The sequence below is a fragment of the Euphorbia lathyris genome, chromosome 6 (genome assembly GCF_963576675.1).
Source record: "Euphorbia lathyris chromosome 6, ddEupLath1.1, whole genome shotgun sequence".
In the NCBI taxonomy this organism is placed as follows: domain Eukaryota; kingdom Viridiplantae; phylum Streptophyta; class Magnoliopsida; order Malpighiales; family Euphorbiaceae; genus Euphorbia; species Euphorbia lathyris.
Window position 1 is genome coordinate 81,961,239 of NC_088915.1, and position 66,672 is coordinate 82,027,910.

At 36.9% G+C, this 66,672-nt stretch overlaps 1 protein-coding gene across 1 annotated transcript; it reads left to right on the forward strand.

The window, feature by feature from the left end:
* Positions 1-38,459: 38,459 nt before the first annotated feature.
* On the forward strand, positions 38,460-39,895 carry LOC136233784 (uncharacterized). The gene is made up of 3 exons (XM_066023473.1): positions 38,460-38,511; positions 39,419-39,622; positions 39,755-39,895. The coding sequence occupies exons 1-3, from the start codon at positions 38,491-38,493 to the stop codon at positions 39,893-39,895; spliced, it is 366 nt and encodes a 121-aa protein (XP_065879545.1). The 5' UTR covers positions 38,460-38,490.
* The last annotated feature ends 26,777 nt before the right edge of the window (positions 39,896-66,672 follow it).

The window sequence follows — 66,672 nt, forward strand, 5'->3', positions numbered from 1 at the left end:
CCCCGCGTGTCATAAATTTTTTTGGATTTATATGGGATTTGTTTTTCTTTTGATTTTATGAAAATAAAAGAAAATAGGATAAAATAAAATAAAATAAAAATGAAGAGCAGGAAAGATGAGAAGTAGAGCAAAAGATGGAAATGAAAATAAAATAACAACAATTCAAGGAAAAAATAAATAAAACAGAAAAGAAATAAAAATAAGTTTATAATACATATAAACAAAGGGTTTGAGAAATTCAAACCGATGCTATGTTTAGAGTCGAAGTAGCTCGACTTTCTCGTGCGGCGGCTCAATGTAAGTTGCCCGAGTTGGAACTTGACGAGTCCGAACCTCCATTATTCATGAGCATTATCGCCTGTCCGGATTCTCGATTTTTGCCCCGCGGATTTTGTTCGGTGTTCGCCGGTAGGGTTCCTAGTGGCCTTTCTTGTTGTTGACGGTTCATATGGGCTACTTGGCGGCTAAGATCCCTGCAAAACACCTCGCTATCGAAAAGACGGGTTAATATATCCTTCAACAAAGACGTGACCGATTGGTCGTGTACATTGTTGGGAGGTGGAGCGTTCCGATTACCGGGCGCGGCTTGTGATTGCCCGAGCCCGTTTTTCCGATATTCTTGCTCAAAGTCGGATGGGGGCCTCAACACGTTATTATTATTGCCATATGACAAGTTCGGGTGTTGGTACCGAGGCTGCCAACCATTGTTATTATTACTGTGGTGGTGATAGGAGTTCGGATTAGGATTATACCTTGGATTTCCTCCTACGTAACTTACACTCTCGTTGTCGGCGGCGAAAGGGCTACCGGCTTGGCAGTTGAGTCCGTCGTGGTCTCCACCACAGTGATTGCACATCAGGACCTGTGCACTTTTGTTGAGGCTTAGCTGGGCAATTAATGAGTCAAGTTTCTTATGCATTTCTACTATGGAGCTTTTCGGAGCCTCTTTCTCCACAGCAAACATTTGGTGTCGCGACGGGCCGGTAAGCCGATCCTCTTGCCATTGCACGCTTTTCCTCGCGAGCTCATGAATGAGCTTGTAGGCCTCACTAGCTGACTTCCGAAATAGATCCCCACCTGCAGTGGAATCAACAGTCGCACGGTTAGTAGGGGTTAACCCGTGGTAAAAAGTGCTTACCAAGTCGTGCTTCGGGATGTCATGGTGGGGGCAGTTTCGGAGCAACTTCCGGAACGTAGCCCAAGCTGCATGAAGGGCCTCGCATTCCAACTGCCTAAAGGACGTGATATCGGTCCGTAACTTGACTGTTTTGGACGGCGGAAAATAGTAGGAAAGGAACTCCTTCTCAAGCTCCTCCCATGACGTGATGGATCCTGCCTCCAAAGAGTGTAGCCATTCCAACGCTTGCCCTGTCAAAGAAAAAGGAAACAGCTTTAGTCTAACAACCTCAACGGGAACACCATTTTGCCGAGAGGTGTCAGCACACATAAGGAATTTATCGAGATGTTCGTTAGGGTTCTCGTGGAGTTCCCCTCCGAATTGACCGCATTGTTGGATCACCTGGATCATGCCGATCTTTATCTTGTACGTGTTGGCCGGTATTGTGGGGGCGACAATTCCGTTACGGTTTTGGGGACGGTGCGGAGCAAGGATCTCCATCATCGAACGTGTGTCGTTGCCCCAACGAATGTTGTTCACGTGTGGCCTTTGGTTTCCTTCGGGTTGGTTGACCTCAGCGTTGGGGTTTGCCATCTTTTCTTTTCGAATCCTACAAAGAGTACGTTCAATTTCGAGATCAATAGGAATAAGAGAATCACTCCGAGATCGGGTATGCATAAAATAAGTGAAATAAAATATAATATCAACAAGAAAGAATGATGTTAGTAAAAGTATATATAAACAATTTATACAAAAAGAATGCTTAAACTAACAATAAAACGTTTTTGTCTAATATTGCAAGATGTTATAAATCCCCGGCAACGGCGCCAAAAACTTGATGCGTGTCACCTAGTAGTGTTCTTTTTAACGACGAAATGTATATCACGATGATTGCGCTATGACTATGGATGTGATCTTTCTAAGTGCTTTATATCTACTAGATGTCACTACTTAGGGGCAAGTGTACCCCGTCGTATCAAGTAATAATCCGGTTAAGACCGGGTATCGAATCCACGGGATTTATAACTGCAAGTATTAAACGACTCGGTTTTATACGTTATTTAAGCGGTGAATACTTTGAGGTTGGTGTGAGACACAACTACAAACTACTCCTAACTACGTGTGAGGCAAATTTATATAACGAAACTCTATAGAGTGATGTGAATGCGATAAGTTATAACTATGACAAATAATGACTTCTAATGTTTATACGGTTGATGGTTTGCTCGTGCAAAGACGACTACGTGTAGAGAAACCGACCCGTGAAGTACTTAGACTACGTGGTTCCTAGTCAATGCGTGTCTAATGCTTGGGACCAGAAATTAGGGCCCGTAAGTTCCGTGGTTTGTCAATTCCTACGGTTTCCGGTTTGTCACTTCCGGTAAGGCAACACCTATATGAATCCCTAAAAATAGCCCGAATGGCGTCGGTAGTCGCGTTCTCCTACACAACAATCAATTATAAATATCAAAACAAGTAACAAACATCAACACATATATAGAAAAGAAGATTATGAATCATAAATTATAAATATGGAAAGTGTAAACATGGATTACAAACAAGCCTAGTACATAGGATGAGATCAAGCTAATTAGCAAGTGTAAATGGAAGAATCCACCCTTGGAACTAGCTAATCGTACTCAAAAGCCGTTTCTAAGGACTTGAATGGTGGAGCTCTCGAGCTTGGTGTGCGGAGATGGAGCGGGACTTTGATGAAATATCGGGAGCAACGGACAAGCTCTCGAGATGGAAGAGTTTAGTTACACAAAGCCTAAAAACAAATCTATACTACAACAATCAAAACAAGTATAGTTTTTGCTCTCTCTAATATATGGTATGTCAAATGAGTGCTAGACACTCTTATTTATAGATCAAGCTAGGGGCAAGATTGTAATTCCACAAGGTGCAAGCATGGAGGAACATTATTTTGTGCAGAAATCCCATGATACGCCACGCGTATGGTAATGTACGCCCTGCGTGTATGCCCATTCCGTCAGAAATCTCCTGCATGTGGACCAATTCGGATCTTGTTGTCTCAAACACGCCCCGCGTTTATTGGGATACGCCTCGCGTGTTTGAGTCTCTGAGATTTTATTGCTTGAATTGAGACTTTTACGCCGCGCGTAGCTTGAGGCACGCCCTGTGTAAATGAGTCTCTGAACTTTTTATATTGACGAACTCCCTTACACGCCCCGCATGCAAGGTGGTACGCCTCGCGTATGGATCGTTGACTCAGGAGACAATGCAGTCTGACTTTCAGGATTAGGCAATCATTTCTGACATATGTTTATACGCCTCGCGTAAGTTGGCGTATGCCTCGCGTATGCTGACTCGATACCACGTGGCATTTGTGGATAGGGCAATCATTTCTGACTTTATGTTTCACGCCCCGCGTATGGGATGATGCGCTGTTAGCGCGACGCCTAGTGGTAGAGTTTCGACGATGAAATATATATTATGAGTGCGGACTCTATATCTATGCATGTGATCTTTTAAATGTTCTTAACTCTACTAGACGCTACGACTACTTAGGGGCAAGTGTACCCCGTCGTATCAAGTAATAATCCGGTTAAGACCGGGTATCGAATCCACGGGATTTATAACTGCAAGTATTAGACGACTCGGTTTTATACGTTATTTAAGCGGCGAATACTTTGGGGTTGATGTGGGAACCAACTACAAACTACTCCTAAACTATTAGTGAGACAAATTTATGTAGCAAATACTCTGCGAGGTGCAATGGCGACGATAAGTTATAAATATGACAAACAAAGACTCCGAATATATACGATTAATGGTCTACTCTTGCAAAGACGACTACGTGTAGTTCGACCGATCTATGAGGTACTTAGACTACGTGGTTCCTAGTCAAGGCGTGTCTAATGCTGGGGATCAGAAACTAGGGCCCGTAAGTTCCGTGGTGTGTCAATTCCTATGGTTTCCTGAGCGTCACTTCCGGTAGGGCAACACCTATATGAATCCCTAAAGATGGCCCGAATGGCGTCGGAAATCGCGTTCCCCTACACAATAGTCAATTACGAGTATCAAAACAAGTAATAAACATCAACACGTATATAGAAACGGAAATTGCAGATCATATATTATAAATGTGGAAAGCATAAATGAGGAATACAACCAAGCCTAGTACATAGGAAGAGTCCAAGCTAATTAGCAAGCGAAGAGGGAAGAATCGGCCCTCGGAACTAGCCAACCGGACTCAAGGCCGTCTCTTAGGACTTGGAAGTGGAACTCTCGAGCTTGGTGACGAACGATGGAGCGGAACGTTGATGGAACGCCGGAATAACCGAACAAGCTCTCGAGGTGGGAGAGTTTTATTACATAAACTGAATCTATACTACAAAACTACACAACAACTATCTAAAAGAAGCAAAATGTAGCTATGTACAAGGTGTATATGGTAGATGGTAGAAGGTGATGTAGAAGCTATCTAAATGAGTGCTAGTCACTCTTATTTATACATCAAGCTAGGGACACAAATGTAACTTCACAAGGTGCAAGTATGGAGCAACATCATTGAGTGCAGAAATCCCATAATACGCCCCGCGTATGGTGATACACGCCCCGCGTATATACCCATTCCGTCTGAAATCTCCTGCATGTGGACCAATTCCGTGTCTAATTGTCTCAAACACGCCCTGCGTAAAGGATTGTACGCCCCGCGTGTTTGAGTCTCTGAAGTTTTATTGCTTGAATTGGAGCTTTTACGCCGTGCGTAGCTGAAGTACGCCCCGCGTAAAGGATGATACGCCCCGCGTATGGAGAGTTGACTCCGGGAGACAATGCAGTCTGACTTTCAGGATTAGGCCAATCATTTCCGACATATGTCATACGCCTCGCGTAAGGTGTCATATGCCTCGCGTATACTGAGTCAGTTCTACGTGGTGTCTGTGGATAAGGCAATTATTCCTGACACCATGTTTTACGCCCTGCGTAAGGGATGATACGCCCCGTGTATGGAGTGGATTTTTGCTCCTTTCTCGCACATGAAATACAAATCTTGCGAGCCGAGTTAGCTTGACGTTTTTATTTCCTAAACTAATCAAAAATACGGAAAATTAACTGAAAGTTCAAAATCTATTTTTATTTCTTTATTTTATCAAAACGCTTTATTTTTGTAATTAAACTTATTTATTTTACCCGAAATCAACCCGTAAATCACGCTAAAAGATAGGGGTAAAATACCCCTATCAAACCTCCTCGGACTTTAAAGTTTTACTTGTCCTCAAGTAAAAGAAATCGAAAGACAAGGGATTGAGAAAATTAAGAAAATTAAGAAACAAACTGAAGGTTGGTTTTACCAAGTGCGTGATTTCAAAGTTATGGTTTTGTGCAAAGGTTTCGGTAAGTACCTACGCAAACAATTGAGTACGGAACCTGTTTGAAACCTCGATGATCAAGATTTAATAGGCAATATTAACGGGGGCTGATTATCTTTTGAGAACCCGATAGTACCTCACCAAGGGATTTCGCTCTTACGCTCAATTTTAGGTGGGTCGGTGTTTTAGCACTCTTCTTTGCACTTACTCGAGATCATGTCGAATTTGCATTTTCATCCGGGTTTTTCCTCCTAAAATATGGTTAGGCAATATTAAAAATGAACCCGGAGGGGGGTTGTAATGTGGGTGGCTTCTTTAGTGGTTAGTTTAAAGGAACTCGAGTTCAAAAATACCGTTTTGTGATTGCACCGTATCATTATTTATTTTGGCCTTGGCGAATTTTACAAAATATACTTCAAAATTGCTCGGGTGGAGCTTGAGAATGCCTTTTTTTTGTTGTATCCTTTGTTTTGATAGAAGCACAAAAACAATATTTTGAGAGCTTACGGTGCTCATTTGCTAAGGCCGTGACTTATTTCGGGTAATTCGGGTGCACTTTGATTATGTCGGTAATTGAACAAGAGGAAAAAGGATTAAATGTTAAGAGGGTATTAACAAAAAAGTTGGTTAATAGGCTCGAGGGGGTTTCCTAATGTTCAATGAAAACGAGAAAAATAAATTAAGAAAAATTAGCCTAAGTGGGTTCGGTTTATCATCTATTGCCTTTTTACCACAAATAAGTGTACTTAACCTGGTATTGGATGCAAATTCTATGAGTCGAGTGAAGTCAAAGCTCTCGAAAAATTGTGAAAGAATTAGAGTTCTCGTACGAACTCTTTTAGACTCAACAATACCTCACAAAGATTCGGGTTTAAATTGTGTACTATCAAGTTTTCGCTAAATTCTCAACTATCCCGTTTTTATTGCCTTTTTAAAGTTTATTATGGAGATAACATTTGGGTTAAGACTCAATGTCTTAGTTTAGTACTAATCCTAAGTTTTGCACAAATTCCCTAGCTTTAAGATCAAGACTAAAATCTCTTAATTGAATCATTCCTTTATGTTCCGACGCTTTTATTTTTGATGACAAATAACGGAACTTTAATTAATTTCCGAAGGAGGGATAACGTGTCGGGAAAATTTAAAAGAGTCAATAAATTAGTTTAATTATTTTGTTGTTATTGAATTTTTATTTTATTTTTGGTGGTGCAAAACAAACGTTAAGTGCGGGGTTGCACGTCCCTCCGCGTTATTCAAAATGACGCCTATTCCAAGGGCGTCGCAAAAAGAAACTAAAACAAAAACAAAAATAAAGCTAAGGAAAGGAAAGAAGACCCTTAGTGGTCAGGGGCCCTACGCGAGGCGTGCCCAGGGGGGCGCCCCACGTAGGGTAGCATTTTTAATGCGTTTTGAGTCAGAGACTTAAATACGCGGGGCGTAATAGGGAGGGCGCCCCGCGTAAGGCGGTGTTTTTATTGTTTTTGGAGTCAGAGACTCAAATACGCGGGGTGCAGGAACAGGGCGCAGGAACAGGGCGCCCCGTGTGTTTGAGTTTCTGAACTTTTTTTACGCATGAAAATGAGGGGTACGCGGGGCGTTCCATGGGGTACGCCCTGCGTGGATTTATTATAAACAGCAAAAATAGTACGAAACATAAATGGAAATTACTAATATAATAAAATAAAAAGATAGTACATCAAAGCATCAAAACATCAAAACATCAAAAGAAAATGGAAAATACAAAGAAATGGAACTATGGTTGAGGTGGAGGTGGATTGCCATGGAGGTTGAAGTAGGAGGCGAAGGAAGCGGTGAGAGCATCGAACCGAGTGTCGATATGGGCCCGATCCTCCCATTGTTGTGCTTCGATGGAGTGGAAGCGGGTGTTGAGGGTGGCGAATTGGGAGTCATAATGAACTCGGTCCCGGCATTGGTTATCCTCCAAGATATCCAACCAAGCATAGATGGCATTGAAGTCATGGTTAGGTGGAGGGCTAAAGTTGAGACCCAAATTTGAATCCGAATCCGAACCCCCTTCCTCGTTGGCATGAGCCGCCCCCGAAGTCTCTCCCGCGCCCGAAGTGGAACGGTTAAGGGACTTAAAAGCATTTTTCTCCACGGGCCGAGGCAAAAGGCTTGGGAGGCGAGCAAGGGTAGCCTCGCCAAGAGCGGAAGTGGCGAAAAGAGTGACTAGATGGCCCAACCCGATCTTGCCCCGCTTTCGGGTGGAAATGTGGTGGAGTTGAACGGCCACAAGATAGGAGAGGTCATAGGCACGGTTGTTGACACAACAATAGAGTGCCAAAAGTTCGTCCTTGTTGACCTTGGTGGATTCCGACTTCCCCGAAAAGTAGACGGAGATGAAGCGGTGGAGAAGTTGGAGGATTGGATCACGAATGAGAGAGGGGCGGAGGTTGGAGACATCATAATCCTCGGACCCGGTGATGGAGGTCCAAAAATCACGAGTAGAAACATCATCGGGCCAATGGGAGATACCATTTTTCGCTTGTTTGGTGAAGTGATTGCGGAGCCATTGGGTATCAATGGTGAAGGGGTGGTTGTGAAGACGGAAATTGAAGAGGGCGGCACCGGGGACGTTGTTAGAGGTGAGGGTGGTGTAGAACTCCAAAACTAAGGAGGGGTAAACGTGGTGTCGTGCAAGAAAGTGATCGTACCAAGAGAGGGCACGGAGGCGCTCCACGAAAGCCCCGCCAAGGCCGAAACGGTCAAGAGTATTCCGCTCAATGTACGGAAGTTCCATGAAGTGGGCGGCGAAAAGTGTTTGGTAGTGCTCGGCCTCCCCCTCGGTTAGGAGATGAAAAGGAGCCCGGTGTAGGCGGGTAAGTGGTGGTGTCCCCTCCCGTTCGGTTGGCTGTTGTGGTTGGTTTTAGGTGCGGGAGGAGCGAGTGGTGCGAGCTCGATGAGCTTGCATTTGTTGGTCAAGGGGAGTGTTAACGGCTGCTCATTTGCTTCGGGTCATGATTGGATGAGGAAGAAGGCAGAAGGAATGAAAAGGGAGTGGGAGATGAGTGTTGTGAAGAGTTGGGGTAGTTGTGAGGAAGGAAAGGGAGAAAAGGGAAGATATATATAGGGGAGAAGTGGGGAATCCAAGCAAAGCTCGGATTCCCAGAGGGGTACGCGGGGCGTAAAGGGGCCACGCCACGCGTATCCCTCCCCCTGATGTTATTGTGCGCAAGAATGGTGGGATACACGCGGCGTAAATAGGGTTACGCCACGCGTATCAGACCTCCTGTTCCTTTTTTATGACAAAAAGGGCGGAGACGCAGGGCGTAAATGGGGTTACGCCCCGCGTATGAGGACTGAAGATGAAGGACTTTTTTGTAGTTTTTGGTAATTTTCTGATTTTTTGACTTTTGGATTTATGAGTGTTTAATGATTTTTAATTGATTTTATGATTTTTATGTTTTATTTATGACTCTTTTTAATTTTTATTAATTTGTAATTAAGGAGGTAGTTAATGAAAATTTATTATGGAGGGAAGTTGAAAATTTGAATTTGAAAGGATGGAAATTGATTGGGTAGAAGAGGAGGTGGAGTGTGGAAGTGGAGAAAGTGTATGGGGAAGATGAGTGATGGGAAGTTTGAGGGAAAGGGAGTTGCTATGGGGAGTTGCAATTCACAACTCCCCGAGGATACGCGGGGCGTGCCCTGGGGCGCGTCCCGCGTGTCCTCCCACGTGGCGCTTATTCAAAAAGCTTTTACTCGCGATGGGTACGCGGGGCGTGACAGAGGTTACGCCCCGCGTAGTGTGTCTTTTATTGAGTAAAATGGGCAGACACACAACTACGCGGGGCGCATGGGGTTGTACGTCCCGCGTAGCTCAAAAAATGTTTTGGATTAATATGGGATTTGTTTTTCTTATTTTTATTTATGCAAGAGGATAAAAAAGAAAATAAAATAAAATGATAGCCGAAAGGGAAGATGATGAGATGGCGGAAACTAACAATGGCGTACGTAAGAATACTAGAAGTAGAGAAAACAAAAATAAAAATAAGTTGAAAAACGTTTATAATATATATAAACAAGTGGTTCGAGAAACTCAAACCGGTGCTACGTTTTGAGTCGAAGTAGCTCGACTTTGAACTTCCTTCTAGGTGTATGCTTCCATTCGCGTTAGGAATTCAAATTCTTGAATAAACAACCCGTACCTGCAAAACGGATTGTTCGCTTCAAAAGAATTTGACAGAAACCAAAAACTATATGTACAGAAATTATCGAAGAGTTTAGTTTGCTCCCTATTTGACTTCTTTGGTAGTTCAAAAGGAGCGAAATGTTCCGAGGTAGAAGGAACCTCCGACTCTTCTAACTTTGGATTTACTTTCATGGGTCCGCACACAACCGGCTCATCGATGTCCGTTTTCTCCTCACTGAGACAGCCTTGAATATTTGGGGAATCCTTTTGAGAAAGCTCCATTAATTCGAGCTTCCCATTTTGACGAACCGAATTGGAATCTCGAATTGATTCGTCCGCAGCGGAATCAAGAGGAGACTTCAATCTGGCCAATAGATTTTCCAAATCCCTGAAATATATCTCAGTGTTAGATAATCCTTCATGAATATCTTTAAGCATAGAGTTTACCACATCGAATTGCGAGGTGGAGTGTGGGCATTCGTCATCCATGAGGTCGTCCCACAGACGACGACTATGAAGCATCATACCTTGAAACAAATCATTAGTGACAACATAAAACGAAATAAATTATTCACAAAAAGAGAAAATAATATTTACAAATGCTTAAACTAACAATAAAACGTTTTTGTCCAATATTGCAAGAAAATATAAATCCCCGGCAACGGCGCCAAAAACTTGATAGCGCGACGCCTAGTGGTAGAGTTTCTACGACGAAATATATATTATGAGTGCGGACTCTATATCTATGGATGTGATCTTTTAAATGTTGTTAACTCTACTAGACGCTACGACTACTTAGGGGCAAGTGTACCCCGTAGTATCAAGTAATAATCCAGTTAAGACCGGGTATCGAATCCACGGGATTTATAACTGTAAGTATTAGACGACTCAGTTTTATACGTTATTTAAGCGGCGAATACTTTGGGGTTGATGTGGGAACCAACTACAAACTACTCCTAAACTATTAGTGAGACAAATTTATGTAGCAAATACTCTGCGAGGTGCAATGGCGATGATAAGTTATAAATATGACAAACAAAGACTCCGAATATATACGATTAATGGTCTACTTTTGCAAAGACGACTACGTGTAGTTCGACCGATCCGTGAGGTACTTAGACTACGTGGTTCTTAGTCAAGGCGTGTCTAATGCTGGGGATCAGAAACTAGGGCCCGTAAGTTCCATGCTGTGTCAATTCCTACGGTTTCCGGAGCGTCACTTCCGGTAGGGCAACACCTATATGAATCCCTAAAGATGGCCCGAATGGCATCGGAAATCGCGTTCCCCTACACAATAGTCAATTACGAGTATCAAAACAAGTAATAAACATCAACACGTATATAGAAACGGAAATTGCAGATCATATATTATAAATGTGGAAAACATAAATGAGGAATACAACCAAGCCTAGTACATAGGAAGAGTGCAAGCTAATTAGCAAGCGAAGAGGGAAAAATCGGCCCTCGGAACTAGCCAACCGGACTCAAGGCCGTCTCTTAGGACTTGGAAGTGGAACTCTCGAGCTTGGTGACGAACGATGGAGCGGAACGTTGATGGAACGCCGGAATAACCGAACAAGCTCTCGAGGTGGGAGAGTTTTATTACATAAACTGAATCTATACTACAAAACTACACAACAACTATCTAAAAGAAGCAAAATGTAGCTATGTACAAGGTGTATATGGTAGAGGGTAGAAGGTGATGTAGAAGCTATCTAAATGAGTGCTAGTCACTCTTATTTATACATCAAGCTAGGGACACAAATGTAACTTCACAAGGTGCAAGTATGGAGCAACATCATTGAGTGCAGAAATCCCATAATACGCCCCGCGTATGGTGATACACTCCCCGCGTATATGCCCATTCCGTTAGAAATCTCCTGCATGTGGACCAATTCCGTGTCTAATTGTCTCAAACACGCCCTGCGTAAAGGATTGTACGCCCCGCGTGTTTGAGTCTCTGAAGTTTTATTGCTTGAATTGGAGCTTTTACGCCGTGCATAGCTGAAGTACGCCCCGCGTATGGAGAGTTGACTCCGGGAGACAATGCAGTCTGACTTTCAGGATTAGGCCAATCATTTTCGACATATGTCATACGCCTCGCATAAGGTGTCATACGCCTCGCATAAGGTCTCATACGCCTCGCGTATGCTGAGTCAGTTCTATGTGGTGTCTGTGGATAAGGCAATTATTCCTGACACCATGTTTTACGCCCTGTGTAAGGGATGATACGCCCCGCGTATGGAGTGGATTTTTGCTCCTTTCTCGCACCTGAAATACAAATCTTGCGAGCCGAGTTAGCTTGACGTTTTTATTTCCTAAACTAATCAAAAATACGGAAAATTAACTGAAAGTTCAAAATCTATTTTTATTTCTTTATTTTATCAAAACGCTTTATTTTTGTAATTAAACTTATTTATTTTACCCGAAATCAACCCGTAAATCACGCTAAAAGATAGGGGTAAAATACCCCTATCATGCGCCTCGCGTATTTGAGTGGATTTTCACTCCTTGCTCGTACCTGAAATACAAATCTCGGGACCGAGTTAGCTTGATGTTTTTATTTCCTAAATATATCAAAAACAAGGGAATTTATCCGCAAATACGGAATTTATTATTATTTCGTTATTTTATTCAAAACACTCTATTTTTGTAATTAAACTTATTTATTTCTTCTAAATTAACCTGTAAATCACGCTAAAAGATAGGGGTAAAATACCCCTATCAGCTATGAGCAAGGCATCTCCCTAATAGGAAATGGGCAAATTTGCTTCAGCCATCATAGACCTAACCATATCGAGAAGAGTTCTATTTCTCCTCTCGGTAACACCGTATTGTTGCAGAGTGTACAGAATGGACAACTGATGTTCTATTCTCTTTTCATCACACAAAGTCTTGAATTCCTCGGAGAGGTATTCCTGGCCTCTGTCGGTCCTTAGAACTTTGATCTTTCTGTCTAGTTGGTTTTCCACAAGGTTCATAAACTTTTTGAAGCATGCTAGTGCCTCAGACTTGTGAGCCATTAAGTAGACATAATCATATCTAGTATAGTTGTTAATGAAAGTGATGAAGTAGTAGGCGCCATACCTAGTCCTCACGTTCATTGGACCACAGACATTAGAATGAATTAATTGTAATGGAATTTCTGCCCTAGTACCTTTTCCAAATGGTTTTCTATGCATTTTCCCTTTTAGGCAAGATTCACAAGGTGGTAAATCGACATTTCTTAAACTACCAAGTAAACCTTCTTTAGCTAGACGTTTCATCCGCTCTTGACCGATGTGATTTAACCTAGCATGCCATAAACTAACATCTTTATCATTCATAGAAGAAGAAGAAGTAGTGGAAAGAGAAAAAGTTTTATTGCATTCAACAACATCCAAAATCGTTAAACCATTCGATATATATATCCTTGACCATAAAATTGGTCATCCAAACAAATTCATAAACTGTTATGAGCAAAAAGAAAATTAAATCCAATTCTCAACAAGGAAGTAATAGAAATTAAATTCCTCCAAATTTGTGGAGCAAAGAGAACATCTTGTAGGACTAGGATATGAGTACCACGCAGATTCAATCTGCATGTGCCAATTCCTTGCACTTTAACTCTTGAGTTTTCGCCTACATAGATCCACCTCGATCCGGCTGGAACTCATCGGAACTCGACAAAAGCTTCTCTATCTTTCGTCAGATGGTCCATTGCACCTGAATCAACAACCCACAAAGGATCAAATTCAGTCATAAGAATAGTGCTAGATTCATGAAGTTCACTCACTCTTGAGTTAATGGGATGTACCTTAGGAGTAGTGCAGTCACTTGCATAATGCCTCTTAAGCTGGAAATTGAAACATTTCACACGAGAAATATTAGGCTTCTTTCTGTTCTTGTGCTTCTTCTCTTTGGGTTCTTCTGTTTTCTTTTGCTCTTTCACCCGTTCTTTACCCTTACCATTGGAGCGCTTACGCTTTTGGCCTTGAGCCCTGGAACGCTTCCCACTAGAGTTGGAACCCACATAGTGAGCTTCAGCATTGATCTTAATCAATGCAAGGCGATCCTCCTCGAGCTCGAGGTGGCGAACTACATCATCGAAGGTTGTTCCACCTTTAGTGTGTGTCAGGACATGACCTACTTCACTGAGTTCATTGATCATGTTCTGCATTTCTCTTAAATGTTTTTTCATAGTGTGATCAGGGTGTTTCTTGTAAGTATCGAACTTGATCGTGAGAGAGCGGAGTTTGGTCAGAGACATGCCTCCAAATTTCTCCTCTAAGGCGTCCCACAGGGCCTTGGCTGTCTCAAGCTTACAGAACTGCAAGTGAAGTCATCATGCAATGAACTCAAGAGAATGATGCAGGCGGTAGAATCATTCTTCTTCCACGCCAAATAGGCATCTTTGTCCCTTCGATGCTGAGCAGTGGTGCCTTCCTCGGGCACAACTATGATTGTTTCCAAGGTGTCTAGAACCTCTTGTTATTCCAGCATATACTTAATCTTAATTCCCCATACATCATAGTTATCCCCATTCAGTTTCAGGTCCTTTTTTAGGTCAGCTATGATCGATTTTCTAGTTGTTTCCATTGTTGACAAGAGATCTACAATGGAATTGAACGTCTTATTAAGAAGTTCTAAAGGTTCAATACACGTCATAAATTCTCTTAGCAACCTATATCTAACTAAAAAGTTTAATACTAAATTTCAATTCGAACTTGAGACCATATAGGAATGGCTCAAATCACCATTTACACTTTAATAGTTAGCTTATTAGGTAGATATTTATGCTTAGAGAATTTGTTTTTTATGTTACCTTGCGTAACAAGCTATTGTAATCTTTTTACAATAGGTGGTTATTTATGGAATATGATGACTTTGAGTTCATTATGCTTTGTCCAGGCAAGTCCTACTTCTAGGTTTAGCATGAATAAGATAAATATACACATATAATTTGAAAGCATAATCACAAAACATTGCTCGTTGAACCAACTAATCAAGATTCCAAAAATAATCCAAAAATTCATTCAACCATGATTGTACGAAAAATAAATTAAAAACGAGCATTTGTTCTAAAAACGATAAACAAAACTAACTCAAAAGTTTTGACAAGAAACTCTGGAGTCCATTTAATAAAAAAAAGTTAAAAACTAAACCCCATGAACCTAAGGAGAGACTATTCAACATTCATTGGATTGAAAACCATCATAATGGATCCTGCGAAAACGTCCTTATCACTTCATCACGCATGTGACCAGGTGTTAGACGAGGTGTCGCGGCCTAATCTCCCGGGCGGACCGGGGGGTGGACACCTCATGGCGACGTAAGCGGTGATTGGCGCCGAAAGCAACCAATCGTGGAATCAAGCTGCTCGGCAGGACCAGAGCTCGGAGATATGGAAGAGTCGCCACCTACGAATGGGAAAATGAACACCGATCCCTTGCGGGAGACCGGTGTGGGTTCGGGAAACTTAGGTACGAGCCGAGAAGGCTAGCTCCTTTCCGAAGAAAGGCTATTAGGCACCCCGACATCGCCCGGTTATGAACCACCGGCCTCCTACTCAGCATGTTAGGCGATAACGGACTAATCGTATATTCCTTTAAGTTTAAAATTCATTTGAAACCTTTTCTTTCTCGTTTTGAAAACCGTTTTGAGCATATATTATTGAAAAGCCACTTTGGTAAAGAATCACCCATTTACATCAGTTCAAAAATACATAGGAAAGAGAGGGGGAGAAGGAAGAATTGATTTATTTACAACGTGATTTATGTTCCGTGTTACATACTAATTCTATACTAATTCACTTCCCCAAAACGAGTTCATTTACATGGTTCGCACCTTAATATCCGTTGGAACGATTTAGGTACGTTTCAAAACCCCGTTTGATGAAGTTCACCCGAATCGCCGTTGGAACGACTCAAGCGTTTGAAAACATCAAGATAAAAACCTTTAATAAGAAAACGTGGTTAAGCATACAAGTCAATTTATTTTGTACAAATCATTTAAGAAAACGATTCAAAAACTCTATTATTCACAATGAAAACGATTTTAATTACAAGGTTCGCTTAATCCGTCGTTGGAACGGACAAAGGTTTTAAAACGTGATGTTTTAAGAAATGATTTTAAAATGTGAATAAGACACTATTTATTTTCATTAGGAACCTCTAAAAAACCTTTAGTTTAAATAATTAAATTGAAAACTCTTTTTGTGATTTATTTTCCCCTGTTTTACTCAATAGACTCTTTACTTGTCATAATTACAACAATAACATATTAAATCAAAATTCACTCCAAATAAAACCTATTTAAAATATGGGCCCATAAATGTCCCAAGAATAAAGAAAATAATATAGGCATATATATACATTTTAGCTAAAAAACCATGAAATATTTATAGATAAAATAAGAATAAGTGAAAAGATACTATGTAATAAATATATAAGAAATAATAACAAAGATACTAAATATAATATATTTTTACTTTAAACATGTCAAAATAATGGGTAAAGCTCTTAAATAAGAAAATAACATTTGTCCCCAAAATAGTTTTATCTAATAATAACTAATATAACCCAAATAGCCCAAAAACTATATATATATATATACATAATGTAGTTTAAATGACTTTAAAGAAAATATATATACATATACTTAAATTAGATCAAATTAATGAAAAATAATACATAAACATCCTAAATAACTATATGTACCAAATATCTAAAAATAGTTTGAAAATATATATTACATAAATATACATATATATATAAAGGATCAAAAGCTTAAAAGTTAAGAAAGAGGGATCAAAACAGCATTTTTTACATTTTGGCAGCTTTACCGACGGAAAATCCGTCGGTAAACAGCAATCAGGTGACAGAAATGGTAAATTACAGCAGCACTCCAATTATTTCCAGATTTATTCAAAAGCTTTAAATTAAGTCTAATTCAATCGTTTTGGATTTCCGAACTACCAAAAATGGATCATAGTCTATAACGGAAGTTCCTAAAACGACGTTTTTATTTTAAAACGTTATTCGGAAATATCTTTTTTTAAAAAACTTATAATTACAACATCTTTTAATACCCGAACTACCTTTTAATCGGATCACGGTTCGTATTGGGATATCAAAACGAGGTTTTTTATTTTAAAACAAAACCAAATTTTATTTAACACGAGACGAAAATTAAATGAATACGCAAAATTAAATAAAACGTGATAAAATAAATAAATAAAAACTATGACATAAAAATAAAAAAATAAAAGAAATAAATTAAAGGAAATAAAACGATTCTAGTCCTCGGATAATACCTTAAGTTCGGTATTGACGGTTGACGTCGGTTGATTCCACGAATCGTGCTTTTCCGGTGTTTTTGGTAAAATTTTAACTTTTAGGAGATTTGGAATTTTTAGGAAAAAAAATGTTTTTTCCCAAAAAATCAATTTTCTCTCTCTAAAAATGTTTAGAGTGAGAAAATCTTTCCCAAAAAGCTCCCCCTCCAAATGCATGGGGATCCTTGCCTTATATAGGCATGGATCCCCGAAGAACTTTGGGCGACGCCCGAGTAAAATCGGGCGTCGCCCAAAGAGGTTGGGCGGCCGCCCAACCCATGTTGGGCGGCCGCCCAACATTTGTTGGGCGGCCGCCCAACATTTTGGGCGATCGCCCAACGTTTTTGGGCGATCGTCCAACATTTTGGGCGATCGCCCAAAATTTGTTGGGCGATCGCCCATCGTTGTTGGGCGATCGCCCAACGTTTTTGGGCGATCGCCCAACGAAAGTCGGGCATCCGCCCAACGAGCGTCGGGGCTCGCCCGACGATGTCGAGCCTCGCCCGAAGCGGTCCAGCACTCGTCGAACTTTCGTCGGGTGACGCCGTCCGGGCGTCGGACCACGCTCGAGGGGGGACGCCCGCCCCTCGACGGGTGACGTTCGACGTGTCGGACGAGCACTCGACGTGCCGCGCACCGTCCTTTATAGAGCGACCGTCGTCGCTGGGAGCACCGTTCGTTACCCACCGGCCGATGCTCGGCCTCCGGGGCCCATTTGCTTACTGCCGTAGTAGCGAACGTGCCCGTCCTTACTCAGGAGATGCCGAACTTGTTAGCGGGGCTTTCAAGCGTCGGTTCTCCGAGTTTCCCCATTTTATTATGTTATTATTTGGAATCAACCGATTTAGCCGTTCATCGTGGGTTTTCGTCACAGGTCCTCCGACTCGGTGTCTACAGTTGCCCCTACTTTTCTATTTTGACAGTGATGTGTGTGTTTTGGAAAACGTTTTTTTGCTAATTCAACACATGCAATGTAAAACATATAAAAGTAAGAGACACGTAAAGAGTAGGAGGAAGAATACATGATCTCCATGCCGCATGCTCCGGCCTGGTCTTCGATCTTTGCCTTGGTTGTCCCGTCCTTGCCTCTGAATCGACTGCAGACGAACGCTCCTTCCGGCGACCCTAGTCTCTAAATTGACCGCAAGTGTATAGCTCTATCTAGCGACCCTAGTCTGAATTGACCGCAGGTACAGTTGCTCTTTCTAGCTACCCTAGTCTCCAAATCAACCGCAGGTAAAATTGCTCTTTCCAGCTACCCTAGTTTCTAAATCAACTGCAGGTAAAATTGCTCTTTCTAGCTACCCTAGTCTCTAAATCAACCGCAGGTAAAATTGCTCTTTCCAGCTACCCTAGTCTCTAAATCGACCGCAGGTAAAATTGCTCTTTCTAGCTACCCTAGTCTTTATCTCGACCGCAGGTAAAATTGCTCTTTCCAGCTACCCTAGTTTCTAAATCAACCGCAGGTAAAATTGCTCTTTCCAGCTACCCTAGTCTCTACATCAACCGCAGGTAAAATTGCTCTTTCCAGCTACCCTAGTCTTTATCTCGACCGCAGGTAAAGTTGCTCTTTCTAGCGACCCTAGTCTTTATCCGGACCGCAGGTACTCTTTCGTTTTGCATATCTCCAAATTCATCGTTCTACCCCAATCTCTACATCGATCGCAGGCGTTTTCTTGTATTGTAGATCTCCAAATCGAACGTTCGACCCTAATCTATACATCGATCGCAGGTGTCCTTTCGTTTGTATATCTCCAAATCAACTGTTCGACCCTAATCTATACATCGATTGCGGGCGTCCTCTCGTTTATGATAGCTGGGCTTTATCACTCGTCCGAGAGTTTTTGACCGTAGTCGCTTTGATATTTGGGCTTTATCACTCGTCCTAGAGTTTGTGACCGCAGTCGCTTCTTTTTACCAGGATCGTCTGCGTTTGACCGGAGTTGATGATGCCGTAGACCGGAGTCCGTAGCGGAGCCTGTGCCCATTGATGATGCCGTAGACCGCAGTCCGTAGTGGGGCCTGTGCCCATTGATGATGCCGTAGACCGCAGTCCGTAGCGGGGCCTGTGCCCCTTGATCGAATTTTAATTTACCTATCGGAGCCTGCCTAAACTCGCACAGATTTCTTGGAGCTATCCGAGTATTTCTGCATGCGTCTCGACTTGAGTCACGCCCATCACCTGGTGAATATTTTTATGGTATGACCTAGTGTAGTGATATGTATGCATATGATTATGAATGAACATTTTTCTCTCTTTTTCTCTTTTTTTTTCTTCTTTCTTTTTTTTATACATGTTTCCCTCCTATTTTCTTTACAGGGAAACCTCCATCCTATTGACCGAAGATTACAAGAGAACGTGGCGGTTAGGCAAGAGGAGTGGCCACTGGATGCTGACACTTAGATCAGACGTCGTTGTCGGGATAGGGAGAATGAGCGCTCTGACTGGGAGGAACGAGGCCGAGGAGAGGGGCCGTGTGGATATAGAAGCCTAGCGAGCTGCTGAGGGGAGTTTGCGGATTGCGGTGGAGAACCGCCGAGTTGTCGAGGAGCGGGAACCTTACTTCGGAGGCTTTGATTTGTTTGAGGGCTTTTGGGACTTTGGGATTCCTTCTCATTGATAGTCCCGTCATTATTTCGGTTTACAACTTTATTAGTACTACCGCGATGTATGGCGGGTATATGTGAGAAAGATATTTGGGTAGGCTTTTTATTTGGTGGTGGGGAAAAGAAGTGTATAACTCATTACTTACAATACCATGCATTCAGTCGATCATAATAATTCCAATCATTCTCTTCAAATATATTCATGCCTTTATTTATTTACAAACAACAGAAATACTTAGCCGCTTATACATCATTTTTATAATTGCTCAAGATACAACTACTGTTACCAGGACCCGCCTTTTTTCGGTTTTCAGATCCCAGCGATTTTTCAACTCTCCTTTTATTATCCCGAAATTTTCAAATGAGCGCCCTTTCGGGTTTTCACCCATTGGGATGTCCCTTATTGTTGCATAGGTCGCCCTTTGCGGGTTTTCGACCTATCGGGAGTTTTTATTTCTTTCTTTTTTTTTTTACGAAAAGTGTTTCTTAAGCCTATCCAGATGGGTAGGTTCGGAGAACTCCATGCCGTCCATAGTAGTTAGCTTCACCGCCCTTTTGCTTAGGATTTTCTTCATGAGGAATGGTCCTTCCCAGTTTGACCTGAACTTTCCCCTAGGGTCAGTGTGCATCATTCGGATCTGTTTCAGCACCACATCCCCTTCTTTGATAGGACTGATCCTAGCCTTCATACTCTTTTCATCCACCAAAGCCAACTGTTTGTGACACTTCTTCACCCATTCTGTCTCGGGAATCCCTGCTTCTACCGCAATTCTCAGCGATCGCTTCTTAATCTCAACGGGCAGAACTACTTCTTCCCCATACACTAAGGAGAATGGCGTTGCCCCAGTTGACGTTCTAACCGTCGTGCGATAAGCCCATAAAGCGAGCGGAAGCTGCTCGTGCCAATTCCGATTCGATGCTACTGTCTTTACGAGAATCCTCTTAAGGTTCTTATTGGCAGTCTCCACCGCACTGTTAGCTTGCGGGCGATATGGAGAAGGCCTATGATGCTCGATCCCGTATTCTTGGAGGAGACTTCTCACTTCCCCCTGAAACTGGACCCCATTATTCGTAATCACGTGGTGAAGCACTCCGAACCTGGTGATTAGGTGCTTTTCTATGAACTTCCTCATCTGTTTAGATCCCAACTTGCTAAACGATTCTGCCTCTACCCACTTGGTGAAGTAATCAATGGCGACCGCGATGAATTTGTGCCCATTGGATGCATTAGGCCTCACTTCTCCGATGATATCAATGCCCCAAGCTGCGGACGGCCAAACTGGTGCCAACAGGTGCAGTTCTATAGCTGGCAAGTGATTATAATCTCCGTGGATTTGACAATCATGGCATTTCTTCGCATATTCGTTACAATCTCTTTCCATGGTGAGCCAATAGAAGCCTTGTCTTACGATTTTCTTTGCTAACACTGCTCCTCCCATATGGGCTCCACAAATTCCCGAGTGTACTGACTCCATTACCTCCCGGGCTTCTCCCTCATCCAAGCACTTCAGTTGTAAACCATCGGCGTGCCTTTTGTAAAGCAAGTCATTGTGGATGACAAATTACTGAGCTAACCTTCTGATCACAGCCTGATCCCTAAGTTCTGATTCTGCCGGGTACGTCTCACTTTTCATGAAGTTTACGATATCGAAATACCAAGGCTTTTCATCTGCTCCCAACAGCATTACGTCTTCATAGCACGGTTTGTGGGACCTTCTCAGCACCAAAGGCTTCGAGGCAAGGTTCCGAGGATTATCCCATACTGACACCAAAGTGGCCAAAGCATCCGCTGCTTGGTTCTGTGCTCGAGGAATGTGATAAAAATGACACTCGCTGAATCTCTGCGCCAATCCCTCCAACTGTTCTAGGTACGGACGCCACCTTTCTTCCCTTACTTCCCAGCTTCCCTGCGCTTGTTCGATAATCAGTTTTGAGTCGCCCCAAATTTCAACACATGATGCTCCCAGCGCTGCTAATGACTCCAACCCATAGATGAACGCTTCCTATTCGGCCATATTATTGATGAGAATGAAGGATAACTTCTTTGCCATTGGGATCCTTTCCCCTTTCGGTGAGATAAGTAGCACTCCTACCCCGGTTCCATTCGAGGTAACCACTCCATCAAAGAACACTTTCCACCGTATAACTTCTATGGCGCTCAAATGCTCGTCGGGGAAATCATAGTTCGTCTTCTCTTCTTCCGCACTTAGGGGCTGATTGGCCAGAAATTCTGCTATGGCTCTCCCCTTGATAACCTTCTTCGTTACATATTCGATGTCGAATTCTGACAGAAGCAACAACCATCGGGCTAACTTCCCTGTTAGAGACGGAGTTCGGTACAGATACTTCACGGGGTCCATCCGGGAAATAATAATCACTTTGTATGATTGAAAATAGTGCCGTAGTTTCTTCGTTAGCCATACTACTGCCACGCACATCTTTTCGATCATGTTGTACTTAAGCTCGTATTCCAGGAACTTCTTACTCAGGTAATACACCGCGTGCTCCACACCGGTGTCTCCTTCTTGGGCCAGCATTGCCCCAATGGATTGCTCCTCGATTGCCATATAGAGGAGCAGCGGTTTTCCCAGTTTAGGCGGTCTCAGAATTGGCGGATTAGACAAGTAATCTCGGACCTTCTCTAAGGCCTGCTGACACTTATCATTCCAAATCGTGGGTTGATCTTTCCGTAGCAACTTAAAGATCGGCTCGCAGATTGCAGTGAGTCTTGCTATGAACCGGCTGATATACTAAACCTGCCCCAGAAACCCTCTCACTTCTTTCTCATTCTTTGGTACCGGCATTTCTCGTATGGCCTTCACTTTGTCGGGATCTACCTCAATTCCCTTGTTACTGATCACATAGCCTAAGATTTTCCCCGATGAAACGCCAAAGAAGCACTTCTTCGGGTTCAACCTCAGCTTGAATTCGGCAATTCGGGCCAAAAACTTCTCGAGTGCAGCGAAATGCCCTTCTCTTGTCTCCGACTTGACCATCATGTCATCCACATAAACTTCTACCTCCTTGTGTATCATATCATGGAACAGTGTTGTAGCCATTCGCTGGTAAGTTGCCCCGGCATTCTTCAAACCAAACGGCATCACCCTGTAGCAGTATGTTCCCCACTCAGTTGTGAACGAGGTTTTTGCTTTGTGTTTCTCGACCATCTGAACTTGCATGTAGCCCATGAAACCGTCCACATTCGTGTGTAAGACACTCGATGCTGCACTATCGATCAATACGTCAATATGAGGCAATGCGAACTCATCTTTCGGGCATGCTTTATTAAGATCTCTATAATCGACGCACATTCTCACTTTGCCGTCCTTCTTCGCGATGGGCACTACATTTGCGACCCAAGGGGGATAGTCGATTACTTCGATGAACCCTGCTTCTAACTGCTTCTTCACTTCTTCTCTGATCTTATCTGCCCATTCCGGTCTCATGCGTCGGAGTTTCTGCTTTACGGGCTTCGCCTCGGGATATGTTGGAATACGGTGAGTTACGATTGATTGATCAATTCCTGGCATGTCTTCGTATGTCCAAGCCCACACTATTTCGTATTTTTTAATTATTCTCTCAAATTCTTTTCTCTCTTCAATAGTTAATTCTTGAGCAATTTGTACAAGTTTAGGATTTTCATCCGTGCCGAGATTTAAAGTTGACATTTCTATTGCATTGATTTCAAATGTAGGCATGTTATATGAATGAGAATGCATGGAATGATCAGAATCAACATTAAGCAAGTAAGCAAAATCAGAATTCATTTCATTGATAGTATTGGTGAGTACATCATCAGATTCAAACAAAGCGGCAATCTAGTTGTCATCAACAAGGTTCTCGGGTTTCTCATAAGTCTTGGAGGTACTGGGCTCATCCACCGCTCCCACAGTGGCCTCAATAGTGATCACCTGCTCCTCGGCATTAAGATCTAACATCATGATCTCCTCGATGAAACAGCTTGCTTCTCCTTTGCCCCAGTCGGTAACATCATTGAAGATCTCAAAACCTGGCAGAATCTCTCCTTCGGTGCTAGCAGCCATTTCCAGCTCATCATCAGACTCATCCCAGATGTTGATCGGAACTCTCTGATTGATACCCTCCTCGTCGGAGGAACTTCCCCAAATGTCCATGACCATCAAATCCATTATGTGAGGGACATTCGGATTTATGTAGGAAGGGTCCGACGATCCATACCGAGCCCAGCCTATCAGTTCTTCATAGTCCTTGAGGAACACTCCATTCATTCTTCTAGCCACGAGTGGAATAGCCCCCTTCCGGATGCACATGAGTTGCTCCTGATCACTCAAGGTGACCCGACACGAGGCATACTTGAACCTCCATCTTCTAGCATAATCCACGAATGCTTCCTCGGAAAATTGCTTGATCCTTTCTAAATCTTCCAACGACCCAGTCCACGGGATGTACATCTCATATCTCTGCACGAAAGCCTCCATGAGGGACCCCCAGTCCCCTTTTGCCTTTGCCGAGAGCATTCGGTGCCACATCAAAGCTTCTCCTACGAGTGTCTTTGGAAAGTGCTGAACCAACTCACTTCGATAGAGTCCTGCGTCAAACATGTAGGCACGGAAATAGTTTACATGGTCGATGGGGTTCTCACCTCCTTTGTACTTAGCCATGGTTAACACCGCCGCAGGTGTCTCCTCATCGGGTAACATCGGCACTTCCTCTGGGTATCCCCCTGCGGTGTACTTCTTGATGAATCTCTTAGTCATTTCAGCCCAATTCATTTTAACTTTCATCGGAAGAGACATATACCACATTAGTGACTCTCCCGCCAACGAGTTGCAAAACAAACTCGTGATTTCATCCTCTTTGAAGCCCAAAGGAACAATAGCGGATAGGTAAAAATGCACGTGCTCCCTGGGGTCCTTGCCTTCATTATACTTGCTGACAAGCGGAAACGGACGTTTGATAGGCCCAGTTTGCATCGCGCTATGTTCCCCTTCATGTGTTTTATCTCTTCGATACTTCATCAAAAACAAGCTTGACATCAGTGACCAATCCTGCTTAGTCGAGTCAGGTAGCGATTGAAACCACTTCAACGGTTCGCCCACCAGCGAAAGATAGAACCCTGGAGCGACTTTTTCCACTTTGTATGGCTCCCCAAACATAGCACACACATACCCATACAAATGAGCTTCGGGGTCTTCTACCCCACTAAACAATTTCAACATAGGCATGATCCTCCGAGATGATACTTCCTCGGTTTCCTCAGTTTTAGTTCTATCATCCATCACTTCTTCCGTTGGCTGTTCCTCCAAAACAGACACGTATAAGCCATCTCCCACATTCCTTCTCTCATTGGAGTCCAACAGCTCCTCCTTAAATTTGCAGAATGACTCCACCACAAAGCTCTCTTCCAACCCAGATCCAATTGCGCTCACCCTATGACTAGGCGATGGATTGCACCTAAGGGGAGAGTTTGCTGACGATGGGTCGACTATTTTCTTATTATCAATCAGATCCTGGATCTCATGCTTTAGCCTCTCACAATTTTCAATGGTGTGCCCGTAGTTACTATGGAACTTGCAATACCCCCTGGTCATCATCCGTGGTGTGGGCCCTGTCTTGTTTTTGGGAGTAAGGGCTTTCAGCAACTCCTTTTTCTGCAATCGTTCGAAAACTTTTGCATAGGTCAGATCAAATTGGGCGAACTGCCTTTTCCCGATAGCGTTAAGTTCAAGCACTTTCACTGCGGTAGGTTCTATATTAGTACTTGGCCCTCCGGCACTATACCCCGACTTCGTACATTTAGTATAAGCACTTTTCGGCTCTCCATCCCCCTCAACTGTCAAAGCATAGCCATACATCTGATTAAAATCGGTGAAAGGCATACACCGCAGCTCATTCCTAATATACGGCAAAGCATTACCGATTACCGCCCAGATCTGGTCCTGCTCCGACGGCTTCTGTTCCATAATTGTCGCCTTAGCTCTCCACCTACTCACAAAGTCGGACAAAGACTCCCCAGCCTGCTGCTTGGTGCTCTCTAGCTCCCTTAAAGTGACCTCAAACATAGTGTTGAAGCTATATTGGGCGATGAATGACTTTACTAACTCCTTCCAATCCCTCTTTGTCACCAGCGGCAACGCATGAAACCACACGAGGGCACCCCCCTCCAGATAAGCACTGAACAGCCCCAAGATCTGTTCCTCAGTCAGAATTGTGTGCTCCATTGCTGCCACATATTGGTTCACATGGGCGGTAGGATCCCCAGTTCCATCAAACTTCTTTATGTCAGGAAGCCGGAACTTCAAAGGCAAAGCCGTTACCGACGAATAGTTTTTCAGATTATAAAAGTCTTGACCTTCAGAGCTTACCCCACGTAGATCATGCACTTCCCGAGTGATGTGCTGTTTCCATTCCTCTTCCCTTTGCTTTCTCTTCCCCAAACTGCTTGTTACGCAATCCTGATAGTTATCTCCAAAACGGGGACCCGTGCTCACAATGTTCTCAGCTGGTTTACTGCTACTCTTGTTACTCTTAATTGCAAGCTCGTCCAGCTGGACTAAAATTGCGGTTAACTGATCGTTGAGGTTGTTTACCACTCTTTCTAACCTTGATATTCTCTCATCTGGCGTAGACATACTGACCGAATACTGAGCTGATTCGGACAACGATGATTCGGACGTCACAACTGCTGATTCGGAACTGTCAACCCGTAGCTGATTAGACTGCCTGGCTAGTCGATTACTCTCGCGAAACCACAACTGCTTAATGATGAAGTCTGCATGGACGGTCGTCCATTAATATGAATGCATGATTTTATATGTATGATTCGTGGTGTGTGCGTTCATTTATTTATGGATATATAAGATAAGAAGAACAAATGTTAGTCTAGTTACACGTATCACAACATCTCTCTTCCACCCTTATTCCTCCACGCACTCGATGGTCCCAGTCTCTTCCCTAGGATTTTGGTTTGGGGCTCACATTGCGGTCCAAGGGACGCGTGATGCCGTCGATTATTGCGGAAAATTAAATCATTCATCATACAATACAGTTCGTTTTTGACGCATCAGCGTTTAGTGAATACGAAATCGACCAAGTTGGATTGTCCTTTCGGAATAACTCGTCTTTTGTCCTTTCGCGAGACGCATTAGTTCGGGTTTTGACTCCCTTTGAGCGCATCTCGGTTTTTAGACGTGGTACGAGTTATTCTTCTAGTCCAATCGTTCGTTATTGACGATGACCCGTTCCCTTTTATTTGCGTGAGTTCGTGTCTCGATTTTTGGATTACAACGGGATCTTTTGGATCTATTGAGAGACGCAGCCACGTGTTTATTTAGTGATGAAATCACTTTTGGATTTTATTTTAGGGAACGGACTCATCGCGTAACGCGTTTGTTCTTAGCGTCGAGGATCCGTTTGCTCATTTTAGCTACGTGAAAAGACGGCGAGTCTTATTTTGAGCGCACGGTAATCTTTCGGCTAGCAACAATTCATTGTTCTTCCCAATCCACGGGATATATCATCTTAGTGTGGTTATAGAAAATCAACGTTTCGTTGAATCGCGTGTTTGTTCGAAGCGAGGATATCACCGTTTTCTTTCCTTTATGCATGAATTAAGCAAACACGTACATCGGGCCATATTTCTTGCAGTTTTGGTAACGGTCGAAATGATCGAGTCGTTAGTCAAAACCCGCAGTCTCGTCCATATGGCGCAATTATGCGGTTTGGCTTAATTCGGCTTCGAGATTTTAAACGGGGTATACACTCGTTCGAGGCACGTATTCAACGGCATTGGTTTATTTTCTTTAACTACTCTCGGGATTGACATATATCGTAGATTCGGAATGATTTTGGTCGTTTAGTTCATTTTTTGCTTTTCTTTTCTTAGTCACTTCTGCGGACACGTCCATTTCTCTTAAGAACGACACGAGGCATAACGTAAAAGCTCGTCTTTTATTCGGAAGGGACGAGCCACGTTTGTGAAACTTTTCACGTTACAATAGGGTCGTTCGAAACAGAAATGTTCTTTGTTTTCGTTTCATCATAATTCCGTTTTATCCCAACCTATTTAAAGAATGTGAATAACGGCTACTGTTAATATAGTCTTTTGAATCGAGATATAACTATCCTTAATGCCAAACCGATCCGTACTAATACGTGCTTACGTCCTAACGTATTTCCTGAACATATGCCTTCTTCGGGACACGGAAAGGGACCAGGCGGGTCGCACAAGTTCATTCATATGAGATGACTAAGTCGTCTTTAGTTCGAATCGTTTCGATATTTTTGGGTAGTTTGTACATCGGTTTAAGAGTATATATTAACGTATCGTTTCATTTTCTTTATCTATTTTAGGATTTAGACACGTATCATGGCGATTTGAAAACACGAACTGATTCATTTATCACATCAAAAATAGTAACGGGTAATCTTATGGCAACTTCTAAGGCTACTATATGCTGACACGGCTGATCGCGGGACCTCACAGGACCGCACAAATTCGCCCCTAACGAATGGATGGGGACCCTTTGGCGCCTTACTGTAAGGGGGAACTTACACTAGCCTCTTTCGAGCGACGAATGGACTCTCACTAGAGGTTTCACGGAAATTACCCAAAAGGTTTGCAATAATGCACATGAATGCACACGAAAAGAAATAATACGATCCGTCCCCGTTAAGGGCTTAATACACGTCTTCCGGAATCAAATTTCTCGCTTCCCCAGCAGAGTCGCCACTTGTTAGACGAGGTGTCGTGGCCTAATCTCCCGGGCGGACCGGGGGGTGGACACCTCATGGCGACGTAAGCGGTGATTGGCGCCGAAAGCAACCAATCGTGGAATCAAGCTGCTCGGCAGGACCAGAGCTCGGAGATATGGAAGAGTCGCCACCCACGAATGGAAAAATGAACACCGATCCCTTGCGGGAGACCGGTGTGGGTTCGGGAAACTTAGGTACGAGCCGAGAAGGCTAGCTCCTTTCCGGAGAAAGGCTATTAGGCACCCCGACATCGCCCGGTTATGAACCACCGGCCTCCTACTCATCATGTTAGGCGATAACGGACTAATCGTATATTCCTTTAAGTTTAAAATTCATTTGAAACCTTTTCTTTCTCGTTTTGAAAACCGTTTTAAGCATATATTATTGAAAAGCCACTTTGGTAAAGAATCACCCATTTACATCAGTTCAAAAATACATAGGAAAGAGAGGGGGAGAAGGAAGAATTGATTTATTTACAACGTGATTTATGTTCCGTGTTACATACTAATTCTATACTAATTCACTTCCCCAAAACGAGTTCATTTATATGGTTCGCACCTTAATATCCGTTGGAACGATTTAGGTACGTTTCAAAACCCCGTTTGATGAAGTTCACCCGAATCGCCGTTGGAACGACTCAAGCGTTTGAAAACATCAAGATAAAAACCTTTAATAAGAAAACGTGGTTAAGCATACAAGTCAATTTATTTTGTACAAATCATTTAAGAAAACGATTCAAAAACTCTATTATTCACAATGAAAACGATTTTAATTACAAGGTTCGCTTAATCCGTTGTTGGAACGGACTAAGGTTTTAAAACGTGATGTTTTAAGAAATGATTTTAAAATGTCAATAAGACACTATTTATTTTCATTAGGAACCTCTAAAAAACCTTTAGTTTAAATAATTAAATTGAAAACTCTTTTTGTGATTTATTTTCCCCTTTTTTACTCAATAGACTCTTTACTTGTCATAATTACAACAATAACATATTAAATCAAAATTCACTCCAAATAAAACCTATTTAAAATATGGACCCATAAATGTCCCAAGAATAAAGAAAATAATATAGGCATATATATACATTTTAGCTAAAAAACCATGAAATATTTATAGATAAAATAAGAATAAGTGAAAAGATACTATGTAATAAATATATAAGAAATAATAACAAAGATACTAAATATAATACATTTTTACTTTAAACATGTCAAAATAATGGGTAAAGCTCTTAAATAAGAAAATAACATTTGTCCCCAAAATAGTTTTATCTAATAATAACTAATATAACCCAAATAGCCCAAAAACTATATATATATATATACATAATGTAGTTTAAATGACTTTAAAGAAAATATATATACATATATTTAAATTAGATCAAATTAATGAAAAATAATACATAAACATCCTAAATAACTATATGTACCAAATATCTAAAAATAGTTTGAAAATATATATTACATAAATATACATATATATATAAAGGATCAAAAGCTTAAAAGTTAAGAAAGAGGGATCAAAACAGCATTTTTTACATTTTGGCAGATTTACCGACGGAAAATCCGTCGGTAAACAGCAATCACTGACAGAAATGGTAAATTACAGCAGCACTCCAATTATTTCCAGATTTATTCAAAAGCTTTAAATTAAGTCTAATTCAATCGTTTTGGATTTCCGAACTACCAAAAATGGATCATAGTCTATAACGGAAGTTCCTAAAACGACGTTTTTATTTTAAAACGTTATTCGGAAATATCCTTTTTTAAAAAACTTATAATTACAACATCTTTTAATACCCGAACTACCTTTTAATCGGATCACGGTTCGTATTGGGATATCAAAACGAGGTTTTTTATTTTAAAACAAAACTAAATTTTATTTAACACGAGACGAAAATTAAATGAATACGCAAAATTAAATAAAACGTGATAAAATAAAGGGTAAATTCCAAAAAAAAACCCTGTGGTTTGATGTTGTTCCAAAAAAACCCTTGTGGTTTGTTATTACAAAAAAAAGGACTGTGGTTTGCGCCGTTAACCAAAAAACGGAAAATGGCTTAACGGTGTTAAAATGCTGACGTGGCACAGGGGTAAGGTTGGAAATTCGATTTTTTTTATTTTTTTTAATTTTTCTTTTTTCTTTTTCTTTTTCTTCTTCTTCCTCTCCTCCTTCATCTTCTTCCTTCTCCCTTCTTCTTATTCCTTCTTCTTCTTCCTTCTCTCCTCCTCCTTCTTCCTTCTCTCCTCCTTCTTCTTCCTTTTTTTTCTTCTATTCTTTTTTTTTTTAATTTTCGATACTCGAAGAAATCTGGAGATTTGCGGAAATCTGGAAATTTCCAGATTTCTGGAAAATTTCCAGAAATCTGGAAATTTCACACCCTTTTACACAGATGCTACTGTTCATGCTTCTGTCCAAAATCCATTTTCAGTTGACTCGATGACGGAAACTTCAAGGAAAGAAAAAAAAGAAAATATATTGTAGGTTCCTTACGATCTCATCTTCCTTCAAGAAGACGCAAAGATGACTGTTATCACCGCACACTTCTCTTCTGCTTATCTCTTTCATTTAAGGTTCTCTTTTTCTTTTTGATTTGTTTGTATATGGCTGCTGCTATCTAAAGATTTAATTTGATTTGCACTATTCAATTACAGAGTAACATTTGGAATCTTATGGATTGAAATTAATTTGGTGGTATGAGTTTGGGATTTAATTAAAGGTTTAATTTGAAGCATTACGCGAAGCAGCAACGTTAAAGGCCAGATCATTGAAGGAGGTATGGAATATAGCAGCAATGATTCCTGCGGAGGAAGGATTAAACGCAGGGGCAGTCGGAAATTTTCCAGAAATCTGGAATTTTTCCAGATTTACGGAAATCTGGAAGAATTCCAGATTTCAGGAGAAATCTGGAAATTTCTGAAAATCTAGATTCCAGATTTCGGAAATTTCCAGATTTCTTCGGAAATCGAAAATTAAAAAAAAAGAATGGAAGAAAAAAAAAAGAAGAAGGAGGAGGAAGAAGAGGAGGAGAGGAAGAAGAAGGAAGAAGGAGGGGGAAGAAGAAGAAGGAAGAAGAAGGAGGAGGAGAAGGAGAAGGATGAAGAAGAAGGAAGAATGAGGAGGAGAAGGAGGAAGGAGAAGAAGATGAGAGAGAAAAAAAATAAAAAAAATAAAAAAAAAATAAAAAAAAATTCGAATTTCCAACTCTACCCATGTGCCACGTCAGCATTTTAACACCGTTAAGCCATTTTCCGTTTTTTGGTTAACGGCGCAAACCACAGTCCTTTTTTTTTGTAATAACAAACCACAAGGGTTTTTTTGGAATAACATCAAACCACAGGGGTTTTTTTTGGAATTTACCCTAAAATAAATAAATAACTAAATAAATAAAAACTATGACATAAAAATAAAAAAATTAAAGAAATAAATTAAAGGAAATAAAACGAGTCTAGTCCTCGGATAATACCTTAAGTTCGGTATTGACGGTTGACGTCGGTTGATTCCACGAATCGTGCTTTTCCGGTGTTTTTGGTAAAATTTTAACTTTTAGGAGATTTGGAATTTTTAGGAAAAAAAATGTTTTTTCCCAAAAAATCAATTTTCTCTCTCTAAAAATGTTTAGAGTGAGAAAATCTTTCCTAAAAAGCTCCCCCTCCAAATGCATGGGGATCCTTGCCTTATATAGGCATGGATCCCCGAAGAACTTTGGGCGACGCCCGAGTAAAATCGGGCGTCGCCCAAAGAGGTTGGGCGGCCGCCGATCGCCCAACGTTTTTGGGCGATCGCCCAACGAAAGTCGGGCATCCACCCAACGAGCGTCGGGGCTCGCCCGACGATGTCGAGCCTCGTCCGAAGCGGTCCAGCACTTGTCGGACTTTCGTCGGGTGACGCCGTCCGGGCGTCGGACCACGCTCGAGGGGGGACGCCCGCCCCTCGATGGGTGACGTTCGACGTGTCGGACGAGCACTCGACGTGCCGCACACCGTCCTTTATAGAGCGACCGTCGACGCTGGAAGCGCCGTTCGTTACCCACCGGCCGATGCTCGGCCTCCGGGGCCCATTTGCTTACTGTCGTAGTAGCGAACGTGCCCGTCCTTACTCAGGAGATGCCGAACTTGTTAGCGGGGCTTTCAAGCGTCGGTTCTCCGAGATTCCCCATTTTATTATGTTATTATTTTTAAATTTTCTAATCCTTGGAATCAACCGATTTAGCCGTTCATCGTGGGTTTTCGTCACAGGTCCTCCGACTCGGTGTCTACACCAGGAAAGTGACCATAAAGGTGACCAGATCCCCTTTGGTACCACAGAGCCAAAAGTTGCTTCTTTGATCTCAACAACTTTCCTTCTTGCCCTAATGGGAAGGAGGTTCCTCGGGCATCCAAGTCATCTAGAAAGATACGGATAGATCGATTGTAGTTCATGTGGGATCTTGAGCAACTATGGAAATACAATCGACTTAGCCTAGGGACAGTAGAGAAAGTTTTCCTCATAGCCCTAAAGCGAGGAAGATTACTACTGTTGATGCAAAGGCCACTGTAGCAGACAACACATTGCATCAGGTTCTGTACCTTGACCAGGTGACGCACAATTACATCTGCATCATCCCATCTTGCTAAAGTAGTCATCTTGCAATTATCCAGCCTCTTGCGGAATCTTTTCAAGGTAGCTTTCTGGGTCGGTGTTCTAGGAACAATTGGTACGAACACAATTCCCACCATTGCTGACTTATCAACAAAAAATGAAAAATAAGTTAGTGTACGTATACATAAACTTATTTCGTCTATCAAAACGCGTTTTGATCGTAGTGGGGACCTTCAAAAACACAATAATAATTTTCTAAAACTTTGATAAATTTTTCTTAATTGTTGGTAAAAAGAAAAAAATAATTTCCACTAAGTTTTATCCTTTTAGAATATCTAATACGGTAAAATTTAATATTCCAATAGTCCAAAAATTACCAAAAAATACCAAAAAATCTAAAAAATTATTTCGAGTTAATCTGCCAAAAAAATTGCAGAGAAACAGCAGACAAAAATGAATTTAAAAAGATATTTTTTCAATCTGTAAATATTTTTTTTTGAGAAACACGCATCTCAAGGCTGATTCTGACCTTGAACAATTTTGAAAAAAACAAAACATAAAAAAATGGATTCTTTTTGAGTTTCAATCGTTTATAGAAGATCAAAAAAACATATTTTTTTGATAAGATTTTCTTAATCGGATTAAAAACTTATTTTAGATTGATAAGAAGATCAAAATAAATAAATAAAAAACCGTGTTTATACCAAAAAACCAAGAACAAAATCAAGAATATATATAAACACATCAATACAATCATTCTTAGAATGATCTCACAAAATTTCTTCATATCTATGGATACAGAAAAAACACAAAGTACAAGATCTGTGGCTCTGATACAAATGAAGGGATTAACGGCAATTAATCCATTTGAGATATACGGGTTCGGACGTACCTTATTGAATAGCAGAACCTATAGACCTCTCAGAGTAGCGGAAGCGGATCTAAGTACCACGATCTTTTCTTTTTTATCCTTTCAACATTATATTGTGATTAGGGTTAAGCCTATTTATAGGAAGCTAAAACCCTAATCCTCCATCTCTTAAGATGGACTTGGCCCGTTCCATTTCGGGCGGGTCGGATTAATTAGATCCGTGCCCAATTAATCCTAACCTATGAAGCATCGATACGGGTACACATACGGGTGCGGGTACGTGTACGGGTACGGAAAATGGTATTTCTAAAAAATATGAGATACGGGTACGGCGGGGATACGGCAAATTTTATATATAATTAATAATATATATCATTTATAATGAAAATTCAAAAGATACATAAATATATAAATAAAAAATCATATTCATAAAGTCATTATAAAAACACAAATAATACTCTCAAGTCATTATAAAACTACAAATAACATCTATAATATTAACTAATAAGTCATTAATTCATAGCAGATCGACCAGATGAGAGGAAAAACTTGATCAAAGCAGATCGACCAGATGAGAGGGATCGACTTCAGCAAAGCAATCAAGGAAGACAACTGATTGTACATTGTTGAAACACCTTTCCACATAATTTTGATTTGACAAAATTGTTTAAGTATAATTGAAATACATATTCTAAAACACACTAAGTTTAAATGCTTTGATTTATTCTACTAATGTGTTTGTTCAATGTTGAGTTAAAACTGTTTATAAGACACAAGAATTAAAAGGCCCAAGCCCAATACAAGTGTTAAAGCCCAAGTCAAACAACTCAGTACAACTTGGCCCGCGTTTGTTAAAACGATGTCGCTTTGGACAAAACGCAACTCAGCAAGAGAAGGATCTAGAAGACCTTCTGGAACAACTTCAAGATGAAGCTGCTGAGTAGTCTCGACAAAGCGTACAAGACAGCAGCTGGCAAATGAAAACTTCCAGACAAAGTATTTCTACTTTGGGTAAAAGTTCAGACGACACAGTATGCTGTCCAGTTGACTTTACCATAAAAAGAGAGACAGTCTGCTGAGCTGACCGAGGACAGAAGATACACAATTCTGATTGGCCGAGAGCTCTGAGCAAGTCAGGATGACAACGACAGGTAGCCGTTTCCCTCCAATGGTTATTTCGAAATTCGAAATGACCGATGCCCAGACGTCTCTATAAATAGAGCCATCAGAAGCTTCATTCAACACAGAATTTGATCAAGCCATTACGCTGACCAAATTTCTACACAAGTTCTGCAAGCAAAGAAGCAAAGCAAATCTTACACTACAATTCTTATATCTGTGTAAAAGTCTAGAGTGATTATTTCAATCGTCTAAAGTGTCTTAGCAAATCTTTGTATAGGACAAAACACTTATCATTTCTAGAGATTAGAAAGGAGAGGCTGAGTACTCGGTTATGGTACTCAGCGAGAGATTAGGACTGAGTAGAGGTATAGAGGAAGGTACTCTTGTTATACTAAGTTGCTAAGATTGTAAAAGGTTTGAGGCTCTACCTTTAAAGAGCTCAGTAGAGGATTCGAAATCTCGGAACGTGTTCCGGGGACAGGACGTAGGCTTAGAAGAAGCCGAACCTGGATAAATCTGCTGAGTAAAGTATTTGTTACCTTTAACTCCTTATTTATATAGCTTGCTTAAAATAACCAAAAACTGACCAAGTAAAGAGGTCAAGTTTGAGTTGTGCGCGTTAAACGTCTGAGCTCAGGAATAGACTCTAAGTGTTATCTCCTGACTCAAGCTAAGAAACTGACCTAGTCACCAGTTGACTAAGCCAGTATCTTACTGTTTACTCAGCGCCGCTGTTAAAACCTTTTTCCTCAGAAAAAGAAGTCTGCCCTAATTGTAAAAAAGTTTAAATAGTTCCTAACCCCCCCTTGGAACTATACTTGCAACCTTACAAGGGACCAACACACATAACCACTGAACAGAAGAACTCAACCAGATGAGGGAAAAGATTTAGGAATTTCAATTTTGTTAGGGTTCAATCGCATCGCACAGGAGAGATTTTCAATTTTAGCTTAGGGTTCAATCGATTTCGTGCATGTATATACTAGTAATCCTGGGATTATTTCATTTTAATCCTTATATTTTCTGAATTTTAAAAAAAAACCTTATACTTTCAAAGTTTTTTAAAAAACCGCTAAAGTATCCCGACGTGTCCCTGAAGTGTCCCCGACGTGTCCCCGCGTATCCCCTCATTTAAAAAAGAAAAGAAAAAAGGGGATACTTTCCAGGCGTGTCCCGTACGAATCTCGCCGAATCCCCGCTGAATCCCCGTACCCGGAGTATCGGATACGCGTACGATGACCTCCAGGAAGTATCGGTGTTTCATAGATCCTAACAAATATAAAAACTTTTCCCAAATAGTTCCAAAATCGATTTTTTTAAAGAACATTTTTTTAATCTCACAAAATAGATTACTTGTTTAATTTTTTTTAGGGAAAAGAAAATAAAGACAAAAATAAACACCACAACAAATACTCGGGATTTGCCTAGGAAAGCTAACCCCCACAATATCTTCAGAAAGCAAAGATAACAGAAAATCGGGAGGAGAAGAGAAAATAGAGATGCCTAAAGCCCTCTCATGGCCCTCAGCAGCAAGCCGATTTGCCACCCGATTCTGCTCTCTGAAAACATGGAAAAGTTGATAGAATCGAAAGAGGAGCAAATCCTTTTAATTGCTTTAACTAAATTTTGGCTCCCTAAACACAGAGCCCTTTTATCAGAAATCATCTTGACTGCTTCGAGATTGTCTGACTCCACTAGCAGCCTCCTAATCCCCAGATCCTCTGCCACCCTAAGCCCAGAAAAGATACCCCAGAGCTCAGCAATAAAAGAGGAGCCCAAACCCAGATTCTGAGCAAAACCTGACAACCAAGCACCTCCTGCATCTCTCAATACACCGCCAGCAGCAATTCTTCCGTCCTCTTTAGGCGACCCATCGGTGTTCAACTTTACCATCCCTTCACCTGGTCTATCCCAGCCTATCAGATGAACAGTCATCTTTTGGATAGAACCTGTTAAATTATCAACCTTGAAACTCTCAATTATTAAATTAACTTTTTTGAAGAAGAAAGCCAGTAAATTAGGAATGACAACCGCTCCTTCTCCAAATACCTCAACATTCCTCCAATGCCAAATTTGTTGGGTATTTAGAATAAAAATAACAAACAGCTTTTCTGAAAAGCAACTATTAACTATTAAGCATTTCCATAATGGCTAATCAAGAAAGTATATAAAATAGATGCAAAGTAAAAGGAAATTGGATATTTGAATCAAAAAAAAAAAAAAAAAAAGGAAATTGGATTATAATTTAATATACACTCAAAAGATGAAAATATATCTTCTCTTTTTTTTTCCATAAAGAGATATTATATTTGTGGAGTGAACAAAAATATAAAATAAAAAATAGTTATTAATATTTGTTCTAAAACAATATTAAACTAAATATTTGTTTTTATCACAAGGCTAGCTAGTTAGTAATGCAAGTTACTATTTACTATTAACAATTTTTTAATTTGAAGAGGAATTATTTTAAAAGTATTTAACCAACCTCAAACTAATTAAATGTATAGGTAAGAAATATTTTTTTTTAACAAAATGAGTTAGTATAAAAAATATCAAAATAACAATAAAGATTAAAAGTGATAATTCAAGTTATTGCGTTATAAGTAATTAACTGTATTATGTTATATATCCGGTATTATTTAGAGTAAATAATTTATTAATTACTAGGTTTATATATATTACATTAGTTAGTCTATCTATTTTCAAAAATACATTATAAAATTCTGACTTTTAATAAAATTAACTATTTAGTCCCTCCATCTATAATTATATTAATTAACAGTTTAAAATGATAAGTTTACCTTTATATTATCAGCTAACATTTATATATGTTATTTAATGAATGTTTATATAAATTTTTAGATTAATAAAATTAATTGTTATTTAATGTATTTTTAATCAAGCTCAATTCATGAGCTTATTCATCGTGCTTATTTATGAATATTATAATCGAACTTGTTCGCGAGCTTTCAATTCGAGTTTCGATATGTTCAATCTCGACTCAATTACAAATCAAATCAAATCTTAACATCGTGCTCAAACTCAGCTCGTTTGTAAAAATTGAGTCGAATGTTGATCGTTTCATCAACAGCTTCATTTACAGTTCCAAATGTTATTAAAGTACAGTAATAATAAGTATTATAAAAAAAAAAAAATTTGAGGTGAATGAAGATAAAATTATATTAAAATCACTATAAAAACTCACACCTACCCTATCATTTAACCCTCAAAACAATATTTGTTTATAGTTACTTTTATCTTTTATCTCACTAACCTCCAAAACAAAAATAATGTTATAATAATAACCAATTGGATAGTGCAAGATATTTCTACCTTTATCAAGTTCACATTTACAAAACAAACATATTTTAGAAAGGGTCATATAAATAACCATAGGAATCCCCAAACTTTCATCTCCAATTCAATTCTTCTGTTTCCTCCCCAAACTTCTAAACAAACTCACTTCATAAATCCCCAATTTTTTTCAATTCTAAATCACACAACATTTTACCGAAAAAAAGACATTTTTTTCCTTTTTTTAGACTCTGTCTTCTTCAAAGGTTTGTAATTTTAATTTCCCTTTGATCAAAAGAGGGAAAAGTTGCAGTCTTTCTGAGTGGGTTTTCTTCTTTTCTTCAAATTAGGCTCTGGAAATGGCGGATAACTCTATGTTGGTAAGCTTTGGTCTTTTCAATTTCTGGGTTTTATTTATGGGTAAATTACACTTATGGCTTCTTGACTTTCGCTTTACTTTTATTATGGTCCCTAGATTTTAAAATTGGAGATTACGGTCTCTAAAATTTGCACGTTACTAACGTAACGACTCCTTTTAAGTTTGATCAAAATGAATACTCTAGTAACAGATAACTTTTCATTGTAAAGCGGATCGAAATAATATTCTAAAAAACTTTAATTCTTAAACAGTTTCATTTTGCGGTAATTTAGTTCTTGGTTTATCAAGAGAGATAAAGTAGTTGTGTAGGGCGAGAAGTTGCAAAAAAAAAATTGTGATTTGAAAAATCGAAAATGATGATTTCATAAAATATTTGATTTTAAACAACTTTAATTCATTTATTTCTTCATTTTAATATTGTCGTTAATCATTTTTACTTGGTAACAATATACGTGGCTATTATATTAGTAAAATACAAAATTCAAGAGATACAATATCCAATTTTAAAGTTCAAGGGACCATAACGAAAGCAAATGAAAAGTTTAGAAATCATGAATATAATTTACCCTTTTATTCTATCTATAATTTTCTGTTTTTCCTAAAAAAAAAAGACATACAATATAAAATTTAGCTCTAATTATAAAACAGTGCAATTTCAAGCTTCGTTCATAGAATTTCAGTTAACAACGTTTGTTCGAAATTGCATCATCGTCCTATGTTAGGGAAACGAAAAATATATTTAGGATATTTTTAGAGTACGGTAAAATTTCTCATCACCGAAATAGGAAAGAAATAGAACGGTGCAAACTCAAAAATGCTACTGAAAAAGAGTTTATTAAGATGTTAGACTTGAAATTACATTGTTTTACGTAAATTAAGACTAATTTTTTTTTGTTGTTGTTTATTAGGATTTGGGTTCTTGTGTTCAAAATAGCGACGGAATAGAAGAAAATATAGGAAGTCAGAAAATATCAGTTTTGGACCACTTAAATGGAATTCAATACATAACAAAGAAATCTGATAACTTCGTAATCGACATGGAAAGCTTCTCCTCCCATGGCACTAGCAGCAGCAGCAATAAACAAATCATCAATGGAAATTCAAGAATTACTGTAAGTTTCTTTTCTCTAAAAAACAAAACATGTCAAAAAGTTTTCAGACAGACAGACAAGACTTTAATTACCGAATGTCTTCTGTTCTGTGTTTTTATTTGATTAATTAATGATGGTATTTTATGAATAAAGTTGCAGAGGAACCTTTCAAGAAAAGGCTTTTTTCGCGGCGGAGGAGGCAATGGCAGCAGCAGCGGTAGCGGTAGCGGTGGAAGCGACACCACTATGGGTGTTTTGTCCTCGCCAAGAGGTAATACCTTTTGCCTCGTTTAAGATAGATCTCGAGTTCGAATCCTAATGAGATGATCCACTTAAAGAGGTGATAAAAATGCACATGACACATAATATTAGTGTTTGAGTTAGCTTAATAGGTAATTGTGTTTATTTTTTGTTGACACAAAATTGACACGTGAATTTTTCGATTAGATTAAATTAAATGCTAACAAAAAAATGACACGAAATAATAGGAATATTTAAAATTATTTTCATATTCTCTCGTGTTCTTACATGTCATCTTTATTGATAAAGGTAATAAAATTAGAATTATTACTTGCAAACACGAGTTGAACCTTCTATTTTGTGATAAACACATTATATGATCTCTAAACATTATATTAGCCTACTTTTAAATGTGACCCAAAAACACAACACAAAGACATTAATCTCACACAAACTGTCTTCTGACACAAATTGTCGTACATTGGAAAAGTCAATTATCATTTTATATTTGGAAATTCAATTATAATGAAAAAACTGATTTAACTATTATTGAATTGTTGGTTCGAACTTTCTAAACGAGTTTATGATAAATTGAAGCAATTTTTGTTAGTAACATTCTAATTTTTTTTAGGTATAATTGATGTTTGGAAAGTCTGATAGCAACAAAAGTTGAGAATTCACACACGGTCTAATAGTTTAATCATCGTTGTTAATAATATAATGGTTAGTTTTAACTTTTATTCTATTAGTTTAGTCCCTTATAAGTTATAGAGGGGCTAAAATGTGTAACAATTCAAACATTTAAGGACTAAACTGATGAATAAAACAAATGTTAAAAACTATAATAAAAAATTTAAAATAAAAATTAAAATAAGACTAAACAGTGTATTAAATAATATAGGGACTAATAATAAAATTAAAGTTTATACTTATATCTATAAAAAATAATGATGAATATTAATAGGACGAACCGAGCTGAGTGGTCCATCTTACTTTATAAATTCCAAACTCGTTCTAAAAATACACATGTTTTGACAGATCTGAACTAAACCTAATGGGAACGGCCCGATGGATACCAAGATTTGTGAATTGGTTTGATCCGCGAAATCCATCATGAGATTGATGGTTTTAGGTGGCTTCCCATAGAGACGAGGGTTTAAAAGTACCGCAATTACATCCTCAGACCTTCTTTAAGATGTTAATTTCAATGCATGTTGAATGATAAAAAACCAAAATTATTTAATTTTTTATTTAATTTTTTTTTAATATCAAGTGTTACAAAAAATTTGGGTCAAAAATGAAATCTGTGATATTGGTAGGCATTAATAAAATTAACATGCTATTAGTACATAATAAATAGAATAATAATCATCCATTTTATTGGTTGCATTTTAGGTGAAATCATGTGAAATTTGCATTATTTGGTGAGATATATGCTAGTTATTACAATGATTCAATTTTCATATGCTTTCTTAGGGTCTAACATGACTGAAAAGGCATCGTTGGTGGACACGGTCCCGACCGATCACTCCATCAACCCACAAATTCATCATCAAATCACTATTAACACAGCTACAAGCAACATTAGTGCCTTGGCAGAAAGGAGACTCACCCTCCGGGGGAACAGTTTCAAGCGCCCGCCTTCTTCTTATGCCATTGATCCGAAAAGGGTTCTTTTATTTTTCGCTACCTTGTAAGTTTTACAAACCACTAAAGATACATTAATTATATCATATACTAAAGTGTATGAAATTGTTTGACAGATCAAGCATGGGGAGTACTCTGATTATCTACTTCACTCTTTCGATCAGGTAGTTCGGTAACGAAGATTCAGGTCCTGGTTAATACTGGGATTAGAATAAAAAAAACATGGATTGTTGTTGGGAGCAAAATGTAGAATTGGTGAAAAAGGCTTTTCTCAAGAGAATTAGAGGGGGAAATTTACACATGGGAAAGAAAAATCGAACCTACTATATTAAGAGATGAAGACAAAACGACACTGGATAAGGATAAATAGAAGGAATCTTCTTTATATGAAAAGGAATGGGGAAATTAATGCTTTAGTGTAGGGGAAAGATGATCCTGATATGTTACCTTTTCTTACATTTTAAAAGAAAAAAAAATCCTGTGACGTGATTATTCTAATTTTAACGTATTAAACTTTTAATCTTTTATTTTAACATGACTAGAAAAATAAGTTCTAAATATAAAACTCGATTAACATAGTATTTTAAAGTGTTTTATCTTTCTAAATATACACATTAAATTATAAAATAAATAAACTATAAATTTAACAAATGAAATCATATTTTAACAAATCATACATAAAATTAATAAATAAATTCAAATTCAAACACTTTAAGTCATGGTAAACATAATATATAATTCAATCACATAAAAGGTACCGCGAGGCGAGCGCCGGTGAAGAACAAAAGCAAAGCTGAGCTTTTCAGAGCGAACCAATCTTCCGTACCGATCCCTTTATTCTCTCTCTATAAAAAAAAAGCTTGGGACTAATGTTGTGGCGAAGGTTACACCTTATAAAGTTAGCCTACGAAGGGAATATACTCATACTTATCACAAGTAATTTTAGATTTTATTCATGTCCCGCACCTTTTTATATAGTTCAAGCAATTTTATTAGCATTGAGATGTTTCAAGATTTCGTAAAATTGGTACTCGTTGCTATCCATAACTTAAATCAATGTTCTAAAACTTGGCACAAACAGTGCCTAGACAGAGACATTTAGAACACCGTCCTGATTTTTTCAAATCGGTCGATAGTTTACCGATTTTTGTCCGTCCAGGCGGCTCTAGGCAGTCCTTTTTAAAATTTGATCAGTTAATTTTGTGTCGATTTTTTGAATAATTTAAAAAATTTGATATTATAATTTTATATCGTAATTTAAAAAATTTAGATTCCAAAATGATTTATTGGTAACATTTTCCTTTTGGCCTGTCCATTTTGCCCTTGAGGCTTCCTTTATTGGTCCAATGGGCTTAAAGAGAGGGGGCAGCTTGTCAGGCCCAATAGGTCATGGGCTCCTATATATATGTTTGCAATGACTAATCCTACTTTGGAGTTTAAAATGGAATTTTTTTCTTGTAGAAAATAGAAATTATACTCTTTTTGTATATATATATAGGGTTAATACCACTGTTCGAAACGAAGGCCGCTTGGACCGCTTAGGCTCCGTCTAGACGCTCGAAATCGAAAATCCACCCTGATTTTCTACAATTAGTCCCTCTAGGCGTTTTATTGACTCCTAGGCGATTTTCAGCCGTTTGGGCTCCGCCTAGACCGCCTAAACGATAATGAACAAAAGCATTTTTAATTGTGAATTTATTTTTTTTGCTTTAGTATAATTCACTTTTAAGTTGTTTCAATGATATTGTTATTGAAATGTTGATGTTTGCACAATTTTTAAGATATATGTTACAAATATACGTGTTTTTCTATATTAGATAATTTTATGTTATCATTTTTAGATAGTATAATATATATTTTAATTAAATTTATATAATAATTTTTTAATTAATAAATAAAATATATAAAAAATACAAATCCGATTAATCACCGACTAATCCCCGATTAATCCTCCAGGGCCTTGTCCGCCCGACTAGCGCCTAACGTTTTTTACCAACCTAGGTTAATACACATATTTGCCCCTGTGTTTGCGCGAAAAAACAGATTTGCCCTTAAATCAAATAAACCCACAAAACTATCCCTGAATTTTCCATAAACCTGCAATTATACCCTAATCTAACATAACTGCTAAACAGCGATGACATCAAACCTTCTTGTCTCCGAAAAAATTGGATGACGACAATCAAAATTCATTTGGTTTCTTATCGTTTGCTATTGCTATTGCTTTTGGATTAATTATGAGGTTTAGACGCCGTTTTATTAGGTTGATTGAGCTTTTATGAAAATGAATTTTGACCAATCTGTTCTTCTAACTTGCTTTTAATCGAAATTGAATGTGCATATTTTTTTTTTTTTGTGATTGGTTATTTTTTTCTGAAGTTTTTCTAGAGACAAGCGAGTTTGATGTGAACGCTGTTTAACAGCTCTGTTAGATTAGGGTATAATTGTAGGTTTGGGAAAAATTCAGGGATAGTTTTATGGGTTTATTTGATTTAAGGGCAAATCTGTTTTTCCGAGAAAACACAGGAGCAAATATGTGCATTAACCCTATATATATAATTACACAAATCATTTTCTTCTATCATTTTTAGGTTTTCTCTTCCATTTAAAAAAAACTAAAAACTCAGTTTTGATATTTTATTGGCTTAAAGCATTATCATACTCTAATCTATCCAAAATGTTAAAATTTACATTCTCATCTATTATTTATTGACATTTATATTCATCTATTAAAAATATTGATCATATGTATTTGATAACATTTTCCTTTTGGCCTGTAAAAATTGGTGAATGTAAATCAATATGAATGATAAATTAATATTTCTGTTAATTAACCTACTTATAAAAACTCGATTAATAAAAATTTAACAAAAGTATTAAAAAGTTAATAAATTGTTAAATTATCATCCACTTTGATTGTAATTTCACTAATTTTGATGTGTCAATGGGTAAATGGTACCAAATAATAGATCAAATAGCAAAAACTAATACTTTCGATAGGTCTGGGAAAAGTACCAAATCACGAATCAGGATAATTACCAATATTTTGGATAGATCAGCGGCTAATAGTCTTTTCAAGCCTATTTTATTTTGTGTGTTGTATGTTTTTAAATTTTCTATATTTCTAAAATTTTGGGAAATTTATAGAAAATTTTAGTTTAAAAATATTATTTATAATTATGTGAATTAATGATTTAAATTATGTCATTTTAATATATTTTAAAAATTATGGATATAGATATATTTTTTAGGGTTTAGGATTTATAAATTGAAGACTAAAATATGTTTTTCAGGATTTAGAATTTAATGAAATATTGAAAATTACTTTCGTAGGTAATTTGGTTATAATTTTATAACTTTTTTTTTTTTTTTTGTAAAAAGTCCAACAATTTTTTTTGGGGGAAATTACACAGAAATTCATATTTCAAAAACTATTTACAACTATGTCAAATCATAATTTTGGATTATGTCAAACTAGTAAAATCAGTATTTTTAATATATTTTAAGGATTAGGATTTATAAATTAGAAGTCTAGAATATATTTTCTATGTTTGTGATTTATGAATTGGAGTCTAGAATCTTTAAATTATGGATTAAAATCACAATATATAGAGAATAATGACATATTAAAAATTAAGTTTGGTGATATGACTTAGTTGTAATTTTGTACTTAATTATGATATTTATGTATTTGACCTTTTTTTTTTTATGTAAAAGGCCCCAAAATCTACAAGCCCAGTAATTAGTCATTTGGGCCGGCATAGTCTTTTCTTTCTATTATTATTGTTAGGGAAATTTACAAAACTAAGCATCGACTTATTTCAATATATGTTATCAAATTAGAAATTTTTTAATTTGATACCCTTAAACTCTTCAATTTTCTATTTCCTCCGTTTTTCAAATCCTTAGATTCTGCGGCAGCTTCGACTCTTCACCTTGAATTATGATGGAGTAAATTGTTAAACATTACAAGTGTGAAACCATGTGAACATTACAACTTCCTATCTCGTCCTAATTCTTAATAAAAAGCTTTAATTAATGATCTGAATCATCCTTTTCAATCTTTCCTGATGTTGATGGTTGGCCTTGATTCCTCTTTAATTTTACAAATCACCAAATCCAAATATAATTTATATATGATTTTGGGGTTTTCATTTTATGATATGGGTTCGCATTTTATGAAATGCGAACCCAATGGGACGAAGTAAATTGATGGGTAAATTTATATTTATATAAAATTTATAGATGGACGGACCAAGTAGTTAGTTTTGTCCAAACTCGGAGACTTCATAGTGTGTTTTTGGAAACATATAAACTAGCTAGTGTAATATGTCCAAACTAGGGACTAATAAACTATTTATCCTTTGGGTAAATAATTTACTAGTCTCTACATTTTTACGCAACACATTGTTTTGTTATTGTATTTTAAAACTAAATTGTTTAGTCTTTAAGTTTTGTTCTATTTAACAGTTTAATCCCTTATAAAAAGACTAAACTATTTAATAACTTAAATATTTGAGGAATTAAGCTATTAAAATGAATAAAAATTAAAAACTTAACATTGTATTATTAAAATATAAAAACTAAACCGTATATTATTATTATTATTATTATTATTATTATTATTATTATTATTATTATTCAAGTGGTTGCAACTACTTAGTATCTAATTATCTTGATAAATAATAGTAGCTCAACTATAACATAGTTATCTTGTTACAAATAATCAGAATTATCATGCACATATACAAGAGTTAAACAGTAAAAATTTGGCAGAAAATAATAACTGTTTTTTTTCACATTTCAATAATAATAGCGCAATAAGAAGTTTTTAGAATTATGTTGATAAATAATAGTAGGAAAATTCTTAATCCAAAACGGACATTACAAAATTAAGTTAATAAAAAAAAAAAGTGAATATGATGTAGATTGAAATCGACTGAGAGTCTTAATCGTAAACTCACAAAGAATACAAACTTCTCTAGCTAAACTAGAAGGTTGAATAAACCCAAAAAGATGATATCCTTGTTCCAATGGAGACTTCAAATTCAATATTCATCAAAGTTAGGAAACATTACAAAATAAGGAGAATATATACTCCTCCCAAATAAAAGACAAAAGACTAAAAAGCCCCCCATAGGGATAAGGTAGGAATTACATAAAGATAGATAATAGGGTAATTAAGTTAAATGGTAAAGTGGTAAATAGTTGAGTGGCAAAACAGTAAATAGAAGGTGGCAGATATTGTTCCTAACAAGAAGAACTTGGGGAGGAAGTATTCCTCAACCCTCTGGTACGCCCTGCGTAACCTTACTCACGCCCCGCGTGGTTGTGTCTCTGGGTTTGGTGGCTCTCATTGGGCATTCACACGCGTGGCGTCCTCGGCAGTACGCCCCACGTTCTTTACCTCCTGGATGAAACTCTTCTCGAAATCATGTTCCACGCTCCGCGCCTCGGAGGGCACGCCCCGCGTATATGATCCGCTGGGTTGTTCCCCCGATAGTGGATTCTTCACGCTCCGCGCCCCCTTACGTGCGCCCCGCGTATTCGGCTTCTCGCGCTTGATCTCGTCTCCCTCGGTTAATTCTCTCCGGGTCTCGTCTTTAGGTTCCGGGTCCGCCTTCGGAGGACGGATGCCCTCATCAGAATATTTACTTAAATTCAAAATGCATACTGTATGTTAAATGTAAATCAAACCAAAAATAATAGATTAAACGCGAAGAAAAGATAATTTGAAAAGGTAGGTGACATATTGATGAAGAAGATATGATGATTTTAGAGGACGAATTTAGAGTCTTATTTTATTATAATTAGAAAAAACGTGAAACGGTAAAGAAAAATAAAATAGAAAAATAAGGAGAATAATTTTATCTAATTAAACTTAATAGTCAAAATTATAAATATATATATATATATATATAACAAATTTATTTATTTATTAAGAAATTAAAAAAGGAAATCCCTCACTTTCCTTGTACGCGACGTGGTGTGCGTCTCTAAAATATTAAACCCTCTAGTTAGTTCCGATGATAGAAGCTGCAACAGATCGCCCATGCAGATGACGTGGTGTGCGACCTTTAAAATATTGAACCACCACTAATTCCAATGATAGAAATGCAATAAATCGCCAACACGAGAATTTTCCCTTTGTGAATTGTGAGTCTTCACTAGAGTTTTTTTTAATAAGAACGGTTTTTAGTTTAATTAGAATGTAATCGTCTTAGTTACTGGATCATTTAACTATTCAGGAAATGAATTCTGAAGATGAGAATGCAGTTATAATTAAAATATTTGGTAGGTGAGTTTTATTTTCCGAAAGAAACTTACTCAACTTTAATTAAATCCATCAGCGTAAGATACCAGATAGTCAATATTTTTCACATGGATCCTGATAACCACGTGAATTTGGTCATTTACCGTTAGATTTAGACTGATTAAATCTAAGCCTTGGGATGCTTTGAATCTTCACCTTAGGATTTTAATCAACCTAAATCTAACAGTGAATGACCAAATTTACTGTGGTCATTAGGATCCATGTGAACGTCACTGCCAGATAGTTAGATAAACAACAAAAAAAAAAAAAAAATTAATAATAATAATAATAATCAATATGACAAAGTGAAAGTCAATATTATTAGTTAAGACTTTTATCCTAAAATTCCTTAACTGCCATGAAATTATAGCTACAAGATTGGACCAACCTTTTATCATATAGAAAACAAACCTTCAAGCAAAAGTCTTGATGGCATTAATCCTCATTTTACCATTTCCATTTTCAATCAATTTATTCTTTTATATTATCAATAACTTATTTCTTTAATTTATTCAAGGGATATAAATTTATGTAATTTTCCTTAACCCTATTTATTATAGTCAACTATGGAATTTCTAGTGGTGTAAATATAAAGGCAATAATAATTTTATTTTCACAAATTAAAATTAATTTGAATGGTTAATCTTTTGTTTAAATTAGAGATTTTAAATTAGAATATTAGTATATGTAATGTATTTTAAGATAAAAGGCAATAATAACTTGATTTTCAAAAATATAAATCGAATATAAGTCGTTTTGGTTTTCCAAGATTTTTTAGTTTAATTTTTTGGTCTAAATATTAAATTTTTTTGTCTTGATATATGTGTTTTTTTAACATTCAAATACTTATTGCCCAACCATTACATGAGAAAGAATTTTTTTAACTTAACCAATGTAAAATTCATTAATTAGACTCTACAATAATTATATTTCTTAATTTGTGTGAAAATTTCTAGAATAACTTATACTCCCAAATAAAGGCTTTAACATATCCCTATTTATCATTTTACACAAATAACTATTAACAATAATTTATATTTTACCAAACAAGTTTACATAATCAACTAATCAATTTAGATAATCAGCTTTATTTACCAAACATGATCTATATATTTTACTTTACGGTGTTGACAAAATAATAAAGAATTTAATTAATGCTCTTAAATAATGACGTGTCAAGTGGTATTAGTCAAGTTTATCATTTTATTAATGATACATTATAGATCCATAAAATTTCAAGAAAAAAATAGTAAAATCTTCTACTTTAAAATAAGCAAAATCAGATAATTCTTTTTTGGGTTAATTATAAATAAAACCACATTTTTTAATTGGTACATGTGGTTGGTAAAATTTTTATTTTCCAAATTTGACCAATAACGATCTCAAAATGAAAATTTTTAAAAATTAAATTATATTTTAAGTGAACTGCTATATACCGCAAATGTTATACTTTCCACCGCAACCTTTTGACATTTATGCCCTCCTCATAATTTGAAACCAAAAACTAAAAACTCTCAAATCCTCTCTAGCTTTTTAGATTTTCAAAAAACCCGACCTAAAACGACATGCTGCCAAAGGAAGGAAGGGGAAAAGGCTTCATGAATGTTCCGGTAAGTTTTTTTAAAAAAAATTAGTCCGAAATCACGGGTTCCGCCTCCGAAATCGGAGGCGGAACCCGTTTTTTTTTTTGCCTAAACGACAACCCGATGCCAATACCACCACGGACGGAACGGGCAAACTGTACGTTCCACTGTGGTGGCAACGGCATCAGCCGTGGTGGAAAGCACATCGCACTCGTTCCACCTTATGGTGGAACGAGTGACGCACCCATTCCACCGTAAGGTGGAACAAGTGGCGCATCCGTTTGACCGTAAGGCCAAACGGAGCCCGCTGCCTGTTCCACCATACAGTGGAACGATAGCGGCGCTCTGTTTAGTCCCCGAATTTTTTTTTAAAAAATAAATTAATTTGGGCCGCCCGTTGGCAAGCCCAAATTATTAAAAAAAATGAGATATTGAGTATATTAAAAAAACACGTTATTTGTTTATATATGTAAATTTTTTTTTGGTTTTACACTCTGATATTGCTGAGGCTCGTTCTGGACACAGACATAACAGTCGGGTTGAGATCAAACCCAATCAAAACCCTCAGCCGTTGCAGGACCCAACGGTAGCTTCCTTCAGTCTCATCTTTAATGATTGCATATGCGATCTTGAAATTGTTATTGCAAGGCGTCATCCCAACAATTTCAACAAATGGCATTTTGTACTTGTTGGTTTTGTACGTTGAATCAATGCCGATGTACCAGTAATAAGTCCTGAATAAATCTACTAATTCTGGATGTGCCATAAACACATGAGTAATAACGCTAGAATGAGGATCAGCTTGCGTATAATGAGCATACTTGTTCTCGAGAGCAATATGATAGAACTAACTAGCCAAGTCTCTACCTTCGAACCCATCCTTCCTCATCTTATCCCTATAGTTGTAGACGTGTTTAATTGTTGGGTTGTCTTCGAAATGCTTTTCTTTAACGGCTGCTAAAATAGCACAAGGCTTTGCTTGAGCCGAACTCATATCACGAACAATTAATTTAGATGCGGTACTGAGTCCGCTCATCTGCCGACTTCCCTCTGGATACACACATAACGAATGATTGTGCTGACCAGTTAATCCAGCCTTAGCCTTTATCCCCCCAACTAGTAAGGTCTGACCGTTGATAGGCTTTAATCTCAAATTTACACATGCACGCTTTAGTTTTAGTTTTTTGTATTAACCCTGCCTTATCTGTTTTCCCTCTGTAGCGTTCACCCTGTGAACATCTCAATTGCTTTTGCTTTTCACTATGTTTATATGAAGATATTATAATCTCAAACCCAATTCGAATAGCTACCAGTTTTGCCCAAGTAACAGCATCTTCACACGAAGGGAAAACTGTCACACTCGACCCTAAACGGCATCGGGTATGAACGGAAACAAAGATGATCTACGAATTCAACGCATAAATTCTTAACTCGTTATATCCTTAACTTAAATTTTCTAATGGACAAAATTTATTCAGACTATTATTCAGACTATCTAAAATTTATTTATTTATTTGTTTGGCTTGGACTTGATAATTCTATCAAACTTCCTACGTATCCCGAATCATCTTGCAATCTTTAAATCGGGAATCAAAGCCACGTAGTTCTAACTAACACATCTTCCTTTTAAATTCTCGATAGAAAAATTCTTAAAAAGTGTATAACCTGATACTAGAAGACCAGTAAACAATAAATCCATGAAATATGTACATAGAAATTTGATTAACAACATTTTTACCAAACGAACCATTTTTACCATACGAATCCAACTCAAAAGTCTAAAACGACTCATTATACACAGACAGCTCAATTTGCTGTTCATTTTACACACCATCCTAAAAATAGTTCGTCATACGTCAGAATTGAAGAACTCAAAAAGGAATTATAGAATGATAATATTAAACAAAATCCGAGATCGTAGATGAAAATCATGACGTAAGAACAAAATTACAAACCGAGTTGGTTTACCTTTAGGTTCAACTTTGCATACGTAGACCTAGTTGGTAGAGACACTGAGGTAACCTTAGAAGCGTCGTTGGTAACGAATTACTCCTTAAAAGATTCGTATTTATTCAAAAGTGATTTACAATCATAGAAAGGAGCAAAATATTCCCCCGAGTGAAACTAAGTAAAACTGTCTGCAATCACTAGAACGGAGCATGTTGTACATTAGGTGTCATTCATGGAATTAACCATTTTTAATTTATATATTTAGAACAATTAAGATAAGGATAAAATAGAATTTCATAAATCATATATATCTGTTGGTCCAATGAATGTATACCACATTTGTTTTAATCATGGCTTTCTTTTAATTTCTTGCAAAAACTCATATATTCTGTTTTTGTATTTAATTATCTTTTAATTCTACATTTTTTTTCCGAAATCTTAATTTACTCATAAAGATATTAAATTACTTCTAAATATTAATTTAGCTCATATTGTAAATTAATTACGATATTTAAACGAGCCGTTAACAATTCTAATACTTAAATTTTTATTATTTATATTTGTATATCATTTACTGTTCCTTTGTCTAAACGTCACTATAAATCGGTATCCAAATTGAACCTTTATTTATTATTCCGACTATAAAAATTCATCGTATATAACCAAAGATATTATCTCAGGTCTAAAATTCAAATAATGAATTCGAGATGTTATATAATCTAATATCATCTTATAAAAGTTTGAAAATTTGGGACACGGACGTGACAAAAACGGTGTCCGTTATAAAACAGGAACTGTAATCAATGCCGTCGGGTTGCCAATCTTCTAACGGTTCCTGAATATATAAAAAATGCATAATATGTATTAACAATACGCGCAAAAAATTTAAAAAATGGCATTCGGGCGCATAATAGGTAGTAACAATACGGGTAAAAATAAAAAAATATAAATTTGGGGCTTATTCGGGCAGCCTGCACGTTAAAAATTACACTTCCGAGCTTGTTCGGGCCTCGTATAGGCTAAACGGACAGGCTACCCCGTTAAAAAGCAAAAAACGGGCCACATTAGGCCTAAACGGGCAGCCTGCTCGTTCCACCGTCGGTTGGAACGGGTAGGTCACTCTGCCCGTCCCATGGCGGAACGAGGGCAGCGTGCCGCCCATTCCGCAGGTGGAACGAGCGGCGCATGCCGCTCGTTTAGGCCAACTCCGTAAAAAAAAAATCAAAATTTTAAAAATGAAATTTTAATTTAAATTTATATCGTAGGATTACCTCGTGTTCGAAATCATGGTCTTCGGAAATACTCGGGTCCATTTTTGTCAAATTCGGGTTTTTAGGCTTGGGAGAGAAAGAGAGAAAAAAAATTTGAGTTTTTGAAAAAAAATAATGAGGAGGGCATAAATGTCAAAAGGATGCGGTGGATGAAAAAAAAGTTACGGTATATAGCAATACCCTATTTTAAGCAACTTTAGTTCTTCAACTTTTTAGGTTTGAGATCGTTTAGGTGTTATTTTTTATAAGAGAGAAAATGAATGTTTAGAAAGAGAAAACTTCAAAATTAGTGATTTTAAAAAATAAAAAATATAGTTCCATAATAAATATACTAAACAACTTTAATTTTTAAAAATTTTCATTTTAACATTATTATCGGTGAAATTTGGAAAAATGAAAATTTTACCAGTAATATGTACCGATTAAAAAAGTGTTTTTTTTTTTTACTTTACCAACAAAATAATGATGTATTTGTTGAAAATAAATTGTTTTTTTTATATATTATCATTTAGATGAAATGTAAAGTGCAAGAGAAACACAAGTTGGGACTGGTAAATTGAATGAGAGAAGTACAAACTTTTGTTGAAATTTGCAAAATGTACCCCACTTTTCATAATTACCTGTTGATTATTATTCTTTTTTTCTGTAAAAGTTAAAGCAGATATCCATTTAATTACAAATTAAAAGAAATTCAATTCAGTTCATTGAGGGAGTTATATTTATGTTTTATTGATTAAATTAGTTTACCTAATAATTATCTAACAAGTAACGTATAAAGTGGAGACTATAATCATATGATCAAATAATTTAATTATTATTCTATAGTTCTTTATTTATTTACCTACAAACATTCAACTGCCTATGCATCACGTAACTTGGAAGGAACTAAATCAAAAGAATGGCCCTAATTTAATCTAAGCATATATGAAAAAAAATATAAAAAAATCAAAAGTCTAAAAGTGGTAATTCTACCCAATGGGGAAATTTTATCTATTAGTTTGATGCGGGGCATCTTCTTCAGGGATTCGAGTCCGAGTAAAGGGAATCAGGTGAGAAACGAAGTACGTGCGAGAGTGTGGAAAAAGGAGCAAAATTACCCCACACGACGTGTCAAATCTTCCACACGCTGTGTGGAGTTGACTCTGGGTCTAAAGGAGATGGCATAGGCAACTGAGAAAAATGAATTCACGCGCCGAAGATAGAAGACCCGTCACACGCCGTGTGGAGTGGCTCGCATGCCGTGTGGCTTGACTCACACGCCGTGTGGTGGGTGATTCCTGCACAAACAAGTCTTGAGACAATGTCGTCTGTTTTCTGTCCTTTTTCGAGAATTACTGTTTTTCCACTCATGTATTTACTGTCTTGCCATTTAGAGTTCATAACCTAAATGTCATTTGAGTATTTCTTTCCCATTCTACCCTTATCACTCTCTATTATTTATAACCTAACTAGAGTTTTTGATCTTTTACGTTTTATTTAGGAGGCCTATATAAAAGCAACTTTAAGGTCTGATTGAGGGACCATTCTGGAACTTTACCAATTGAAAAAAATACTCTCCAACTTCTCTAATGGGTTGGCTCCTCTATTATTCAAAAGCGAACACTCTCCATAAATGGAGTGTTTTTATTTGACAAATTATAAATATATTTTTTTATAATCAAAACAACACTGTCCAATATCTTTTAGTTGCTACTTTTCATTTTTTTGTATCAGTATAAAAAAAACAATTGGTAATCCAATAAGATTTACTTTTTTTATAAAAAAATAATATTTTATTTGAAGATGCGAACCCTCCAACCATTACCGATGCTTTAAACCTCTTTGTAAGGATATTCAATTTTTATCAAATAAAAAACCATTATCTTCTTTGTGAAGCTTTTGTTAAAGTTTTAACCTTCAACAATAGGGAATTGCTATTTTCTACGGATTTAGTCCGTGAAACTCGGGATTAACTCTGTCTAGTTTAGTTAGAAAATAACTCTCTTTGTTGATTTAAGATCAAAACCAACTCGCCTAAAACCGATCCGTATCATAGTTATTTCAGATAATCTTCATCCAATAAGCCAAATCCGAATGTTGAAAGATCCAACACTTATCCTAAAAGGATATCTTAAGTCATGTACCTTGAAAGTCTAGTATGGATGTGTTTCTAGAGATGCAGTGCATGTGGTAACTTCCTATCAGGACATACAGAAGTGAAATTATAACGAGAAAATGTAGGACTTATGAAGTCCTCGGATACGCTTTACATAATTTGTCTAATCTCTTTACTTATTTATTTTTATAAAAAATATTGACTTAGACATCAGAGAGTCCCTTATCATCCTCCATTAAGGTGTCTTTTGTTTGTACAATATAATTAGCATAACCCAACACAAAACCGTAAAATAGAAATTGAGGACACCAACTTCTTTGACTTGTTGGATGATGACCCATAACTAATCAAACTAATACAAATATTAGTCAACTTATATATATCACATTTGCATCACCCATTTTCTTCTCTACTAATTATTTTGTTTAAAATATATGTATTAGATGTACCAATTTTTCTTTAAAATATATCCTTTCTGAAAAAAAAAATCTACAAGTCCCGTTAGGAAAAAAAAAAATCGGAAATGATATTGTTTAAAATATGGACTGCTTTCAAATATCTTCTTGAGTAACCTGAAAAGAAGGAATAACTAATCAGAGAAGGACAGATGTCCGACAAACCCGTTCGGATGCTTAAGTTAGCAAGGGTTGAAGAAAAATGGAAGACAATATGAATATTGGTGACTGTGATGTTTACATAGCTTTTAAGGGGTGCTCATCATATCTAATATATAGTAGCTTCTAGGGGTGGCTATTGCAACCTTGAGAATGTGTGGCCTAGTGTCGTCACCAGATTGGTCCTGAAACCTTCAGACTGCTTTGACGCCAGGTGGTGCACTTTGCCATATAGAAGATGTCCTAACAGGTGTCATCATCTTATTGCTCCTGAGGCTTTCAGATCGTTATGATGTCAGGTGGTGCATCTTGCCATATAGCAGTCGTCTTTTGTGTAACTGCCTCTTGGTCTCCTTCCATCACTATACTAATACTGAGACAAACGGTAGATATTGATCCACGTAACCGGATGGTACCATAAGCATATTCAGAGGATATTTCCTAAGGTACCATAAGCATATTCAGAGGATATTTCCTAACTCGAATCGAACGGTTCCTGTGAATCATCATGATCCGAAGGGTGACATTAATTGATCTATGTGTAAGGGATGTTATATTCTTGTTTCGGTTGTTTAGGTAGCGTAAAAAACCAGTGTTCAAAACACCGGTTTCACAACTCGGGATAAATTAAAATTCAATTTTGCTTGATAATTTTAATTTAACTCTCATTATATAAAACACCTCAATTTTTTATTTTTATGATAGAAATTTTAACTCATTTCTTTTTCATAGAAATGACTAGAAATTTCTATGGGACCGAAAATGAAGCATAAAGAATAAGAACAAAAGGGAATATTAGCTCAATCAATTGAATTTAGCTTTGTTATTTATAAATTGTCTTCTAGTAAAATAGGCCAAATATAATTAATTATTAAGGTCCATGGAAGGAGAACTATTACAAGATATGAATTATTTGTTTTTATAAGTTAGCTTCTTAATTTGTTTTGGAATGGGAAAATATGGCCAAAGTTTGCCTAATAAATCCATAAATTTTAATTTCAAAGGGACAATATTTTGTGGGGGTGTGGCAATTATATATATGTTTTTTATATATATATATAGCCTCAACCTATAAATTTATTCCTATAAATTATAGGACACGTGTCAAGATTCGATCATGAAGGAATGGTGTAGGAGCGGATAAAATGAGTAAATAATAGCCTTACAAATAATGATGATGACAGAAATGAAATGAATCTTATATCGAAAATGAAAGAATAATTAAGCTATATTAGTTTTTCAAAAAACTAAGCTATACTTGTAAACGTTTTAAAACTGTGAAGCGTAAAGAATTGGACTTAGACCGAAATAGATAATATATATATATATATATATTATGAGATTTTATATAAGGGACTCGGTCCTCCGATGACTCCTACACAAAAATTGACATGTATTAGTAAATGTTATATATGTTATATGTGGGGTCCTTAGAGGACCAGATCCCCCGTATAAAATCTCTTATATCATATTAAGTTAAGTTGTTACATGTGATATCGATATATACAAGTGATGAGACATTCGAGGTTTGTTGATAAGGCTTGCAAGACTCTTACATTTAATTTAAACATTATTCAAATTAATTTTCTTAATAAACTTATTTGAATATGTTACCTAATATTGAAAATAAACTTTAAATAAATATTTAACTTATCTCAAATGGTATCTCAAAGTGACATGATTAGCTTAAATATAAAAGAAATTATATAACTCCCAAATTGATTTAGTAATATGGGGACATTCCTATTTTCACTTTATTTCACATAGTTTCACTTCCTTTTCTATACTCACCTTTCATCTGTCATCAACTGATTTCGGCTTGTAGAAGGTGAGCTCAGCAAGTTCACGTGGAAATTAGTTACAAGTTGTATCTGTTTTGGTGCCAAGGCCAAGCTCACTAACAGATTCAGTAGTTCTTTACTCTGTTTGTATATACACACATGCTAGTAATTTTATTGGTTAAGATGATTCAATAATATTTTCTTGATAATTTCTTCATAGTTTCATATGGTATAAGAGCATTAGGTTGCAAACTGAATTGCAATAACATGAGGAATGAATAGATTTCATTAATTGAGATCTAATTAAGCTTTTCTCATGAAGAAGAAGGTGAAAATTCAGAGACTCCTCTAACTTCCAATCTGTCACATTTATCTTTTGATAATACGGGACTAGTATTAATCAATATTGCTTTGACAAGCAACGATTACTTATCATGGAGCAATGCCATGATTCGAGTACTGGCAGCAAAAGGTAAACTTCAATATATTCTTGAAGATGACAAAATTCTAGCCAATGGTACTCCAAAATATCACGAATGAAGAAGAATGATTAGCTTGTGTCTTCTTAGATAATTAATACAAATATCCAAGGATGTAGTTGAAGGATTCTTGTATATTACATCAGCAAGAGAACTCTAGAAGGAATTAAAGCGTCGTTTTGGAGACAATAATGGTCATATGTTTTACAAGATCAAAAGATAGATCAACACTTTTAGTCAATGTAATCTTTCCTCGATGATCTTTTTTTAATAAATTGAAGCGAAATTGGGATTCTAACCATTTTGACTCAAGGAAAAAGGCAAATTGCCTCTAAATGGGTCTTTCACATAAAGTAAAAGTATGATGGCATAGTTGATAGGCTAAAATCCAGGTTAGTTGCAAAGAGGTTTAATCAGATTCATGGTATTGATTTTCACTAATCATTCAGTCTTGTAGTTAGGACAATTACAGTAAGGCTTTTTCTGGCTGTCATTATTATGAGAGGATGGAGTGTTCTCCTAATTGATATGAACAATGCTTATATCTCCATGTTGATGAAAAAATATAATTATGTCACCATATGGTTATCATTAGGCTCAGCCAGAACAAGTTTACAAACTTATCAAATCTCTAAATGATTTGAAGCAAGCTGGTAGGCAATGACATAAAGAGTTGTCAAATAAGTTGATTGCTTTTGGTTTTATGATCATTTCTTTTCATTAAGAAAGATTGTGTCATTGGATTTTTCACGCCATTATGCATCTATGTTGATGATATATTAATTACTACTTCTGATGGTAATATAATATAGATTAGGTAAAGTAACATTTGCACAATCTTTTTACTATAAAAGAGATGGTCCTTGTGAAATATTTTTTGAGCATTGAGATTGCTAGAGCAACAGAATGAGTTCTGATGTCACAGTTCAAATATTTTTTTAGATATGTTGAAGGATGCTAAGCATCGGGATGTTAAACCATCATCAAGCCCATTACCATCAAGAGTTGTCTTGACTGATCCAGAAAAACCAGATTTCAACCCAGAACAATATAGGAGAATAGTAAGTAGATTGTTTTACTTAGGCTTTTTAATACCATGTGTTACTTATTGTGCCCAATAAATAAGTCGGTTTATGCAGCATGTGTGATGCACTTCATGTTTCCAGGTATCTCAAGAAAACTTTGAACTATGGACTTCTTTATCCATAAAATATTAAATTGGAGATTTAGACATAATGTGATTAAGATTGGGGATGTTGTAAAGAAATAAGGCAATCTCTTACTGAATATTACATTTTTTAGAAATCCTCACTAGTTTTCTAGAAAACAAAGAAACATTTAGTAGTTAGCGAGCCTTTAGCTGAAGCTGAGTATCGAAGTTTAGCCTATACTTGATGTGAGTTCAAATTGATTTCTTACTTGTTTACATATTTCATCTTGAGGGGGAATTTTGACATTTCTATTTTCACCTTATTTCACCTACTTTCACTTTCTTTTCATTATTCACTTTTCATCACTTCATATTCATCTTTCATCTGTCATAAACTGATTTTGCCTTCTAGGTGACAACTTGATAAGATCGCGGGACAATGAATTACAAGTTGTAACTAGGGATGTTCAAAAACCGAACCGGACCGAAATAACCGATGAACTTCGGTTTTTTGGTATATTAGGTTTGGTTTCGGTTTTAAATATTGAAATATATCAGTAATATCGACTGGTTCAGTTTTTATGATAAAATAACCGAATTAACCAAACTGATCGAAATAGGGATTAATTAAATTTATTATGTATTAGCTATTTAAGTCAGTTTAAAAGTTTTCCATTTTGAATTAGTAATTGAATAAAAACTAGTATGATTAATATTTATAAGATAATAGCAACTAGTATGTGAATATTTTGATATATTTTGGATTTTCAGATTATAATTCTTTTTTGTTTATTAAGTTCCGAGCATTAATTAAATTAAAAAAATTAATCATTATTTCTCAAACATATATAGTTATATAAAAAAGTTAATCACGATTTCTCTATATATGTATAGTTATACTATATAGAATTTTATATATGTCACGTGAATGAAATATCTTGAATGAAAATTTAAATATTGATTTTCAAATCATAGATTCATAATTTTGTTAATAAATATGGATTTAATATAATATAAAATAAAAATAATTTATTTAATAAATGATGAAATCGAAAACCGAACTGAATCAAAATATCCGGTTCGGCTTGTTAATATTATTCGATTAGATTCAGTTTTCATTTTAGGTGTCATTTGGTATTCGATTATTTCGGTTCGTTTCGGGTTTCAGACAGAATCAGTTGTTGAACACTTCTAGCTGTAACTGTTTTGGCGCTAAGCAAGCTCCCTAATAGATTCAGTAGTTTTTTACTTTGTTTGTATATACGCATATATGCGATTGAATTAATTAAAAGATAATTCAATAATATTTTTTTTTGATGATTTCTTCATAGTTTTATAATCAACCTAAAAAAATGATATAATAAAAAATGGAGGGTACTTGTAGCTATTTTCAGATCTTTCTATTATGTATAAAAATCAGCAAAATTAACTTAAAATATTGTACATAAAAAATTTATCTTTTTTTTTTGAGGAAATATATATTTTATCATTTCAACATAACTATTAGTCTATTATTACAAGTTGTAATAATTAAATTATCTTTTAGTTATTACTATATTATTATATCAAATGCTCATAGATTTTTTTTTTTTAAAAAGTATATGTAAAATTCATTTTTTATTTATTTTAATGGCCTAATACACAAATAACCCCCTGACCTTATCCAAATGTTGCAACTGCCCCCTCCAACTTTCAATTGTAACAACTTACCCCTCAAACTTGTCCAATTATAACAACTTACCCCTTAAACTTGTCCAATTGTAAAACACAATCCCAAATTCCTGACATGGACTGCAATTGAAGAAACACGTGAAATACAAAATCTGCAACACTCGTGGAGTATGATAATCAGATCTTTAGCGTGATACGAATCCGGAAAATTTTTTTACGGTTGCTTCAAATACGGGGTAAAAAAATTCCCAATTTGGGGTTATGTTTTACAATTAGACAAGTTTAAGGGGTAAGTTGTTACAATTGAAAGTTGAGGGGGGCAGTTGCAACATTTGGACAAATTCAGGGGGTTATTTGTGTATTAGGCCTATCTTAATTATGCGAAAGCTAAAAGTGGTTTAGAAATTTAAGACAATAGTAATATTTAAAATGCTTATGGACGTTGACATTAATTAAGGTCATTATGGCAGCGGCATACATCATTAGCCTTAATTAAGTGAGCACAAATTAATTATTTAGTCTCATATAGAACTTAATTATTTCAACCTTTAATTTAATTATTTCAACCTTTAATTAATTAAAGATTAATGTCAATCAATTACTACCATGTAAAGTATTAGTGCTGCTTATTTATTTTAGATATAGAAAAACACCCTAATCATTTTAATTTTCGTGAACTGAATTTTTCATCTTTCATGTTAATACATCAAATTTTTAATCTTTTTTTATTATTATTATCATATTACACTAATAATAAGAGAAATCTATTTTAAATATTAATGTAGTGTAATTAATTTCATATACATTCTAAATTTAGTAAAAACTTTATTTTAAATGGTAAAAAAATATAGTTTTTTTTTATAAGAGGATGAGTTCCAACCCAAAATTTTCTACTTTTAAAACTAGAAATATATCAATTAAACTATATTTCTTTGATTAAAAAAAGTATAATTTTAAATGTAAATAAAATGAATTAGGCAATGAGATATTCACTGCTAATTAACTTGATAACTAAGATGATTAATGTGATGAAAAAATATGAATGGTTTGACTTTGAATTATTGGAATAAAAAATCAGTAACCCAATTCAATAACATGTGCTTCATTGTAATTTATTTAATTAATATGTCAATGCTATAATTAATGTTTTCCTATTATCTCTTACTTAATTGCTTATATTGGGGGAAATTATATAGAGGTTTAATATATATATTTAGTCTCTTGTATTTATCTAAAAAAAACTAATTGCCCTCTATACTTTAAAAACGTCTTATTTACTTTATGAAATTACTTAACTAATCTATTGGTTTTTAAACTTGCTCAAAGTGTACGTATGTTAGTTTATTCAAATTTAAATTTTCTCTTACTCTGCCACATTATAAGGATAAATAGGTCACTTTCATTAAGGTCAGAAGATAAATAGATCGTTTATATAGTGTATGAGGCTAGAAATGTAATAGGCATATTATATATATATCTATCCACAACCATATCATCTTCCTATCTTTTATATTTGATTTTTTTATATCTTGTTAAGGTAGGAAAGAGAAAATTATTGTAGAATTAATGTTTCCTTAATTTAGAATTAAGATCCAAATTTCCAATCCCTAATCTTTTCCTTAAATTAGCATCAAGTTAAAATTGACCAACCGAATGGATAAGTTTTATCATTAATAGAATTAGCAATGCAATTAGTAAAGCAGGGGTAGTTTAGTCACAAGCTTATAAGGGTAGTTTAGTAATATCTTAATGGCTTAATACATCATTTATCTTCTGATAACCCCCTCAACTTGCATAAAATGTTCAGTTAGCCCTCTGAACTTGAGCAAAATGTAATCAATTGATCACTCGGATGCAAAAAAAAAAGTAAGTTAAATACGGAAGATGTATTACACGCGTCTTAAAAGAAGTAAAACGACCAAGATCGAGGGTATACGGTTTTAATATTAGCGAAGACAAGTTTTATAGTTGAACAAGTAATAACTTCATTTTTAATCAATTTTTGAATTATGTAATAACATTCTAAGATGTGTGGAATACATCTTCCACATTTTACTTACTTTTTTTTTGTAACCGAGTAATCAATTGATTACATTTTGTGCAAGTTCAGGGGGCTAACTGAATATTTATGCAAGTTCATGGGGTTATCGGGATATTTTGAAAGTTCAGGAGACCAATCAAACTTTTTGGACAAGTTCAGGGAACAAATGATGCATTAAGCGTATCTTAATTAGCTATGACTGACTTACTAGCCATTGGAGAATTAGCTCCGTATATATACAAGTTAACAAACTTGTATAAGCAGTGGTGGAACCATGATCAATAGTTCGTGAGGCTTATTATGTGTAGAAAAAGAAAGAATAACGACTCAAGGTTTTGATTCTAATTGAAAACTAGTTGCATACTCGTACATTGTGCGGATTAACTTAATATTTTTATATTAATTAGTTTGAACAATATGTTTTATTTATAGTGATAATAACTATTATGTTTTATATATATATATATATATATATATATATATATATATATATATATATATTTATTTATTTATTTATTTATTTATTAAAAGCGTGGTACGTGGGAGAGGGAAGGCATCCCAACTATATTAGCACCCCAAGCCGCAAACCCAAACCAATATTATTAAAAAGAATAAAAAAATACAAGTGTGCAAAAGAGAGAAAAGCGGAAGAAATTAAGCAAAACGATAGACGTATCTTTTGCTTAAATTACAAAGGTACCCAAAGCACAGAACTCAGGGATTACGTCCCACCGGGTCTCTCTATTACTTGTGCGAGCAAAATTTGCCAGGAGGTCTGCAACCTGGTTACCTTCTCTGTAGACGTGTGAAACCACAAAATTCATGGAAGCAATTTGTCTTAGACACTTCAACCATTTATGTCGAATGTTCCATAGGACTAAACCAGTTCCGTTGCGGAAGAGTTTGACCACATATGTCGAATCGCTCTCTAACCAGAGCTGGGTCCAACCGAGGTCGTAGGCCTTATCTATTCCATAAATTGCAGCAGTGAGTTCTGCGGCATAAGGGAAGGAGAGCTGGAGCTGTACAGCAAACGCCCCTCAAAGCCAAATTTGGATCGAAAGATGCCCTCGCCTCCTACAGGGCCCAGGCTACCCGAAACGGAGGCATCCGTATTCAATTTAATCCACCCCGACGGTGGAGATTGCCAACAGATTGGGATAGCTCTGGGAGCTTTGTGCGACCGACGTCGAATACCAAGCTCCTTAATGATATGAAGGTCAGAAGCAGAATTCCACATACCCCCAGTAGCAAGCTTTGTCCGATTCATGAATAAGCCCCCAAAGACGACAGAGCGCAAGGTAGATGCTCGATGTTTCATCCTCGAAAAATGTCTTATTCCGTAAATGTCATATCAACCACACAGCACTAACAATTGCAGTAGCCCATACTGTGGCAGTTTGAGGACTAAAACACTGCTTAGCAGCTTCATCAACCAAAACAACCAACGATGCATCAATGCAAATCTGCCTACCAAAAAGCTTACCGATCCCGCCCCATATCTGCTGCGAGAATTGACAGGTGATAAATAAGTGGTCGGCAGTTTCCTGAGATTTACCACAAAGCCCACATCGGGAGACAATAAGGATACCCCTGCGACACAGTCTATCATGTGTTGGGATCTTACTAAGATATTCACGCCAACAAACCATTGATTGAGATGGCAGAATAGTTTGTTGCCATATAAAATTGCACCACCTCTGAGCGATTTCCGGCGGTCTTAGCCAAGCATAAAAAAGCTTCGCAGAGAGACACCCAGTCACAGAAGGCTTCCAGATACATATGTTGGTTAAGTCTGAGCCCATTTTGATATCAAGAACTCGAATAAGTGTCTCGTTTGGAAGCGGAGGTAAGTTCCGCCAGCCATTATCCGAAAGAAATTCACTAACCTACATTTTACACTTGCGCTTTGCCGCTGCGCTTAACCCCACCTGATCCGCAATCGTAGGCGAGATCCAATTACCATTTCAAAAACTCAGATTCGACTATTGTCCAATCCACCAGAAGCTATGATCCACCAGCAGGCCGTGTACCCTACGGACAGACCCCCAAATGGTCAATTTCATCACCACTCTAGGCAAGCCATCATCGTTAATGAACCGAGATCGAAGAAGATTGAAGCATAGCAAATCCTCTTGCATTATACCCCAAGCGAGCTTACCAAGGAGACCAGTATTAAATGTTCTGATATCTTTAACCCCAATACCACCTGCTTTAAACAATATACAACAGTCCCACTAAAGAACAGTGAGGGATTTTCGATTATCCACCGAGCCGGTCCAGATAAATTTTTTTATGCATTTGGATAGATGCTTGAGCAGAAAGGAGGACCATTTATAAACAAAAAAGGAGTGGATACAACTTCCAGTAATAACAGAGTTGACAAGCGCTACTCGGCCCGCCATGGAGAGACAGGAACCCTTCCAGCGAGCAAAGTGTGAGATGATTTTATCCATTATACCACGAAGATGATTTTTTCGAGGACAACCATAGAAGAGAGGAACCCCAAGGTATCTGAAGGGGAGATTCCCTTGTTTTATCCCCATTAGCTCAGCGAGAAGCGTACCTCTACGCCTGTTAATGCAACTTCCCAAGTAGATATCAGATTTCTGCCAATTAACTTTTTGACCCGAGATAGAGCCATAATAAAAGAAAGCATCTCTGATTGTTCCAACATTAGCCTTTATAGCCTGATAGAAGAGCATCACATCATCTGCATACAGGAGGTGAGTAGGAAAATTGGTTGTCCGGGAGTAGTGCATAGCCGTCAGACCACCTGAGTCAACCAAACGCAAAATCCACCGACTCAAAAAATCCTTCGCGATGCCAAAGAGCAAGGGGGATAGTGGGTCTCCCTGTCTGACGCCCCTTGAGCATTTGAAGTATCTGGTTGGTCCTGAACTCATCAAAATGGAAATACGAGCCGAGGAAAGAATGTTGAGGATCTAGTCACGGAATTGCAGTGAGAAGCCAAAGGAGTCCAAGACCTCGAGAATGAAATTCCAGTCTAGAGTGTCGAAAACCTTTCTGATATCAATTTTATATAATTCTTTTAAGAAACTAATTAATCAAACTTTTATTTTTATTATTGATCATGATTGTAATGAAAATTACAAATAAATTTTATATTGTTGAGATTGAAACAAGTTATTACCATTATCAAAATAAAAACCTTGAGAAAATTGACATAGTTATAGAGCATTTAAAATTAAAATCATAGTTATTACTCTAATGTTAACTTATGTAATAAGTTGATTAGTTACATAAGAAATCTTTTTAACAAATTAAAGGAGATACAAACATTAAATATCAGTTTATAAAACAGTATAGTAGTTCGTTTTAAGATAGATGGGTAATTTTGAGCTATTTTCATTTAATTTTTTGACAATGTCCATTTTATTATATGTTTTGTTTGTCTAAAACTAATTTTAAAGGCTACATTTTGTTCTCTTAATTTTTTATTTGATTATTTTTTCAACTATCATAGATTTGTATTAATAGTAGATCATATACGTGTTGTAAATGTCCGATGTTTAATTTAACTTGGTTTACATTCTAGTGCATTTGAGGGTATTAGCAATGGATTACCTTCCTCTAAAGTCGAATTCCTGCTAGCGTAGCATAAACTCAGCTTTTATGTAAAAAAATATTTCCAAAAGGAAAACTATTCTAGCTCCTTAGGTTCTCTATCAGATTCTGGAGCTTCGAACCCAACGAGTCCCTACCCTGCCACCACTGAACCAAAAGCGTCCGTAATTCTAGTTCAGGAGCTTCGAACCCAACGAGCCCCTACCCCTACCCTACCTCTTGAGCTCAATAAGAATCAGAGCATAATCTGTCTTGTTCTGTTGAAGGTGCCTAATGATTGCCTCGGGAAAAGAATATCGTCAATCCACCGAACAAAATGCTCGATCCAGCCTACAACCAACCCGAGTCCGCAGACTGGATCCCCGATACCAAGTAAACTGACGCCCCACAAAACTGAGATCAACCAGGCTGATCTCATTTATCCTCTTTTAGGCCTAGGACCTCCAACATAGGCTTAGTGATCTCATTATTTTGGGGTATGATGACTCGTCTAAAACCTTCTGGGATCCTCTTGAATGCTTTGATGCTTGCTCGATTCTATGAATGGATCTTTGTTCTAATCATTCTCCTTTTCTTGAAAATATGTGGACCAAGTCTTGTGTATGATAAGAAACAATGAGAGTCTCATTCTTCGGTGTCCCTACAAGC

Excerpts from the sequence above, each read along its gene's own strand:
- LOC136233784 (XM_066023473.1), top strand. The coding sequence starts at position 38,491 with ATGGCGGATAACTCTATGTTG. Across the intron at positions 38,512-39,418 it reads TGGCGGATAACTCTATGTTG|GATTTGGGTTCTTGTGTTCA; the intron begins GTAAGCTTTGGT and ends GTTGTTTATTAG. Across the intron at positions 39,623-39,754 it reads ATGGAAATTCAAGAATTACT|TTGCAGAGGAACCTTTCAAG; the intron begins GTAAGTTTCTTT and ends TTATGAATAAAG.